At 39.5% G+C, this 71907-nt stretch overlaps 5 protein-coding genes and 1 long non-coding RNA gene across 6 annotated transcripts; 2 read left to right on the top strand and 4 right to left on the bottom strand.

Moving 5' to 3' along the window:
- Nucleotides 1–387: 387 nt before the first annotated feature.
- On the bottom strand, nucleotides 388–10480 carry LOC122658928 (UPF0307 protein YjgA). Its single transcript, XM_043854090.1, has 7 exons — nucleotides 10069–10480; nucleotides 9863–9911; nucleotides 9712–9763; nucleotides 6553–6719; nucleotides 6141–6254; nucleotides 646–874; nucleotides 388–504 (listed from the first exon to the last, which is right to left on the bottom strand). The coding sequence occupies exons 1-6, from the start codon at nucleotides 10455–10457 to the stop codon at nucleotides 722–724; spliced, it is 924 nt and encodes a 307-aa protein (XP_043710025.1). The 5' UTR covers nucleotides 10458–10480; the 3' UTR covers nucleotides 388–504; nucleotides 646–721.
- A 5852-nt stretch (nucleotides 10481–16332) lies between these two features.
- On the top strand, nucleotides 16333–19390 carry LOC122657490 (auxin transporter-like protein 2). The gene is made up of 8 exons (XM_043852207.1): nucleotides 16333–16540; nucleotides 16684–16869; nucleotides 16949–17061; nucleotides 17178–17361; nucleotides 17465–17562; nucleotides 17654–17861; nucleotides 17984–18241; nucleotides 19097–19390. The coding sequence occupies exons 1-8, from the start codon at nucleotides 16385–16387 to the stop codon at nucleotides 19388–19390; spliced, it is 1497 nt and encodes a 498-aa protein (XP_043708142.1). The 5' UTR covers nucleotides 16333–16384.
- An 8097-nt stretch (nucleotides 19391–27487) lies between these two features.
- On the top strand, nucleotides 27488–33121 carry LOC122657492. The gene is made up of 3 exons (XR_006332315.1): nucleotides 27488–27501; nucleotides 31905–31909; nucleotides 33057–33121. It is a non-coding gene; the product is annotated as an uncharacterized LOC122657492 (long non-coding RNA).
- A 102-nt stretch (nucleotides 33122–33223) lies between these two features.
- On the bottom strand, nucleotides 33224–33887 carry LOC122658954 (glycine-rich protein 2-like). Its single transcript, XM_043854123.1, has 2 exons — nucleotides 33394–33887; nucleotides 33224–33354 (listed from the first exon to the last, which is right to left on the bottom strand). Exons 1-2 carry the CDS (start codon nucleotides 33885–33887, stop codon nucleotides 33258–33260), a joined length of 591 nt encoding a protein of 196 aa, XP_043710058.1. The 3' UTR covers nucleotides 33224–33257.
- Nucleotides 33888–41628: 7741 nt separating this feature from the next.
- Nucleotides 41629–44531, bottom strand: LOC122657491 (ferredoxin--NADP reductase, leaf isozyme, chloroplastic). Its single transcript, XM_043852208.1, has 9 exons — nucleotides 44413–44531; nucleotides 44055–44289; nucleotides 43781–43914; nucleotides 43431–43509; nucleotides 43251–43342; nucleotides 43017–43094; nucleotides 42377–42439; nucleotides 42023–42257; nucleotides 41629–41934 (listed from the first exon to the last, which is right to left on the bottom strand). Exons 1-9 carry the CDS (start codon nucleotides 44515–44517, stop codon nucleotides 41867–41869), a joined length of 1089 nt encoding a protein of 362 aa, XP_043708143.1. The 5' UTR covers nucleotides 44518–44531; the 3' UTR covers nucleotides 41629–41866.
- A 13656-nt stretch (nucleotides 44532–58187) lies between these two features.
- Nucleotides 58188–60375, bottom strand: LOC122660243. The gene has a single exon (XM_043855462.1). It carries the CDS (start codon nucleotides 60319–60321, stop codon nucleotides 58327–58329), a length of 1995 nt encoding a protein of 664 aa, XP_043711397.1. The 5' UTR covers nucleotides 60322–60375; the 3' UTR covers nucleotides 58188–58326.
- Nucleotides 60376–71907: the final 11532 nt, after the last annotated feature.

The raw sequence follows: 71907 nt of genomic DNA on the forward strand, positions 1-71907 counted from the left end.
AATTCCGTGTATCAACAGCAGCAGTTAATAAACAAAGCAGCACCACCTATTCCAGAAAACTCCCCAACTAAATTTGAATCCGAAACAGAGAAGCACGGGGCCGTGTTTCAACTGCAGCAGTCTGAATGATCGTTGTCTCCGTATAACAACTGGTGCACCACAAATATCTTTGAGGAGACTGAAATCAAATGCGAAATAACGTTTGATCTTCAACTGCAATCAGATGACTAAATACGTCTGAAATAGACATGCACACTGTCTTCTTTCTCCAGGGGGGAAGAGAAACTGCTCTGCAAGCAACCTCGAATTGCTTGTAGTATCATTAAGTTGGAATCGTCGTCTGCTGAGGAAGAAGCGTATTCAGATGGGAAACATAGAGACCATAACATAACCACTGGTGTGGTGTTGCAGTTCTCAATGAAGACAAACTAGTTCTTCCTCAAGACGCCATCCATTGCAACTTACAGTGTACTTACTTTGAATGACTTGCTGCAATCTCACAAACTATGGTAAAGGAAAGATTCGTAAGAGTGAAGTATCCTCTGCAATTAATTTTTGTAAATTCCAGTTTTAAATCCCAACAAGAGGCACAAATCATGTGTGTTGAAGATTGAATTTTATGCTTTCACTTGATGAAATTACCACCTGTTCGAGGACTCCCCTCTCCGCCTACTAAAATTGCACTGCAAAATGAAAATTTATAGACTGAACGAAACCAAAATTACTCTGTTGACAACTTCTTTGCAAGAGCCCGAAGGAAACGAGTAAGAGATTTCTTTGCCCTAGCCAATGCCATGTCAACTTCTCCCCTTTTTTCTTCACTTACTTGGCGCTCTTGCATAGAGTGTACTTGCCTTACAAGTTTGCGGAGCTCCTGGAAGAGGTTCTCACAACAAAAAGTAGCCAAAAGTTATTGTATCAAAAAATAAAAAATAAAAGAGCTTACAATCAACATAAAGAAACAAATACACCGCAAATATTTATAAAGCTATTAGATATCTAGATATATTATCAGACATTGTTTATTTATAAATGTATTGGCTACCTTGCCATACAAGTGCTCAGTAATGTTCAAAATTCAGCAAAATTTTGCAGAAAGTTCACGGGGGTATGGCCTAAAAAACTAAAATTTTGAACCTTGGTGATAACCCTGTATTGTTCAAGGAGAAGGAATCCAACTGGAGTAGTTGGAAAGTGTTCCAATTGAAGCAACCTTTTCGACACGTTGCAGTGTCAATGGGGTTTAAACTTGGTGGACATGACACACCATTAGATGAGGGGTCAAATTTCAGACCGTTAGTAGTTCTCAATATGTCATTTCCAGCTTTTAAAGAATTCATGTTTTTGTTTAGGATTGGCTGTATTCCAGGAACCGTAGAGATGACAAGGTGGAAAACCCCATAAATGGCATGGCTTATTGATGTAGATCACAAGTCCATATGTACCTGCAGGAACAAGCCCCAAAACCAGCCCAGCAAGGTTGTGGGATTCAACCGCTGTGAGAGGCAGCCCAGTCTGATGACATGGCAAGTTATTGTTGGTTCGATGGAGCATCACCTAAGGCAGCCCCAGCCCAGAGAGAAGCATGAAGAAGATAAGAGACCAAGACAGATATTTAAAAAAAAAAAAAAAGCTAACGTTCACATGAACAGTACCCGAGTTACTGTTCACATGAACAGTTATTTGGGGGCAGATATGGACAAGTTGGTGGAGATTGAATGCAACTTTGAAGACTTCTAGAAGACTTTCTAATTTATTTAGTTTATATTTTAGTGCCCTTCCTCTTGTTTTAGAAGGCTGAAATATAAACCCTTAGTAGTTTCTAGTTCTAGTTAGTTTCTATTTTCAACAAGTTGCCATTGTCACTAGTTGCTAGGTTTAGTAGTTTCTATTTCCTACTTTCTATTTTCAGTTAGTTTCTACTTTAGGAAGTTTCTATTTTCTACCTACTATTTTGTAAGCTTGCCTAAGCTATTAATAGGCCCCCTATCGTAAGGAAGATCAGAATTGGAGAATAGAAAATTGCTGGCCAAGCTTGCCATTGAATTATGGGAGAACCTCCTTGTTTCAACAGCTGGGATAGCTGTGGATGAGAGACCCAGGCTGAGAGAGCCATTCCACTTACCCCCTTCTCTTCTATCTTCTCTTCTTTATCTTCTTCTCCTTTCTTCTTATCCTTTACATAGAGATATCTGACAAGATGCAACTAGGAATTGAAAAGGATTGAAGCAATCAAGATGGACTAATTTTCAGTTGATTTTTGATACACATCACATCAGTCACATATTGTTTGAGCTTCCCTCACATTCACTTCGAATAAAAGTTTTGGAAAACAATTTACAATCTATACTAAACCAACCATAAATGCTTCAAGGCAGTGAATTCATACTTTCAGATGAAATTTCATGTCAATCCAACAGTTGGATCCAAAGTTGCAGTTCAACACCAGTTCCCAAGATCACACTATGTTTACAGTCCTGGATCTGTTCCTGTACATTGACAGGTGCTGCTGCTGCCACTGCTTCTTCATCAAACCATTAAGTTTGAGATTAAATTACAGCTACAAAAGTCAGGAGCAAAGGCAGGAAGCAAGAAGGTGTGTGGCTGCCCACCTAAACTTTTTCTGGGTTGCTCACCTAATTTTGCCATGTGGCATGTCAGGTGGGACTAAAATTTGGTGGACAGATAGACCCCAGAACCCCCTGCTCAAATGTCATGCTTCAACCCAAATAAAGTTCACTAAGTGGCAAAGCAAAGCATTGAAAAATCTAGGATAAACGAAAGGTGGCATTGACCATAGAGGGGCTGCATGGACATACATGGGTGTATAAATGGTTGAATTTGAGGCTGAAATTCGACACATGGCCAATCCAGACCATTCAGACCATATCCCATGGTCAGAAATACCAGATCATCCTTCCACATGGAAAAATTTGGTGAGTCACCCAGCCAACTTAGGTGGGTGGGCCACCTACCCAGTCTTTTACCCACCTAATAATAGTAATAAATAATGACTCAGAACAAGTGAGAAGCAAGAAGTGGCAGCTTCCCCACTTCATATCAAGGATTGACTCATTGGATTCCCCAGATCAGGCTGCTGGAAACATTGGGTTAGTCTATATGTGCCAATTCCAATCCGAACAAGGATCGCCCAATCCTTAGAACCTTGCTTTGTACCACACTCCCCCCAATATGGATTAGTTTTTTATTTGCATCAATTTATGAAGGTTGAGGTAGTGTGATCTCCTGATGGTCAATATGATTTTGATGATTAAGGCAGGCGTAAATATGATTTAAAAAATATGATGATCATAGTTGTCAAGGCATCCCCTAGGCAACGCCTAGGTGTCCAAGTGCCTTGACAACTATGGTTGCCTTGGTCGCCTAGGTGGGCGTCTTGGTTGCCTTGAGTCCAAGCATCTTCCAACACCTTGGGTCACCGAGATGCCATGACAACTATGATGATGACAGCCATGGTGATGTCGGTGGAAATTGAGACTTTTGAGATTGAGATTATGACAATGATGAAAGCAAGGATGATGGAAAGGGTGACAATGATAAATTGATAATGAAGGTGATGGTGATTATGATTACTGTAATCATGAACATGAACTGACGATGGCAATGATGATACATGAGTCTGGAAGGTGGATGTGGTGATATTTTTCTTTAGCAAAAAAATAAAAACATAGATAATATGGTAACTGTGTTTTCATAATAAGTAATGTCTTAATCGCAAATTATTCATCCACACTGCAAAACCTTTTTCAGACATACAGAAAACTTGCTTCTACTTTGGTCATATCGTTTGTCCCGGTAGGTAAACCTTAAAGGTTCACAAGTGTTTCATAACCAGCAATGTAGAAGAAATGGAACGAGGTCTCGCCGAGATGTCAGTTTTTTGAAGGTCCGAGACGAGACAGAGGACGAGTTAAGGAAACAGCATTGACTTGAGATCTTGGTATTATCTTGGTGAGATCTCGATATTATCTCAGTATTTTACATTAATTGTATGTTTTTTACTACTAAATTATGTGTAGAATAGGGCCTATTAGTACATCGTAATTTAGCAACCTAGAGCCCGAAGTCAAACTCCTATTTGGACTTTGATATTTCAAAATCTGATAGTGTCATTGTGCTTAAATGGCCGAAAATAGGCTGTATACCAAGTTTCATAACCTAACTAGGTCAAAAACCCACCGAAACCTGGCTTCTTACTTCCAAAAAAAAATGCACCATCTCGCCGAGATCTCGGTGAAGATCTCGGCCCAACATGGTTTTCTGCCCGGTTGAAACCAGGTCCAAAACCGAGACCTTGAACCATGGTAGCAGACATGGATAGATGTGATTGGGGTCCAGGTGATAGAGGACGCCACACCCCAAAATGAAAAAAGGGAAGCCTTCAAGATTAAGTCCAAAGTTTCACATATTCACAAAGCTGACAGAGCGTTATAATAGAATCTAGTGCCATTTTTGAGAATTTAATTTCACTTCCTAGTTCCTACTAACTTTTGACTAACTTTCCCTACTTGTGTGGGGATGAAATAATTCCAGTAAGATGGGGTCAAATCCTCTATCGCATGGACTGATGAACCCACTCCCATCTGCCCATTTGGGAGGGTTGAACTTTAATAAAGTTCACCATAAGGGTGAATCCAAACAAGCTGGACCCTAACCTACCAGCACTCTATTGTCCGATCCCTGAATTGACTATAATTAAGCCGAGCAAAAAATTTACAGAGAAACAAAAGAAATGTTACTGTCCTACACTCTAGTCATTTAATCCAAAATCGTAAAATATATGGGGGCAGCCGTTGCTCCATGTTGTTAAAAAGTATTCTTCTCCTTACCTTCCAATATCCATAGTGTTGGATATGGGAGGTTACACCAAAGGATGTTTCCTTTGGTACTCAGCCATGAACTAAAACTTAGATCAGTATAAGAAAGCCTAACCCATGCAACCAATGAAGAGTGAAATAATGAATCACCGTATGGCAGTAGGTCATCTTCATGGACAATAAATGGTGAACAGTTTCTTGTCTATGTTACACACTTACACCCTGCAATTCTCTCTGCAGTCTCCACATATATAGCCAAGAAATATAGTTTTACTCTAGCGAGTATCAACACGTGAAACAAGAAAGCATCTCAAAATTCCTGAGCATTGTCAAAGACTAAATCAGAAGTCAACTCCTAAAGCCTTACCCAAACTAGTTGGGAACAGATACATGAATCCTGTTCCATTATTCCACATTCTTTTAGGCCAAATTCTGATGTTAAATCACTAGTTTAAGGTTCTAAATCACATGAAATGATATCAAGGAGACTAGTTACTAAATGTAAGCGGGTAAGTTCATGCCCATCTGGGACGCATAAAAGATCCACAGTGCAGCTATCCCATACTCTCACGATGGAGGTCATGAATTAGCTGGATACAGGGTTGAGCAGACACAATACGATCCCAGAGAAGCACACATGCAACTAGAGGGCCAACCCTAGAATCATCTCTGGATCCATAATCAAGCCCATCTAGAGGGCCATAGAGACTGGAAAAATCCTGATTTACAATAACATTCTGAAGGTAGAACTGTTTGATCCACTACCACACCATAAATCATTAAATCTTAGAGAATGAGAGGTTACAAGTTACAAATTTTGCATGTGTCAGAGTTTGAACAAGCAGTTAGCCTACCACAAAGCTTATAATTCCCATTATCCATTCTTTATGCAAGCTTTATATATTTGTTGCAGTAAATTATGCATGTACGGACAATTGACCATATGCCACATCTTCTAGCCTGGATTAATTAATTTTAGTTATTCTAAATTGACAGAAGAAAGGTTGTCTGCTAAACTCTAGCAGTAAATCTTAAGACAAATTTTGCGAACATATAATCAGAAATATCATGTATAAATAAATCAAAAGAAAGCATGCACTGAACAATATAAAATGCAAACTTAAAAAGTTTACATCCTTATTTCGATATGGCAGTAAAGTAATAATATTCTTTTTTTTTTTCTGTTCTAGAACACAGAAGGACGAAAATATATAACAAAATGGTGTTCGAAGGAAGATTTAACCACTGGTAAAAATCTTCTATGGATTATTTTGAACTTAAAGCCATAATTCATTTGGTTACCTGACGGTCAAATTCAACACTGTGAACTGAATAAACTTCATTTGTGATGTCAGAGTCCTTCTCAACGAGGCCTTCAAACCATCTGGTTGCAACATCAATGTAACTGGTGCACCCCTGCGTGCAATATTCAATGTGAATACTCCAAATCTTCTCTGGACAATATCATCCAACAAAATTTACAAAATTCCCATTTTTGTGCCAATATATTTTATTTTTTCCTTCTTTCTTTTTCTCACTTGGGTGTTGGAAGGAGATGGAAGTGGCCTGTGGATAGGCTGGTCCAACCCAGTAACTTCTATTCAATTTTACAATCCTAATGAGCAACAAGACCAACCCCCCCCCCCCATTATGAGGTGTAATTAGTTACTGAATAAATTTTAGCATACACCTATATTTAACAATTGTAATCTACCTCCACTTCCTCCTCAATTTCAGTTTCTGCCCACTCTTCCTCATCCTCCTCTTCAACAATCCTTGACCCTGTATCAGATAAAGCCTGCAGCTTACTCTGGTCACCATCTTTCGAGGCTTGGATTAAAGCATCCATCAATTCAGGTTGCACCTTCCGTAATAGTCTCCCTAACATGCATTGCAATACTTATATTAGGGTTAAATGCATAACGAACTAGAATAAAAGGAAGCCATGTAAAATTCTTGAACAAATGTTCTCTTAGGATACTTAAACAAGGTCCTGAAGTCAACCAGAGGGGAACCAATCAAAATGTCAATTCAGTTGACAGGAATAAAAAGGATACACAGGCAGAAAGTTCAGATTAAGTTATGGAACTAAATTTTCTATATGGGTGACTCTCATCCATGTTAAGTTACGAAAGCAAAAATCTACGAATAGAAAGCCATATCTTTAGTCATTTGGAAAACAAACCTATCACCTTCTGTAAACAAAAATTGAATAGAAGTTTCATTCATAATTGTCATGGTGCTAAGGGAAGCCATGGCATTGGCGAACCGCCTTGACGCTACACGAGACCTTGGAGAGGCAATGGCAACCAGGGCAAGCGCCAACATCCCAAACCATAGTTTCAGGTATTGGTTGTTTTATAAGTGTACATATGTTCATAATTTAGGGAAATAAAGGTCAAAATACAGAACACAGAGTGAAGTAAAAGGAGATCATAGAAAAATATGAGGGATGGAGGGTAGAGACAAGAAATCATTAAAATTTACAACATTTGGAGGGCAAGATCATTAGGTGTTGGGTCTGGGCTCCTTGGCACATGAGGAACTGGTTAGACCTCAAGGAGCACCTTGTCACTAAGAATCTGCCCCAACACTCTGGTCTCAGTGCTCAAGTTAAAAATCCGAGACAGCCGGACATGAAATAGTTAATCATAAGAAAACACAAAGAACCTTCTTATATCTAACGCAAACAACATATAACTGAGACATGTGAACTGAAAATGAGGAAGAATCAATATTTAGGATACACGTCACAGCCTCATATTCCATGGAGTTTGTAGCAGCAGCAACAACACTTCTGGGTTATCTTTTTCATCTTTTCCATTGAACATTACTTTAGCATTACAATCAGCAGCAAACATGCTCTATAAATCCCACATTTCCCAGGTGACAAAGATGACACTATTTTATTAGCTATACCTTGTTCATATGATACCATTCACATGGTATCTGATTGTTTAGTCCAATACAGGGTTTACTAGTGTATAGAAACTAATTTTTACTACATTAATAAAATTCCAATAATGATATCATTTAAGGGGAGAAAAGAACTTGCAATCTAAATTACCTAGATCCACAAGAGTCCTTCCCTACGGACTGGAATTTAGCTGGGTAAAATGTTCTATCTTTTTACATCTGACAATATTGAGAGGAGATCTGTTGCGCTACCTGTTTTGTCTATCATCAAATTCATTGGGGGAAAAGAGGGAGGGGGGGGGGGGGACCTATAATACATAATGTCTGGTGGCCAGATATTTCAATCTGTAAAAGAATGCATAAATTGCCCCAAGGGAATACATCTCCATGGATAAGGCAGTCCACTGCAACTTAGAAATCAATCATCACTAATTTCTCTCACCTCAATAAGTTATCTATGGAATGCCTCTGGTAGAATAAGTAGAAAATAGTCGGTCATTTGAGATTTTTCTGCAACCACTATGAAGGGATGGCCTAACTAGTCCTAGAAAATAGAACTAAGCCAGCAAAAGTACCTGTTATAGATCCATCCACAGGCAGTACAGAAAATGTAATATATTGGTAAAAGCAATTCTGCACAGATTGAATTTTTCTTTTCCATATATACTTCAACCAGAGTGCACGTGTTCAGAATCACTTGAGGATGAGATTTTTCTTATACCAGTCACTGCATTTGTACGTATGAAGTATTCAGATAACCATCAGACTTCTGTAAAGCAGCTGCAATTGCTCTTTGGAAGCATAACTACTGAAGAAGGTTGAGCTGAATTACTTACGTGGATAAACACAAGAAGTGAGCAAATACTCTTAGTTTCTCTTCTGAACAACACATGATGCTCCAGATACGTCATCTAAATAACACCCCTACAATACTTGGATATACCACTGAGGCCACAAATACTTTTTCTAGGATTCCCTGAATCAGAAACTCCACATGAATCTGACAACCATACCCATACAATGCAACAATGTAGATTTAATTTCATACAATTCTTTTATATTATTTAATAAAGAACAAAAAGGTATAGAAATAAAATCATGTGATGCTAGAGCTGAGATACATACTTATACCTTCTCCTTACTCGAGTAAAGCTGATACATCATAAGTGTGAAATAATAATGCATTCAGATGGCATGATTAATTTATTTATTTTTTCTATATATCAAAATAAAATAAATAAATCTTTTACTTCTACTTAGTTCAATATGTTGGGATATCCACGCATAAGACAAAAAGAATAGTCCCACACCGGATATGAAAGGGGATGTGGGTGGGTTAATAAATACTTGGACACCCTCTCCTTAACGGCAAGCTTTTGAGGATGAGACCCAAGTTCCTAACACAATATTATTGTGGACAGATCCTTGTTTACTTCTCTACATCCACACTGAAAAAGTTTAAAAATGAAGAAAACTAAGTGTCATAGCCATCTCAGGACAAGGTCCAGATCTGTCCATTTAATTCTTCCATTTGGGAAGCGTGTCTAATTTTTGTTTTCATGTACCATATTAGCAGAAGAAGAAGCTTTTATCCAGCCTCCGGCAATCGCAAACCAAAGTCCCGACAGGACGAAGTGTGGCAAAGAAAAACCTCTATCTATCTATCTATTTTGTAAGCTTACTTTGAATGGCTTATTTCCCTCTATCCCCATCCCAAAATTTTCAGCAACCCATATCCCACCAGGTGTATAATTTGACCAGTTGACAAAATACCATTTCCTCCTTGGCAGATTATAGTCATGGATGATACCGCATTCATTAGCACTCAAAAGAAAAGAAAAGAAAAGAAAAGAAAAAAAAAAAAAACGAATAAGAATCGAGTTTCTTCAATTAGCCATACAACTTAGTGAAGAAATCATATGATTTCATTTCAATACGCAGGAACTAGCTTACTAACCTATATAGTTGAACTGTCTTCGTTTTCCTTCCCGGACATCGGGCCCGAATCTCTGGGAGAAAAAAAAAAAAGAAAGAGGGAATAACATAACCACGACAGAAAAAGAGTCTCACAAAACATCAAATTATATAAAAGAGAGAAGAATTAAGACCTTGACTAACATGAGAGCATCGAAAACCTCTCGGTCGAGCGAGGCCACTCTGCGTTTCCCGAAATATGAACAAGAACAGGTAAATGAAAATTATTTGTTTTCCATTCACCAAAAGGGAAAGCACCGAAGCACTAATAGAACACTCACCAACGAGTGCAAATTAAACATTGAATACAAAATGGAGTGATCATACACTGGCTGGATACCTTAAAATTTGTTTGATTTGAGGAGTAGAAAAGTTGGCGAGTTCCATCCCCCATCGAACGGCACGGCGAGCCTCTCGCTTCTTCTCGTTGCGGCTCTTCTGAGTCAGGTAATCCGAATCACTGCCGCCTTCTTGGAGATCATCTGTTTCTCCAGCTTCCGGCAATCGCAAGCCGTGTGATTGCAAACCAAATTCCCGACGGGTGGAAAGAAGTGTGGCGAAGAAGAGCTTCTTTTTCTGCTGCTGCTGCTGCAGAAGACTGGTTCTAAGAGGGGATAAGGGAGGGAGAATAAGATGTCTAAGGGTTTGGCAGGAGCAACGGTAGTAGTGCTGCTGTAATCTAACAAACGGCCAGTGCTTCAAACTCAAAGGCCGGAGTACCTGAACCATCTTCTCTTCTGTGTCTTCTCTGCGATAGGTGATAGGTCTGTGACATCGTAGGTAAGAAACAACTCTAAAATGGATATAATCTTCGAACGAGAGAGAGTGCCGGCCTGACGGGCCCAAACCATACACGAGACTTGGGCCTGGGCTACGCAGTCAAAACCTAGGCTGCCATGACAACAATGCTGGGTTGGACTTGGGTTTAGACTAGTATATAGTGAGGATTCGAACCCCGCCCCTCTACGGCGTGGGGGTGCAGAACATGTCGGATGCAGAACCAGAGCTCAACACGTGGCTGAGGTGACGTTCGAATGGCAAAGATGGATGCGCACCACCGAGCTTGAAATCCTTCTCTCCATCGTATTGCACCATGCTCAGATGTGCATCCATCCTCGTCATTTGAACGGCACCTCTCAGGCTCACATGCATTTCCCTTTCTTTCTTTGTTACATTTTAGTTGTATTTGCATGTATTATATTTGTTTTTGTCTTAGAAAGATTGATTTAACCGAACGGATCGGAATATCTAACACCTCCCCTAGATTGTAATATTGATTTGTATCCAAAGTCCAAACCAGTGGTTCAACCAGTCCCCATTTGACAATCATAGAGTCCATTTTATTTTGTGTAGGTGTCAGACCTTTATTTAGGTAGCGATTCTAATTTTATTTCATCTTCTTCTCCAATCCCAATAAAAGTGATGAGTTGGAACATGGTGATCATCGGGACCAGGATTCTCTGCAGTATCGACGGGGCGGTGGTGCACATCCGACGGCACAGGTGACACACATGGCCTCTGCTGTGCTGCCGGTGCACCTCCGCCCCGCTGATACTGCAGAGGATTTTAATTCGTATCATCATGCCATATCAATATATCATGTTCTCACAATCTTCCAACCCAGATCAAACATACAGCGCAGTAGAGAGAGAAGGTAGATGGGACTGAAGAACGGGAGGGAGCAGGACTGCAGAAAGACATCTGAAATGACTAACCAACCAGAAATGGGTTGTGTTTTACCGAAACTTGCTGACATTTTGAGGACAAAACCTTTGGCAGCGGAGGTAAACTTTGCCCATTTTCCTGTTTAATGGCACTGGTTTTGATCAAGAGCCAATGCTCTACATAAGTATCTTGCGACTTGCGATGCTTGTGTTCCCGCCTTTTGTCTTTCAGAAAAAGATAATAATAGTATAGGGTGTGATTCTGTTTTTGGTTGTTCTTGTACCCACCCAGAGAAATGGTGGTGAGTTTCCTCATGGCCGCAATGAGATTCTCTTGAGAGGAAATCCTTTGATACTTGAATGTGGTAGCTTTTGTCCTTGCCCAAGTAATTGCTATAATTGTGTGACTCAAAAGGGTTTGAAACATCAATTGGAAGTGTTTAGATCAAGGGAAAAGGATCGGGGAGTTGGATCCTGAATAATTATCACTTCCAATTCCTTCAATTCCTCTAATAGGGGGGGGAGTGTTTTCGGGCAGAGGGTAGGGTGGTCATTTCTGCTCCCATGTGAGGAATTGGAGGAATTGGAGGGGATAACGATTCGTTAAATCCTTGGGTTTGATTCATCCTGAGAGGGAGCGAGGGGTGGGTGGGACAGAGTGGACCAAGGACCTAGTCTTTCTAACCAAGCAACGCAATCCTCCCAGTAAAGAAAATAATAGAATTAAGATAATTTATAAAGGAGAAAAGTTTTCCATAGATGAATGTATCGTTATCGTCTACGCCCAAACATAGTAGGGGGGGCGAAATGATCACCCCGCCCCTTATGAAAGGTGGAAATCCCACTCTTTACAGGACTTCAACATATCCTCTCATTGGTCCCCACGTATACGCAGGGGTCATGCTCTCTCACAAAGAACAGTCACCCTTAATTTAATTATTATAGAATGGATATCAATTAGTCATGTGCAAGTAAGAGATAGCAATAAAACTCCTAATCGAGTATGGACTGTGGAGGCCACAAAAAAGGGTATATGAACACTATGATGTTGTTTGTTTGTTGAGAAACTGACTGCATATTTAATTATGGTTGCATTGGTTAAAGCAGGCAATTTGCTTTGATGTTCCATTGTGGAATCTACCATCATTGGTTTGACTGCCACACTTGAGGGATGAGTGGATGACCCTACGACCTTTATTTGCATTTTCATCTTTTAAGTACCTTTCCTCCCTCCGCCCAAAGTCAAATTTCTATTCTTTCCAATCTCTAGCTTAACCCTTTTAAAAGAGTTCTAAAAAGTAAAGCTGCTTTTATGTCCAAAAGTCCAAGCACAAACACACATACACACATGTATATTATAAAGTATTATTTTATAATCCATGTAGAAAGGCTTATAATCAACTTGAATCAAATCTTTCATTAGTGTAATTATAAAACAAAATGGTTCTTCTAGGTGTCACTAAGCCTAGTGAAATATAACGTTTCACTATTTGTCACTAGCAATATATGGGTTAGTCAATGTGATAGATTATTTGACATACATCTCAATGACCAAAATTTAGTCCAAAGTAAGCAAGGAAAGTTTCTCATAATCTTGATTCAAATTTTTAGTAAATTACTAAAATTCCATCAAGTGGACATGAATATAAAATACAAAATGGCATCTTTGTAATTTTAGCTATTTCCTCTACTCATTTTAAGCTGAAATTTGTATTAATGAAATGCTTGCTTAATACTCTATCACATGACTAACCCATGTACTACCATATGGCAAATAGTGAAACGTTATATTTCATTAGGGCATAATACCAAGAAAAAAAAATTCATACAAAAATATCAATACAAAAGACATGTGTTTTTTGCCAGAAGGTAAATGACAAGGTCTACCTTGAATGTGAAAAAACCATTAGCAAACTAGCAAGAATTTATTATCTTCAACATCATCACCATTAACAACTAATTTTATTAAAGTCTAACATAATGTATATCGAGGTCACCCGTGCTAAGTTAACTACAACACATGAAGGAAATGATGCCCAATACAAAAGACATCTACATATATCCAAAGCAAGCTTAAGACATAAAGACAACATCATCATGTGGTGCAATTAAGCTTTGTAATAGTTCTTAATTGTCATGGTTTACATTCCCGTTACTTAAACATGATTGAGTTGCATGCAAACAAAAGCAATACTATGCTTGGCTACATAAGGCTAATCAAACATGGTCAATTTTAAACATATCTCTCTCTCTCTCTCTCTCTAGGCTAATCAAACATGGTCAATTTTAAACATATCTCTCTCTCTCTCCCTCTCTCTCTCTAAATGATGCATACAATGTTGACTCATAGAATCTAGATGGCAATGCCACTTATATGGCAATCCAAATCATTTTATGAGAATAATTGTTCATCATAGGTTGACATAAGGTGGACATAAGGTGGCCTTGTAAGTGCATTACATGCGGCGTGCGGCTTCCTTATCATAGAGTAGATCACTACATTACTAATAAGTGAAGATCTAATGCTATTATTGTTGTTAGCCAAGGTGTTTACTTTTTATGTCAAACTATTTGTATAGCATAGTAGACAAACGATTATGAATTTATGATCTTCTCCTAGGATTGATTCTAAGCATAAATGGAGATCTCCTTAGAGAGGTCTGTCGGATGGTGGATCCCTCTCAATCATGTGAGAGATGTGAACAGTCTTAACGGATTTCCTTTTATTGTTAATTAGGACCAAGCAATTAAGCCTCTTAGATGCAGAAAAAGGATTGCTAGGCTATTACTTTAACGAGGTTAGGCAAACTTTTTTTTGTTGGATTGAATAGGTTGAAGGTAAATTAGGGTTTTTCTTTGAAACCATTCTTTTACTTGGTTTTCCATGTATGAACATATGGAACCTAAATGAAAAATGCAATCCATATATAATATTGCAATGCATTTAAAACTTAAATTTTTTGGTAATTCATTTAAAACTTAATAAAATTATATAAAAATACACAATGGGAAAGAGAAACGCTAACTGGTCATATGGTTCTTCTTACGTCTAGACATAGGTTCTGCACAAAATTACCACTCAGCCCTCCAATGAACTAAAATAATCACGTTCAATTAAATGGTCTTGCACGCGCTCTTATTGGCAGTTACGTTGGTGCAAACGCTATGCGACCAGAGAACAATCTCTTACTCATAAACAATACTAAATTATCTCTCTTGTACAAATAATTCTATTATCTAAAACTTAATAACTAAAAAAATTGTATTTATTTACATTTTATTTATGAATCTCAAATTATTACATCTTTGACCAAATCCTAAGTTTCTCTTATATGACCTTTATCTCATAATTCTTTAAAACCCTTGTAGAGGCTACGGCGTGTTTTTCGTTTGAAAATCGTTCTTCCCTCTCCCCTTGGATCGGGATCCTTTATAGCGAGCGCATTACCCAAGGAGTGTGCCCAATGAGCATCCAAAGGCTGTATTGATTGGACCGATCACCCCATTGGAGAGCATCCGAGTCATTCCCCTATGCATACACCTGCCAATTATACCCGAGAAAAAGGGATTGTGTGCGGCTACTGGTTTTTCAGGTGTGACCGGACCGGGCCGGACCACCCGACCGATCCGGTCCACAAAATTTCACCCAATCTTAACCAGCATTAGAATCCAGTGGCGACAAGTTGATCATACAGATGTAATAATGGACCCCACCGCATGATTGCCTGATGCTTTTTTGTCTCATTTTATACCATACAACCTCTGCCAATGGTCCATTGGTGGCTTGGGCCTCGAGATTCCCACATTCTCGATGATTGAAACGTCCCCTCCCCCAAAGGCCCCACCTCGGTCCTTCAAACCAAACACACCCTTCCGTACAGGCTACTCCAACAACAACACGTGCTTCTGACATTCATAGATGATCATCAAACGGTCAGGAACAGCAAAATCATTCAAGAAAAAAAGAACTTTAACATCATAGATATTCATTCGGTGGGGCCATGTACAAGGAAGGGATACTACTCCACATTTTGCAAAGTTATAGTTTCCAATTGATGGAGACGAGTCATCACAGGCATTGATGTGACTTCTGTGGGGTATTGTGGGTTCCAATCTACGCTTCATCAAACATCCATCACATCAACTGTTGATGCTGTTTCGGGAGCACCTAAACATAGAACACTTGAAGGGGGACAATAATGGAGAAAAATGGAAGCAAAGGCCCATAGGAACTGGGGAAGGAAGGGAATGTAATGTTGGAAAGCGGAGTATAATAATAATATGTGCCGTTTCCCAAGGGCACATGATCTAACAAGTGTTGGATTCTCAGGAGTCCCCATTATAAAATGGGGGAAGTTAAATATGAAAAATTAAAAAAACCAGCCCATGTGCAAAAGCAGCTTTCCTCTTCCTCATGAAAAGCGGACCACGCCCCCGTTTGGATGCAATCATGCGATTCACATAGAATAATTCCTTCCCTACTAGTTACCCCCTTTTCTTTCCCTTTCTTTAGTGGCATTTCTTGTAATTCTAGAGGGATGGATTGGTCAGATTAGATAATCGACAAGATTAATTTGATGCAAGTGTAATTATCTATCTCTGCTCGGGAAGTTAAGCGGGGGAACCCACTCGTGTGGACAAAGTTGATCACGCTCTCTATTATGTTTTAAATTAATTTAATTGAATTACATATTTTTAAATCGAAAAAAGACGAAAATAAGTGGGGAATTAATGTTATTAAATATTACAATAGGGACCTAAAAACCGGAAAACCAGCGGTTCGTCGAAGATCCCAGGTGACCGGTCTGTGCATCCCTCGCTATAAAAACTCCAAACATGAGACCATAGAAGCCCAAACCACTCTCTTATAGACTTATAGGGATTTTCCCTTTCATACCACACAAGGCCTTCCCTTCCATTTCGAATCTCAAGTTCTTCAAGAAGAAGAAGGAAGGTTAACATTGGAAAGATAAAAAGAAAGAAGAAGCAGAGATGTCGACGGAGAAGGTTGTAGAGACGGTCATTGCTGGCAACTATGTGGAGATGGAAACAGAAGGGAAACCTAAGAACATAAAAACAAGATTATCAAATTTCTTCTGGCATGGTGGTTCTGTTTATGATGCCTGGTTCAGCTGTGCTTCCAATCAGGTTTTACTGTCCTTTCAAATTTCTTCCTTTTTCATTTTTTTTTGTTGGTTTTCTACTGGAGATAAAGCTCCAAGTAATGTTAGTGAAATGGGCTTTAGATGTTTGTTTAAATGTGTGTATTGGGTTCTGTTTCTTTGTTGCAGGTAGCTCAGGTTCTACTGACCTTGCCATACTCATTCTCTCAGTTGGGGATGTTATCTGGTATACTCTTTCAGTTGTTCTATGGATTGATGGGTAGTTGGACTGCCTACCTCATTAGTGTTCTCTACGTAGAATACAGAACCAGAAAAGAAAGAGAAAAAGCAGATTTCAGAAATCATGTTATCCAGGTCTGAATTTATATTAGTTTTCTCTTCTCTCTGTTTTCTCTGTACTCATACTCAAAGTCTCTCTTTTTTTAAACTGAAGTGGTTCGAAGTTCTTGATGGGTTGCTTGGGAAACATTGGAGGAACGTGGGTTTGGCATTCAACTGCACATTTCTTTTGTTTGGATCTGTTATTCAACTAATAGCTTGTGCGAGGTATCTAGTAGTTCTAACACTTCAATTTTTATTTTTTTTTAAAGTTTAAATGTTTGATAAGTTTCTGCAACTGGGTTTGTTTATTTTTTTTTGTTTTCTTTCACTTTGAACGGCAGTAATATTTATTACATAAATGATAATCTGGACAAGAGGACTTGGACATATATCTTCGGAGCTTGCTGTGCCACTACAGTCTTCATTCCTTCTTTCCATAACTACAGAATCTGGTCCTTTCTGGGCTTGTTAATGACTACTTATACAGCTTGGTATCTCACAGTTGCTTCCCTCCTTCACGGACAGGTTAATTAAATTTTCTTCTTTATTTTTCTTTCTCCCCAAGAAAAATTTATTTTATTTCTTTCTTTACTTACTCATATTTTTTTTTTTTGGGGTTAAAATTAAGGTGGAAGGAGTTATGCATTCCGGTCCAACCAAGTTGGTTCTCTACTTCACCGGTGCTACAAATGTTCTCTACACCTTCGGAGGGCATGCTGTTACTGTGTAAGACATATACATGCTTTTACAATATTAAACCTCAATGGCAGTAACGAGAATTATTAGAATTAATTTGTGGTGGGTGGACACTGTATAGGGAGATAATGCATGCGATGTGGAAGCCGCAGAAATTTAAGGCCATATACCTTCTGGCAACGTTGTATGTGCTGACACTGACGCTGCCGTCGGCGGTGGCTGTGTATTGGGCATTCGGAGACATGCTTCTAAATCACTCCAACGCCTTTGCTCTTCTCCCCAGATCTCCTTTCAGAGACATGGCAGTTGCATTAATGCTTATCCATCAGGTAAAACTCTTTTAAATGTAGCAGAGGAAGTTCATTAAATAGTCGAACACAAGTCTCAACTCTGAGAACTTAAGTACCCATCAGGAAGGATTAGCAGTAATTAATTACGTACTACTGTGCAGTTTATAACGTTCGGATTCGCATGCACGCCGCTGTACTTCGTGTGGGAGAAAGCGATAGGGATGCACGAGTGCAAGAGTCTGTGCAAGAGAGCGGCGGCGAGGTTGCCAGTGGTGATACCCATCTGGTTCTTAGCCATCGTCTTTCCATTCTTTGGGCCCATCAACTCAACCGTTGGATCACTTCTCGTTAGCTTCACCGTCTATATCATTCCTGCCCTTGCTCACATCTTCACCTTCAGATCCGCCGCTGCTCGTGAGGTATTTGTTCTCTCCTTCCTCTTGTATCTCTATATTATTAGATTACCTTTCCCTTTTTTAAACTCTATTTAATAATCCTTTTAAACTATATATTAACGTTGCCACGTGGGTCATAATAAGACAAACACCTCGGGATTCAAGTGGACTGATCCTGGACGTATTTGGTGTTATTTGACTGAAATTTTGACTTTGACAGTTGGACAAGATTCACCGAGTTGAGTTGTCACTCTCGACTCAGTTACTACTCACTCTGCTCACTATATCGAATACGCCAAATAATAAAATGGATAGACAGTTCCGCCTACGCGGTAAGTGGGAACAGTGACGTAGCGTTAAATTCTTTGCTGAATAAAAGAAAGGCTGTTTATGGCCGTTGGATCGTAATCGGAAAAAAAAGAAGAAAAAGCGACATCGGACGACTAGGACATTGCTGTGAGAAAAAACTGTCCCTGTCTCGCGTTCGTACAGAAACATACATAGATCCTTCCCTTTAGAAACACGCAATGAAGTATCAGATGCTTGATTCCCGCGATTCAGTGTGTCGGCTTTTCCAGTGGAGGGAATATGGGACAGTTTTCATCACCATTTTGCCCCACCCCAGCCCAGCCTACTGGGTATGAATTATGATTGGGTAACGTGGGCCTCCATTATAATTTTTTTTTTGGTAGGGGGGGGGTCCACTTGGAGGTGGTGAAAACGTGATAAGAAAGAAAACCAGCCCATTTGCCATTTGCACTACTTGTTATCATTTGTTACCACTATGGCACTATCTAGAATAGTTTATTTGGTAATGATTGTGATTATGAATTTTAATTAGTATTAATGATCTGTATTTGTTTGTGGATTGTGTGGCAGAACGCAGTGGAGCAACCACCAAAGTTTTTAGGGAGATGGGTTGGAATATATTCGGTAAACGTATTCGTAGTGGTATGGGTATTCATAGTCGGGTTCGGGTTCGGAGGATGGGCGAGTATGATCAACTTTGTCCATCAGATCGACACTTTCGGACTCTTCACAAAGTGTTACCAGTGCCCACCTCCTTCTCTTCCCCCTCCTCCTCATCTTAACTTCACCACCCCAATTTCTGCTGCTGCTCCTCCTGCTTTTGCTCCCACTGCCTTCCATCACCACCACCTCCACAGCCCATAAAATTTCACATCAGAGAAAGCAGAGCCATGCACCACACACAGACTTTGCTGGGTTTTAGTCCTTGTTTTGGCTTACTTTTGCTGCCTTGGTTATGTTATGTTTCTTTTTGGTTGGCAACTTTGTTGTAAGAAATTTTGTAACTTTGTACTTTAGTATTTCAATCAGAGCAAATACTACTTTACTAAATCACAAAAAGAGTGTTATTTTCTTAATTTTCCATACAAACACACAGAAGAAAGGTAATCAAACACACTTTCTGATGCACGGAATTGAAAGCTTAAATCTTTGGTTTGATATTATGAGAGAAGCTAGTAATGATAAAAGACACAGAGCAAGAGGGGAGAGGAGAGAGAAGAAGAATGCTGACGTAACTAAAGAAGAAGAAGAACCTCTGAATCTCTGATTGCCTCTGTGAAGGCTGATGAAGAGAAGCTGAATCCTCCCTTTTCTCAGGGACAGTGTTTATACTTTATAAACGCATGCGAGAGAGCGAGACTTGGAAATAAATGGAAAGTAAAAGTATCTTTTCCAGTACTTTAAACGGAAACAAAAAACAGGAACAATAACCCAATTGGGAGGATTCCCATTCCGTGATTCTTCAAGACAATGAATTCCCTTTATTCACAACATAAACAAAACAATGAATTCTGTCTGCTTCTGCTGTTTCTTTGTTAACTTTATTAGCAAGACGGAAATTTTTATTAAAGCGGGGGAAACAGATAAGCATTTATTTACAAACCCGTCCACAAAAGACTAATAAACAAGCCCAGAGTATCACAAATCGTCGGCAACTTTACTGAGTGATTTACTGGCCCAAAAGGTACAATGTACAGAGTGGAGAGTGAAACAATTCGCATGATCCGATGGTCTCTCTTAGTCCGTCATAATGGATGGGGCTTTTCTGTGGTGCGGTCGCCCGTAGGGCATCCGGCGCACATCGGATGGCCAGAGCACCACTGCATGGATCCAGATTCTCTACTTCCAAATCCTTGGCAGCCATCGCGCTGCCACGCTCCCCTGGTGTGCCATGTCTATATATGCACATCTAACGGTTCTTTAGAGAAAATTTCAAATTTAAAATTCCTTAATTATCTCCACAACAAAACCCAACTCGTCCGCTTGATCAAACCAAACCAAACCAAACCAAATGGGTTGTCACCACTGGTTGCCAGAACATCAAAGACACCATTGTCAATCGTCAAGATGCAAACATCAAATGTACCACCACCCAGATTAGAAACCAAAATGTTCTTCTCTCCTCCCTTTTTCTCCAATCCATAGGCAATTGCAGCAGCTGTAGGCTCGTTAATTATCCAAGCCACATTAAGTCCTGCAATTATACCTGCATCCCTTGTGGTTTACCTCTGTGCGTCATTGAAGTAAGCGGCAACAAGGAACACGCAGAGGTCATGGAGAAGAAGAGTTAAATCACCAATCGAAAAAGAGGGATTTCAAATTCTATACCTGGAACAGTAACAAAGGCATCCTTAATTTTCTTCCCAAGGTATGCTTCAGCCGTCTCCTTCATCTTCACCAGTATCATAGCACTGACTTCTTCAGAGCTAAACACCTTGGTCTCTCCATCTTTGATCTTCACTTGTATATAAGGCTTTCCATCCCATCCTTGTTCACAATCTTGCAAGGCAATAACTTTTTAACTCTCTGTACTCTGGATCTTCAAACCTAAAAAACATAAAAAAAAATGCAACAACATTTATTAAGAGATTTGAATCAAAATTCCAAAATCCGTTAAGAACTGAAATTTGGTCATTTGCTCTAAAATTTCAAACAAAAAAATACCCATTAAGAGATTTTAAATACTTACTTTGAGTATTTCAAATGAAGAAAACACACTTGCAAAGCCTTTTCACGCTTGGGGAAGAAGAAGCAGACGATTTTGCAAAACCCTTTGCTCCTAAGAGATGCAATTTAAGAAGAGGAAGAAGACGACCGAAATGGTTGCGTTTGTCACGCACAGTGAGGAGAGGAACCACAGACACAGGGAGAGGAGAGGAACCGTAGCGGCAGGTCAGTGGCGGCCATCGCACACGGTGAGGAGAGGAACCGCAATTTCAGGGTGAGGAGAAGAGAGGAAGAAGACAAGGATCTTCACGGTTCCTCTCTTAGAGTTTTTTGAAATCCATTTGGTTTGGTTTGGTTTGATCAACCGGACCAGTTGTGGTTTGTTGTGGAGATAATTAAGTAAGGATTTTAAAATTTGAAATTTTCTCCAAAGGATAGTTAGATGTGCATATATAGACGTGGCACACCAAGGGAGTGTGGCAGTGCGATGGCAGCCAAGGATTTGGAAGTAAAGGATCTGGATCCCAATGCACGTAGCCCCATGCAGTGCCCATGTGTTGGGCTGCATGCTTGGGTGCTCCTGGCCGTCCAAAGTGCCAGTCGGGTTAAGAACATTGCTTGGCAAATTTGCAATCAAGTGTAGGGAAATCCTCTGTTTTTTTTTTTTGGCTAAAATTGTGTAATAGAATCCAACGGACGAAATTTTGCTGCTACAATTCTTGCTACAAGACTGCCAACCAAGGAAATGGGATCTTAAAGAGTATTTTAGAAAATAGAAAAACCTAGGAGGTTATTTATGAACCCAAAAGGGAAGTGAATATTCCATTTCCTTGGTTAGAAAGCCTTGTAGGAGCAAAAATTTTTCCGAATCCAACACAATAACATTTTGGGGAAAAAGGACTCTCTAGAATGTGGCACCTGTACCTTCACATAAGATGTGGTGAAATGACTGGCCTGCCTCCATGAAAGACAGAAATTCCGTCCATGTTGATGTTTCCACATAAATTCTCATTGGCCTAATATTGGAGCATGGACCATGTTTCTGAACAAAAAAGCCTTAGGTCTCCCAACATTTTTACTTTTTCTAAAAAAAAAAAGAATAAAGGAGAAAAAATGTAAACCGTTCAATCCTCAATCACATCTCTATATTGTCGCAACTCTCTCTCTCTCTCTCTCTCTCTCTCTCTCTCTCTCTCTCTCTCTCTCCACACACACACACATTGGATCCAGATCCTCTACTGCCGAGCTGCCCGGCAGAACCGCGTTGTACAGACACAGGAAGGCGGGAAATGACCGCCTTACCCCCACTCGGGCAAGGTGCTCAGGCAGAGGTAAGGTGGTCATTTCCCGCCTTATTGTGTCTGTGCAGCAAGGTCCTGCCAGGCAGCTCAGCAGTAGAGGATCCAAATTGCACACACATCATACACTCAAACCACCACCCCTTACTGACCTTGCCCCCACCCCTCTCCTCCCTTCGGTTCTCTCTCTCCCTCACGTTGAATCTTACCCCGCACCCTACTGCCCATGGCCTATCCCTTCCTGCAAGCCACCCCCACTCCCACCCCCTCAATGCCTTGTTGCAACTCCCTCCATCACTGCAGCCACTATTTCGTAGAAATTGACGGTATGGGTTTCAAGCCACGAATGGGGAAGTGGTAGTGTGGGTAAAGTCGGATGATTATGAGGTAGACTAATGTGGTCCACGGAAAAAGATCTTGTGCAGCCGTGGTGGGAGCTGGAGCTGCATAGGTGCAGCACCGCTAAACGACAGCAAAAATAGAGGTAAGGTAGTCATTTTATAGGTGGGTCCCACTTGGACCCCACATGTGAAATGACCACCTCCCCTCTGTATTTACGGTGGGTTTTATGCTGCACCTGTGCAACTCCCGCGACGGCTGCACAAGAGCCAACGAAAATCCTTTGATGGTAGGGGTTCTAAGTAGTTGGGTTAAAAGGGGTTACGGCTTCAATTTAGACTAACAAACATGTCGATCTAAGCTTGTAACATTAGGAGAGACTGGAGAAGCTAGAAGACAACCTCCATTGGTGGTGACTATGGAAGATGATAGAGTCATCACAGCACACTGGAATAAACAAAGTTGGACAAGAGCGTCTGGAGGTAACGATCTGTACAAAGGTAGGTGATTCTCCTCTGATTAATTCCACTGCAATGAATGATTGAATGCTATCATACAATGCTAGGGATGTTGTTGTGATGATTCAACAAGTGGTTTCATTGTCTCTCAGCCAACACACCTTGGTGTTCGAAAGTTTTTAAGGTCTGAAGTTCTCATTCCCTAGCTTTGAAACACGATGTCGATGGTTTCTCCTTTGCCTTGCTGAACTTGTTCATTCTTCCACCGAAAAACCAGAACCAAAACCAAAGCTGATGGGGTTGATTAAAACTTCTCTCCCACCTTCTTGTCAACTACGAACCTCAGCCTCGAATTTACACGATAATTCTTCCAATCTGGTCATAAAAATGTTCTATTCCTCGCAAGTTCCACAAAAGCTTCTATGGTGCAAGAACTCTTTCATCACTCCTACTTTTTGTCTCTTTAATACCACCATTTTGAATTTTTGGGGGGTACGATGTCTTACATTCCATCGCTTGGTTTGTAGTTTAAGAACTATATGGTATATTGGTAAAATTCTTGTATAGGATTTCGCTATAAATATGTAGCTAGGGTTCTTTCTATGTAATGCAATTTGAGAGAGGTGTGAATACAAACGACTGTAACCTTATTCTCCACTGATAGTGAAGCAGATCTCATGTTACCGTGGACGTAGGAAATCTTGCCGAACCACGAAAAATAACACTTTGAGTATTACTTTCAAGTCGAGAAAAATATATATGTTAGATTCCAAGGCCACGATGTTTTGCAAGACTCCTTGATCTTATCCTGCAAATCCTGAGAAATATTGCAAACTTGAATATTAGTCCATCCTAGATTATGTACAATCGTTACACCTTTGAGGATGCCACGAACTTCAGCCTCAATGAGCTTGTTTGTCAAAATATTGTCCAACTCAACCAAAACAAAACTACTTATCAAAATACAAAAAATAAACCCATCATTTTTGTTTAGAGATCTGTTAGTATATCCTACACCAATTAAAATAGGATTAGTTAGATATGGAATACCAAATGGTAAACAAGAGATAGAAACATTGCCGCATTGTCCGGTTATGTAATCCAATCTCTTACCCATGAATGGAGATAAGTTCAAATAATCAATCCACCGATTGACATTGTCTAAGATCTGCTTTGGATTCGGAGTGATGTCCGAAAGAATTACTTGGTTCCTGTGCTTCTAGATAAAGTAGGAAGTGATTTAAATCACATTGATAACCCATCTGTGGGTAAACTTATTGGATGAAAATGACTCAAAGATACCTATAAGAAAGGGTTTGACTAAAACAAAGGTAAGCCTTTTAGAGATTAAACCTAACGATCGTGCAACCCATATCCTTTTGGTTAAATCACAAGAGAAGAGGACATGCCAAATAGATTCTGGGTGTGTGTTGCAGAAGTGACAACATGTATTCAAATTAATCCATTTAGCTAGGTTTTCTCTTACATGTATCCCACTATGAAAAACCCACAATAGAAAACTTTTGAATTTGGGGTGAACACCCAATTTCCAAAAAAAAAAAAAATCCACCATTGAGATGATAGGGGGAGGTTGGGAATACCAGAAGTGCTAGGGGACTATTTTGGATTTTGAAGAGGTACCTGGCAGCCAATTTGGTTGTAAACTAGCCAGACAGGGAAAGGTGACACCACCATTGGTCAGGCCCTTGAGAAATGGAGATATTGATGATTTCACAAACAAGAGCTGGAAGAAAAAATGTAGAGAGGAAAGTTACATTCCAAGAAGAGGAAACAATGAAAGAGTTACCCCAAGGGGTCAGATCAGTTGGCAAAAAGACCAACTCCTCAAATAAGAGGTCATCAGTTCAAACCACCTTGGGGCCTATCCCCATCCCTTACCCCCCCCTATTAAAAGCTCTCCAATTCCCAAAAACAAAAAAACCAAAAAAAAACAATGAAAGAGTTAATCTTTAACATAGGGTTGATAGAGGTTTGAGTGTCCATGAGAGAGGACAATAATCTCTGTGGAGCCCAAGGATCAGACCAAAAAAAGGTATCTTGGCTAGAGCCAATTTGCGAGATACCATACATTTGAGATGGGGAAGAACACCTGAAATACTATTCCAGGTCTATGACCCCCCCTTTCTTCATCGTAACATTGTCAATCAGAGAGCGGTTAGAAGAGTATTTTGCTTGTAACGATTTTGCCCATAAGGATTCGTTATCATTTAAGAGTCTACATCCCAATTATAACAGCAACGCCTTATTTTGAGAAGCAGAATTTCTCAATCCAAGTCCACCCTGGCTTTTTGGTGAGCATATTAGCTGAAGCTTTTTAGTCCCTCTTTGTTGCCATTCCAAAATCTCAAGCAAATGGAATTAATACTGCGACGAATTGAATTAGGGAATGCAAAACAAGACATAAGATCAACTGGAATAGCAGAAAGAACATATTGAGTTAAAATCTTACATCCCCCATAATATAGAAGATTGTCTTTCCAACAAGATAATCTCCCTTTAATCCGATTAACATTGTGTTGCAGACCTGCAAATTTAGATCTAGGGTTGAAGAGTTTGGGTCCAAAATAAATAGCATCTTGAGACATTTCCTTAACCCCAAGAACTTTATAGAAGCACCTGCGGTCTTCTATAGGAACATTACTACTAAAACAAACACCAATTTTTTCAAGATTAATATATTGGTCAAATAATTTAGAAAAAAGATCAATAGTAGATTTAATTGTGACAATGTTTTCATGTAAGGCTCAACAAAAATAAGTGAGAAATCTCGGGAGCATATCGAGTAATTTTAATACCTTTGAACATGTTGAGCTCTCTATAGGCAGTTAAAATTCGAGAAAAGACTTCCATAGCTGTAATAAATAGGTATGGACTTAGACGACAACCTTGCCATATACCTCTAGAAGGCTCAATGTTTTCAAATGAGCTCCCCTCTAATTAAATGGAGTAAGTAACTAAAGACATCAGATGACTTCTCAAATCACACCAATCATCATTGAATCCCAAGAACTCAAAAATGGCTCAAATAAAACCTCATTCAAACCTGTGATAGGCTTTGGCCATATCTAATTTAAGAGGAACAAAGCCTCTTTTCCCTTTTTCCATTTTTTCTTCCCTTAAAAAGTGAAAAATCTCTTGGGCTAAAATAATAATATCCGAGATCTGTCTGCCAAGAATGAAAACAACTTGATAGGGGAAAATAGAGGATTTCAAAAGACCTTTAAGACGATTAGTTTGAATCTTAGCAATGATCTTATAAGAAACACTGTAAAGACTGATAGGATGAAAATCATTGACATTGGATGCATCTTCGTTTTTCGGGATGAAACAAATCAGAGTATGGTTAGTCCCGAATGAAAGCACCTTTGATTGCAAAAAATTATTAACAAAATTACAAACATCCGATCCCACAAGGTCCCAAATTTATTTAAAAAACAGAAAAAGAAAAAAGTTTGGAAGCATCTATGCCTGGGCCTTATAAAGTCCGAGGGAAAACACCACATTTTTTTATCTCCTCAACCAAGAGAAAAAGAATCATTATCCACAAAAATCGTTTGTGTGATTGTTGTTTGTGATTTTCATTATTTTCTGCATTCTTTTAGGATTGGTTTACAACATTGAACATCCCAATTCTCAATCTTATCCATTAATTAATTAATTAAAACCTGGTTGAAGGTTGAAACCCACGCGGGAAAGTTAACTGTTTTACCTGAATTTTGGATATGTTTGAATGTAGTCGGAAGTCAGAAGCGAAACAACAAGATGCATTCAGCATCGATCCACAAGCCCATTCCTCTAGAGTCTAGATCTCTCCAATCTCCCCTCTAACCTCTACTACTTAAAGACTCAACTCGATTAAATTCATTCATTTTTTTTTTTTCTCTCTTCTTTCTTCATTTCCTCTAAAGAGATGATTGAGAAGGTGCACTAAAGATCCATTAATGCTCTCAATGATCTTTTACTTCACCAAGATCTCGAAGGAAAGTCTCAGCCTCCTTTATCTGTTGCTTCCTTTTCTGGGTAAAGGAGAGAGAGCACTGTGGGTGGGGGAAGTGCAACAGGGTGGAGGTGGGGAGGAAGAACGGAGGGTAGCGGGGGAAGGGAGAGTTGGTGGGGTGAGAGTAGCGATGAGTAAAGTGCAAAGGGTGGGCAGGAAGAGGGAGGGATTATGGCAAGGGGGGAGAGAGAGAGAGTATAGTGGCGTTGGAGATAATAAAGTTGCAATAATTGACGGTTGAATGACTGATATGTAGATAGGGAATCTGACAATCAACAAGATGCTTGTGGAAATATTCCAATACATAATGCATTGTATACACCAACAACTGCTTAACTCAGTTGGTGAGCCGTGGTGCACTTCATGCCCATGCTCATCAAGAGGTCGCGAGTTCGAGTCTCTTTGCTGGTATCTTATACCCTCCCCAGTTCGATCCCCTCCTTCTATCAACTATATATGTAAAGCTCCCAATGCCCAAAAAATAATGCATTGTATACTATTTCCAATATATTTTTTTTATGGGGCAATGTTCTCTGTTTGAAAGCGCACGAGAGCAGCCACGGGACAATCATTTTGCCCACCCTCATGTGTGTCTAGGTGCATCATTTTTGTATTAACTTAATCCACCCCAATTCCTTCACCAGTGGGGGGAAGGAAGAATCCCCAAAACAGATCACAAAATCCCACCTCTATTGTTTGGGCTTTCTTTAGCCTCCCCTCATTACACATTAAATAAGCCATTATAATAAGGATCTGACTCCTCTACTTCCACCTGCCTGGTACTGTTGTGCGCCCTACACACAAGCACGGCAAAAAGTACCGCCTTACCCCCACTCGGGCAAGGGTAAGGCGGTACATTCCACCTTGCTTGTGTGTGGGGCGCACATGGCAGTAGGAGCATCATTTTTGTATTAACTTAATCCACCCCAATTCCTTCACCAGTGGGGTAAGGAAGAATCCCCAAAACAGATCACAAAATCCCACCCCTATTGTTTGGGCTTTCTTTATCCTCCCCTCATTACACATTAAATAAGCCATTATAATAGGGATCTGACTCCTCTACTTCCACCTACCCAATACTGTCGTGCACCCTACACACAAGCACCGTGAAAAGTACCGCCTTACCCCCGCTCGGGCAAGGGTAAGGCGGTACATTCCACCTTGCTTGTGTGTGGGGCACACATGGCAGTAGGAGCATCATTTTTGTATTAACTTAATCCACCCCAATTCCTTCACCAGTGGGGTAAGGAAGAATCCCCAAAACAGATCACAAAATCCCACCCCTATTGTTTGGGCTTTCTTTATCCTCCCCTCATTACACATTAAATAAGCCATTATAATAGGGATCTGACTCCTCTACTTCCACCTACCCAATACTGTCGTGCACCCTACACACAAGCACCGTGAAAAGTACCGCCTTACCCCCGCTCGGGCAAGGGTAAGGCGGTACATTCCACCTTGCTTGTGTGTGGGGCACACATGGCGATAGGAGCATCATTTTTGTATTAACTTAATCCACCCCAATTCCTTCACCAGTGGGGGAAGGAAGAATCCCCAAAACAGATCACAAAATCCCACCCCTAATGTTTGGGCTTTCTTTATCCTCCCCTCATTACACATTAAATAAGCCATTATAATAGGGATCCGACTCCTCTACTTCCACCTGCCCAGTACTGTCGTGCACCCTACACACAAGCACGATGAAAAGTACCACCTTACCCCCACTCGGGCAGCGGTAAGGCGGTACATTCCGCCTTGCTTGTGTGTGGGGTGCACATGGCAGTAGGGGCAGGCGGAAGTAGAGGAATCGAATTGTTACAATAGAGCCTTCTATACCCCCCTCATTGTACATTACATCTCCATTCCTATTGTCCCTCGCGTCCAATGCACAAGGTGTTCAGAACTTCAAATGCTCTCTCCAGTGGATATAATGGTGAGTCCTACCCCACTCCCTCTAGATGGCTGATTCTAAGCCCCTAAACATTATCAGTATAACCATATATTTTAAGTTGGGGGAAGAGTTCTCTGTGAGAAAGTGTGGCCTCTGCATTCAGTTGGAAGCCAATGGAAACACACACAGAAACATCAATAGAGCAGACATTTCAACTTTTCATAGGCCAGGTCAGTCATTTCGGCCCACAGAAACCAAGCCCCCCTCCTCGGCAAACAAAGAGTTAGTTTTCTCTTTGCGTTGTTATTGCCAGACTCACTATTAAAAATTTGAGCAGCAAAATATAAGACATCACATCCTCGACCATTAACCTTTTCTTCTAGGGTTTTTTTCCAAATGCTCCCCTCAAATTGCCCTTATGTACAAATACACCCCTTAACTTACACTATTTTTAAATGTACCCCTATTTTCTAAACTTTGTAACACTCTATTCCAGTCCGTTAGTCTGGAACGTTAGACGTTAATTTCAGAGAATCTTAACCAAAATACACTTATGATAAAAACCCAACAAAATTAAAGAGTGAAGTGACCAAATTGCCCTCATATTCTCCAAATCAATTAGAGTTTGAAACTGAAAATTGAATAAAACTTAAAAATCATTGAGGAAAATTGCTCATAGCGTTTTAAGTTTTAAACTTTTTTTTTTTTAAACCATCCTTTGCATAAAATAAAACAGGGGCTGATGGTTCAAACCTTTGCAAAAAAATTGGATCATTGGATCTATTATTTTCAATGGACCCAGTGAGATAAGATCATTGGGGGAAGAAAGGATTCCTCCTAATTGTACAATGGAAAAAAAAAAAAATTAATAATATTAATGAGGGCAACTTGATTAGTAAGAACAGAATAATCTAATCATGTATAAAAAAGACCAGACGTTTGAACATAATCCTAGACTAATGTTACAAAGTTTGGAAAGTGAATACATTTGAAAATAATGAAAATTCAGAGGTACATTTATGTGTATAATCAATTTGAGAGGGGAATTTGGACAAAAAACCCTTTCTTTTATCCAAGTAAATCTATTTTATATGGCAAATCAATATAAAAAGATTAATTAAATAAAAAATTAAAAACTATCGCCACTGCACCCGTAGCGAATCGAATCCTGATCAGCTACCCACATGGGAAAGGGTGGGGACAGATCTGACCCTTCCATGGGACGTGGATCCCATACCCTAGAGGCAGATCCCACACCCAATGTAGGATTCAGATCTCTCCCCACCCGTCCCCTATGTGAGTAGCAGATCTTAACTCGAATCGAATCCGGTCAACTAGCGAATCATCCTACGGGCATCACCCCCTGGCAGTGGTCACTTCTCTTGCAACCATTGGAAAACACCTTGAAAACATCAACATTCAGTTTCCCATTTTTACTTTAGTGGAGTTGTAAAATCTGAAATTATTTCGAGTCTTTCTTCATTCCTCTTTTCTTCTCTATCCACCACCGTCTGTGAGAGAGAGATGATAATCGCATATAGGACGTATTTCTAGGGGATGGTCGAGGTTTGGAGGTAACCGATTTCTTGGGTACATCATCTCTGCACCTCCCCCCAACCCTCCCTTTCTTTGTTGAAGATTATATTAAATCAAATGTTTTCTTTTTTGTAGTTTTCCTTTGCCACCACTTTTGTTGGGTGGCTGTGAATGTGCAGAGAGAGGTGCTTGATAGAAGGTTTCTGCTTCAAGACGAACACAAGTGGGATAATGGGCACGCCTCTCTGCAAATCCGCATCGAGCGTTAGTTTCAACAAAAAATACCTTCCAATGCCCCTTAAAGAGAAATTGTGTGATGAATCCTAGTACCGGACACAAGTTCTCTATATATCCTGAATTTAGAATCGGATTCACAAGAAGTCTCAAGGAAAAAAACAAAAAAAAAAAACCAGTAGAAAGACAATTGGGTTTAGAGAAGCTGTTTAGTAATTCTGGGAAAGATTTGCATCCTGAAACACCGCCCAACACTCCCTTGCGCATACGATTTGCAGCTGCTGGTAACGATTTGCAAGATGGATTTTGAGTAATCTGGAAAGCGGAAAATCGTTAGGAGGATCCATGAGGCGATTGTAAGACTGGGGGTGAAGGGTTTCAGGCTGGATTTTGAGGAAGGATAGGGCTGCGTGTAATTGGGAGGGTCGGTTGGATGGGGTTGCAGGGGTAGGAAAATTGGAGTAGATAGGTTACCAAGGTTGGGGTTGCTCACAGGTAGGCCTGTAAACAGATCGGATTCGGATATTTTCTGATCAAATACGGATACCTCTAAAGTCTCAACGGATTCGGATGCAGATCGCATTCAAATTTTCAACCATCCGTTTACGCCTCTGCCTTGTGTATCCCGAACCTTCCTCCCCCTAGAAGATATAATTCTCTCAATCCATAGTTTTAGATCATAATTCTCTTTTCCTCGTATTCTAAAACCTGTTGAATCTTCAAAAACCCTCAAGATTGTTATTTACTTAATTTTTTATAATTAAATATTCGGATTCAGATTTTTATCGGAGTATTCGAATTTTTCTTCAGATATCTCTAATCGAATACGGATGCCCCTAAACGGATACGGATGCGGATCAAATTCGGATTTTCGGTTATCCATTTACAGCCCTACTCACAAAGGTAGGGTTTGGGTGCAACCTTTGGGTGGTTGCAGAAAAGGTGAACATGGTGATCGGAAAAGGTCGGGTGGATGAAGTCGGGTAAAATGGTCCAACAATGTGCATTGTTGAAGGATAATCACTGTTTTGGTTAGTTTTGTAGACCAAAACCCAAAATTGTGTGTTTTTTGTTAACTGAAACATAGAGGATGTAGTTTTGTAAATAAAAACTCATCTTGTAATTTTACCATTCATCCATATCAACATACTCGTCTTCACATACTGCTCCTACGTATATTTCAGTCTTCCCTGGTATAACAGAATGAAAAATAAAAACCGGAGCCTTCTCCCCCACCCCGACCAAAACAAAACCTCCACACGCAGATTTCCACCTATTTTGGATCGATTCCGGGGGAGGGTTTTTCAAAAACAGAGAGAAATGGGTTTCTGTTTATGGATAATACAAACTAAAATAAGTGCAGACTCAATCTCACACTGTTTTATAAAGATTGCTTGTAGGAGTGTAAGACCTCTCTCTCCCTCGGAAGCAAGATACTGTTGCAACGATTTGTCAAATTTCGACATGTAACATCAACTTCATTTCCAACAATTCTATTATTGAAATCTCCAAAATTTCTAAGCACGTCCCAAGCTTCGTATTGGCCAAATACAAAAGATCTAACACCCCCCCCTTTTATTTATTCCTTCTTTTCTTAATTTTGGCTGCCAATGAGCAGTGATTGGTCATATTGATTATGTACAGTGATATGTAAATGAAATCTCCAGAAAAAGAGAGAAAAATCAGATCATCAGAAGAAGTGTGAGAGAGGGGCACAGTAATTCACTGAGTCCCAAGTAGAAACCCTTGAATTAGTCCCTCTTGAAAATTGGCAAGAACAAAACACACTAAAATTCAGACCTTATACGCCAATCAACCACAACACAGAAAATAGGCAAATAATTCCATACTAATCGATTAAGACAAAATTTATAAAAATTACGTCTCCCCAACAACAATCAAAAAAGTCTTAGAACACATAATGTCAAACTAAAATATGTATATGAAAAGAGAGTTCCAATGTGCCATAGTTGTCAAACATCATCCCTCATTTACATCATCAAAAAAGAAAAAGCTGAAAATTCAAAGATCTACCATGACTATGAAAAGAGAAGGGGTTGAAACCCAATACTGACACAGAGAGGGTGAGAGAGTTGACGAGGGGATCAGAAACTTACCCACAACCCCTGGATCGCCCACTTGGATGAAACCACATTACCGGCAAAACCCTATTGCAATAGTATGAAAATCCCACTGGGTTTACCCAGGGAGAGGGGGAGAAACCAAAAAACCAAAAAGAGGGGACTAAGGTAAACCAGAAAAAAGGGGTGAAGGAGATGGCTTACTACGCTTAGTAATTTTGATTGCTAGGGCATTCCCTAGCAAAATGGCCTTGCTCCCCACAGTTGTAGCAGCCGCCGCCACCACCACCTCCGCCACCTCCGCCGTACCTTCCACCTCCTTCGCCCCCGCCGTACCTTCCGCCTCCGCCATACCTTCCTCCTCCCTGCTGACAGTCCCTGGCCATGTGCCCAGTCTCCCCACAAGTGTAACATCCACCGCCACCACCACCACCACCACCACCACCACCGTATCCACCGTATCCGCCGCCTCCATTACCACCGTATCCGCCACCACCCCTGCGACCGCCACCTCTACCACCGCCGTTATATCCATAACCACCACCACGACTGCCCCTTCCACCACCACCACCACCACCACCGTAACTATCCCTCGTGTTGCTTCCCTGAAGCACCGCCCCGTTTCGACCAGTTACATCGGCGGCTTTCGGCCTTCCATCTTCTCCCTTCTCGATCACGAATTCTACTTGTTCCCCATCGGCAAGGCTCCGGTAGCCATCAGACTTGATGGAAGACTGATGGACGAAGAGATCTTCGCCCTCATCCGGTGTGATGAATCCATAGCCCTTCTGGGTATTAAACCACTTCACAACACCGGTACATCTGCTTCCATGCGCCATTCGATCAGAAACCCTAACCCCCACACAGAAAAGAAGAACAAACGTAAAAACCCTAACCCTCAAAACGAGACAGAAATTACACTAATTCTGGTAAATATATATAGACTAAGTCACAAAGAGCGAGCGAAAGAGAGAGAGAATCAAACCATACAACCTAACTTAACCTAACCTGAGTAAAACCTCCCCCGATCTTTAAAAACCAGTCTCGCCCAGAATATGGACTGCTTACAAAATACGCATGACCAGCTGGAATCGAATCCATCGCCACGTCAGCTCTAACAACATTTAAAAAAAAAAAAAAGAGGCAAAAATATCTCTACCTCTTCTGCCCTATATCTTTTTCGGGTCTGCTCCACTTTTGAAGCGACGTTTTTGTCGTTTCCGAAAAAGCCCATATCCGATCGGCTTTATCAGCGCAACGATGAAGCGATTATCGCCGTTGGATATTAGGGTTTCGGAATTATGCTTATTTTTTCCTCTCTTTAGATTCTGATAATAAGGATTTCGATTTATTTTAAGATGAGTTTAGAGGACGGTTCTCCCACTAATCACTATTCTAGGGTTCACAAACCCTTCCTAGAGTTTTTATATATTTCAAAATACCCTCCGAAGATACCTATTCCTGTTGTGTTCCACCCGAATAATCCAAATCAAACTAAACCAAATCAAGGCAGGAATTGGTTATTTTGCTAATTGAATCAAATTTGGATAACAATATAGTATATTACAGTAATATAGTATAATATTAAACTAATATATATAATATAATATAATATAATATTTTATATATTTTATTAGTATTAATATTAGATTTTATATTACTATTATGTTATAGTATAACCAAGTATAAGAACTAGAACCGAACCATATAGGTTCAATACGAGTATAGAATTTCAAAATTGAGGCAAGTCTTGGTCCAAATCTGAATCACACCGATACTCCCTAAATCGAACTGAAACCAAACTGAATACCTGATTTCGGACGATTTACACCCCTAGGATTGGGTTGAATTTTGAAATTTAGAAATTTGAGGAGAGCCGAATCATTCTTGGTTGGGTCCCATGCACATGCATGGGCCATGTGCCTTTTAAGGGAACCTCTCTTTATATTTTCTTATTTTTGGGGCAAGAGATCTCTGCTTAGTTACGTTGCCCTTGTATCGACATGGAGCCAATGAGAACATATATATACGGGCATCATCATGGATGACATTTTTTATTTTAATATAGTAAGAGCAAATTACATGCAAATTACATGCCCCCCCCAGTATTTTGAAACAATATCAAACCACCCGAAATAGTTTCACTTTTAACGTGCACCCACCTGGAATTTGGACAACTTACAAATAAGCCCCTACCGTCAAGTGTAAAACGTTAGTTGTAGTTAAACTTTTCTAAAACCCTATTTTACCCTTCAGTAATTAACGTTGACCCTCTTACCCTTATGAGAGATAATCATAGCCCAAACCCATCTCTCCCAAAACCAACTTTCCATTGTCATCTTCCTCCACCTATCTCTTTCTTCTCCGACGATCTGAGCACAGTCACCACTGCAACTCATGTTTTTCTATTATCATTTCGTTTATCTGGGTTTTGAAGTACAAAGAAGCTGAGCAGGGTCATGGCCGATGTCACCAATGTCCGCACAATTTCCTCCCCATCTCCTTCTTCTCCGCCGGGTTTCCTCTTCTTCTTCCTAATCTTCTTCTATTTTTTCTGTTCCAAGCACCAAACCATCGGATCACCTCATTTCACATCTAACAGAGGAGAGGCTTAATTAGAAACCAGACACAAGCTCCAAGCACCAAACCACCAAGAAAAAAAGGATAAGGTGAATTGTGATTGGGAATGTCATTTTTAACACAAATTCATTTCACAGATATATCCTAATTTGACTCCAAGTTTCCAGTGTCTGGTCTCCGATTCTCTGTTCCAGATAATTGCCAATGACATGTATAATTCCCATTGGCTAATGGCTCGAATCTCCCCATCCAGTGATCCAGATTATCCTAACCAAACAAAAAATTGCAGAAAAAAAAAACTCTCTCCCCTGTCATGCCCAGAGAGACTTGGATGAGCAACTAACACAGCTTCTCTCTCCCTCGGTTTCATGAGTCATGGCTCCTACCTTCACCTCCAATTCATTTATTCTTAGTACTACACCTCGTTCCAGGTCGAGGGTAGGTCTCAAGAACCCTAAATTCACTATACTTGCGGAGGAGAAAGAGGAGCCCCCAGTAGAAAGCTCGGAAACTTACTCCAGCTTCTCAATCTGGAAAAGATTGCCGATGTCAAGTCTCTGGTGCCGGTGGTTACTCAGCCAGCTACGGCTCTCTCTTTTGTTAACAGGGGACGAAAGGATCCTAGCACTGTCTACGTTGCAGGTGCGACAGGTCAAGATGGTGTTCGTATCGCCCAAACCCTCCTCTGCCAAGGCTTCACTGTTAGGGCCGGCGTGCCGGAGCTCGCTGCCGCCCAAGACTTCAGATCATATCTCCGCAAGAATCAAGGCGGTTAAACGCCGTCCAGTCCACCTTCGAAGACGTAGAAATCATAGCCAAGGAGATAGGCAACCAGCAAAGCCCTAAATCGATTTAGGGATTTTTAGTTTGGAGGAGAAGATGTAAAAAGGGTAAAATGGTAATTGAATTAAGTCACTGATGTAAAAAGGGTAAAACAATCTTTGTACTTACAAAACTAACAGTTTACTAACACCGTGAATCATTAGGGGTTTTTTTAAATAGTGAAACTGGGGGGGTGGTTTGGTATTGTTTCAAAATACTGGGGGGGGGGTGCATGTAATTTTCTCATATAGTAATTTTGTGTGTTCCTATGTATATGTTCAAATTATGTGAAGGTCATGCTTGAGGCGTTGATCAAGTGCTCATTTGCTGAACACTTGGAAACAGGGGTAAGGCTACGTACATTTGACCCTTCCGAGACCCTGCTTAATGCGGGAGTCTTACGCACTGGGTACCGCCTTTTTATGAAAGGAATAATTAAATTAACTGAAGGAAAATATAAATATCTACATTGTCTCCATTGTAAATAAAAATTTTGTCATCCCCGTAAGGCAAACTAAGCTACTCTAGTGGCCATAGAAATAATAGAAAGATCAATTAGGGTCGGATTTAGTCCCTAATCGGAATTGGTCTCAAGAATCCTAAATCAGCCATTTAATCTGAAAAAAACTCGATTCTAAGAAATCTTGACAGAAATTGGCCATGTCAAATCGACCAAAGTTGGAATCAATCCCGACTGATGAGGATTAGAATTGGTCAGGAATCAACTGGTCTACGATTTTTGAAAAATCATCTAAAACTACAATTGTTGTTGAAGTTATGGAGTTCATATTTCAAATGTATAAAGGTCATCCTCTTTCACGGATCTATATCCCCTCTAGTCCCTGTCTGGTCCAGTTTTCCAATTCCCCAATTCCTCTAAGAAAGGGGGTTGAAATGACCACCCAACCCCTGTCCAAATACTCTGCTCAGGTAGGGTCCACCACCTCTCTATTAGAGGAACTGGGGAACTGACCGGGCAGAGAACTGGAGGATATAATTTTCCCCTCTTTCACTCCTTTCTATAAATGTGTTAAATCTGTCGGTTCAATTTGGTTTTGGTCGAGTTGAATCAATTCCGTTACTGATCTACACAGATTTCGGATACGATCCAACTTAATCCAAACCGATTCTGGCAGAGCGATCCAGATCCCGATTCCGGGGAACCAGGTGAATTCTCGGATGGGGCATGCCATGGTGTACCTGCTGCTCCTTGTTCTCTTTCCCGATAAAGTTACTGGAAGAGTTGGAAAGTGAAAGAAAGTCGGAGATCGAAATTAGTTTTAAGTCTTTAACAAAGAAATTAGGACAGTTAAAAAAATTAAAGAAACAATAAACAAATACCGACTGTTGACCCAGTAAGGAAACATGGAAAGGTTCGTCTAAAGCTCATGATCATTTTTGCCAAAAAAATAAAAAAGGTCATGATCATTGATTAAATGTTGAATGTAAAATGTCTCTTTTGTTTTTTTTAGACAAAGTTTTTCTCGATCCATACAAGACGATTCACCAACCATCCTAGGGTTCATAAACCCTTCCTATGATTTTTGTATGTTCCAAATTACCGTCTGGATACTCATTCCCATCTTCTTCTAATAAGATCTCATTCACCGAGGGTGGAGGAAAATTAGGTCCTTTTATTTTTGTTAAAAAAAAAGAGTGGTCCATGTATGTGTATTGTGTACAGGCCAATGAGACTGTGTGCATAAGCATAATGGGGGCGAAATTTGTACCTTTCGTAGGGGGGGAATCATTACACCCACCATTAAGTCTGGGCATGGGTAGTACACTCCCCCATAGGGAACTTTTCTTAAAAAAGAAAAAACCCTATTTTATAATGGTTATTTTTATCTTTTTTTTTTTTTTTTTTTGGGGGGGAAAAAAGAATGTCATAGTCATGTGTTTCTTGTGCCTAGACACAGGAGCATGCAAAAAGACTATTGAGCAATACTTCTATGCGCATTCTCATTGGCTCTCACCTGCAAGGGTTACACGACTGGTTAAGGTTCTCTTGCCCTTATTTTAATTATTTTTTATATTTAATTGATAAAATAACAAAAATTAATAAAATATACATCTTTGTAATTAAATCTAAACATTTTTTTTATATAACAAAATCAAAAATATACGAAACTATTTGTTTTTTTGGGAATGAGAGCGTTACTTGGTTGCATGTGGCGTGTGGCTCCTGTGCATAGACACAAGGCAGCACAAAATGACCACCACCCTTGAAGAATTTCTCACAATCCTATGTCTAAGCGTAGATCCTCTTTAGTGTGCATCCAACGACTGGAAGCTCTTGGGATGTGAGCCCAGATGCCTCCAACTGTTGGATGCATGCTGGAGGGGCTGAAACGCTAGAGAGGATCCAAGACCATCTCTAGACTAGCATTCAAGTTCTGGTACATGGCATATTGGATAGGGCTGAAATTTTATGCATAACTAGATCCTAACGTTGCCTGCACACATGTCATACTGTATGTGGAAAAATTCAGCACTCTCAATATGGTATAAGAGAATTAATACACTCATGGAGGTATCTCCAAACCATTAACAAGATATCCATGCCATCAAAATTGCCACATCTTGGGGAAAGATCCAGAACCTTGTAGACCAATCAATCTAAAAAAACTTCATTTTGTGTGTGTGTGTGTGTGTCAATGAATATTTATAAATGGAAAGTATTGATTCTAAAATTTGACATATGGTTAATCTAAATCATTACCTAGATATCCATGCCATTATAATTGTCACATCACCTTCAATGTGGTTAAAACCTAGTACTGATCCAGAACCCTGTAGACCTGTCAATTTGAAATAATTTTTTTGGGGTATCTGTGTATGCATGGAAGAGATTTCCCTTTGCTTAAAGAGAAGATCTTGGTGTGGGGGAGGAGGAGGGATCCAGCTCCTCTCCGGTGCACATCATGCGGCTGGGGAGCCCCGATCTAGACACTAGCACACATCCTGATGTGCATGGCATTTGGGTCGGGTCCCCAGCCACACAATGTGTGTGTGCTGCACACCGTGCCGCACTGGAGAGGAGCCCAATCTGAAGGGGAGGGAGGATAATTCTCTTTACTTAAAAAAGAAAATCTTGTTGTTATCAAGCTTGGTGAAAAAGAAGATGTAAAATGACGTCATTTCACATATTAACTCGAAAAACGTGCAAAACAAGGACCACTTGTATGACACAAGGGAAGGGGCAATCAAAAGAAAGGTATACAACAAGAAAGCACAAAATAAAGAATCTAAGCACCAGTACCTCTTTGCTATCTTGAATAGAGTCAAGTTCTACCCAAAAAATAAAAAAAAAATAAAAAAAAATAGAGCCCAACTATGATTTAAAATATTTAAGAATGAACAAACATGAATTCTTTAAACAATAGAAATGCCTTGACTTATTCCTGAAAATGATCTATCTTCAAGGATTGTCTTAATGAGAACATCTCTATTATGTTGAAAGGCTTCTAGTGATTTAGTTGTAGAGCAAGGAAGCGTGTTTAAATATTCATAGCTCATAAAAAACGATAAGAAAGTATTTATAAATGGTTAGGAGGAGGAGAATATGATTGGAAGAGAGATTTTTTCAAGAAGACTTTGAGAAAAGATGAGAGGGACGACAGTAGTTACTTGAGCTGCTAAAAGTGATTTGAGTACCCATTGCTTTGCTTCTTTCTTCTCTTCAAAGGACTAATCATGAATGGAGAAAAATAATTAAGAATCCATCTCCTGTGTTACTGGGGCAACTATGTTTGCTTGAAAAGCCATAATCTCATATCATATTTCTATTGATTTTCGTTTAGAAATCTTCCCATGTTCCTACTCTTGTATTGATGATGACAAAGGGCGAACGAAGGCCAAGAAGAAAGGGTGGTAGTAGATCACCAGTGGAAAACCAGACAAACTTAAGCAGACCCTTAGGTGATGCAGAGGCGGTGAACATATTTGTTCCAAGCTCAGACATTATCCAAGCAAAGACAGTTTCTAGGTTAAGCAACTCTTGTACTACCGTACCCTGAAATGAAAACGAAAATCTATCCATTGCAGCCAAAGAATTAAAACTAAACAAGCTTTTGATCTTCTTTAACCTGACCAAAGGTGCAGTTTGTCCATTGGTATGGTAAGAACCTCATGCACTAAGCATGTGTACGATGCAGTAACACCTGCTTGCTTTAAGGAATTTGGAATGGCAAATACTCATTCATTTCCATGTCCAATTATGATTCATTTGGTCCTTTATTGAACTTGGTTAGATCTTGAACCGTTTGATTAAGAGTGAAATGAATTAAAATAAAAATTTTAGTTGTAAACAAGGTAATGTGAAATGAAAAGAAATTTTCATTTGGAATGTTTGGTTAAAAGTAGAGCTGATGCAAAGAAGTATGAAGACCTCTCATGCCCATGACACAGAGAAGGTAGGAGGAGAAAAAGTTTCATTCATGTTTTGGCTGAAAAATGAAGTAAAATTTAGTAATCCTATTTAGTGTAATTTGGGATTGGAAACCATGTTTTGGCATGTGCCTAGCTAGAAGATCATAGGAGCAAATCACAGAAGTTTAGCTTTGTAAGTTCAAACTTAATAAGTAAATTTTGTTATGATCGCCCTGCAAACAGGTGGGACGAGGCATAGAGGTTTTGTTCACCTAACCAAATAGAGAATGAACACATTAGTTCACAATCGTAGAGTCAGTTACAAAACAAGGTTCTACAGCTAGATTTGATAAAATTTCTCAGAAAAGTAGCAACTGGGAGAATTCTTTTACTTCAGCACAGAATTCCACCAAAAAAATCAAGGCAAATCTATGCAATGGGTTCACTAGAACAAAAGCTGAATTTATAGGTTCAACCTCATCAGGTCTGTAATACCAGGTTTCAAATCTTCAGAAGGCAAGAATTTTTGGTAGATTGAGCGCCACGGGTAGAGCGGAGACGCAAGAGTGAGAAAAAAGAGTTGATAATTCACAAAATTTCCATGCAAATTCTTGATAATTGGTAAACAAAGCACTTGTAAAGGTTTTCTAAAACAGTTGATCATTGTTTTTGGTGATGAACTTTCCAATAAAGAATAGTTTGAACTGTTTCCCTTATGAAGTTCAACTGAAACATCATGCTAGCAAGTTATACTTTTTTTTAAGATTAAGATTCATGTGGGGAACAAAATACTTTCAAGCTTTATGCTGGATAGATGGGACTAATGTCAACATGAGTGGAGAAAGCTAACAAGAAGTTGATATTGGTTCACTCTATCTTGTATGATCCATGATCCCTCTTTGCGTAAACTTTTGCAAAGGCCAATATTACAGCGGCTTTATGAACAAAAATTAACAGAAATTGAAAAGGTCACTTATCTACATGGCTAAATGGAAATTGTGAAGGGGCTTCTTTGGTCAGAGACAATCTTAAAAAGAAGCAAGCATCAATAGACTTCCACATTCCATTGCCCAGCCTTCTTCAACTCCCTTTTGTACTCAGTCCAATCAATGCCTGCAAAATGTATCAGCCCAAAAGTTAGGAGTCCTAAGGGGCAGAGTATATCAATATCCTATAGCAAATCTATCACTGTATCACTCACCATCTTTAGCAGCTAAAGACACCATTATGTCATCAATTCCCTTCTCCATTCCCTTCAACCCACACATATAGATAAAGGTGCTGTCTTTCTTGAGCAATTCCCATAATTCCTCAGCATACTGTGCCATTCGTGTTTGGATGTACATCTTCTCACCCTTCTCATTTTTTTGCTCTCTGCTTACAGCAAAGTCAAGCCTGAAGTTGTCTGGTGCCTTTTCCTTCATCTTCTCGAATTCCTGTCACATGCAACACAGAAAAGTTACATTTCAAATTTCAACTACTGGAAGAAACTGAACTCAGAAACTGTATGACAAGAACTAGAAGGGCATGTAATCTCTTTATCAATCTACCTCACCTCCTTGTAAAGCAATGAACTACTCGTGGGAACACCCAAGAAGAGCCAAGCCAAACCATTGAACTGCAAAACATGTCATACTGATTCACTTATCTGGTGATAACTGGCTAATTGATGGAGTGATAAAGCAATTAGTAGTGATTCACAACTCCACTAAGGAACAAAAGAACGAGTTTTGGATGGGAGGCAAAGGTATCTTTTCTCTCTCCTGCTATAGATAGGCAGTTGATTGAATTGAAGCAAAGAAATCTAGAAAATTATTAGCCCAAAATCCCAAGACCTCAGTTACTGAACCATTTGCATCAGTACCCTTACAATACCAAATCCTGGTCCACACCCAAAGCAGACTGCCCCAGGCAAAACCAAAGCCAGTTTAAATGGTCTCTCAAGAAAAATAACCCTACCTATTTTCTCTATTGTTATCACTTTGATATATAAGATCAAATAAAAGCACGCAGTCTGGAACAACAAATATGAGGTTCAGCATCAATTAGAAGAACCTTCATGGTTCCACTTGCATCTTAATGAAACAAGGTTATCACCCTGTTCTAAAAAATAGAACATAACTTCTCATAACAATGGATGAGTTGGACCAAAGGCTGATGGTCACTCCATCCTACTATATGGATATCTCATATACCTTGTAGTCTTCATGCTTCTCAAAGAACATTTTCCACAAGAATGAGCGGAATGGAGCAATTCCAGTTCCAGTGGCAAGCTGCAATGCACGTAGGAATCAATCAAGAGCTATCCATTAAAACATGCAAGTAAAGAATGGATATAAACAGAAGAAAGAACTCAAAAACGGTTCAATATTCTTGTAAACAAAAGCATACAAGACAACTACAGATAGATGCTTGTGAGAACCGCTTACCATTACGATGGTGGCATTAGGATCTTTGGGCATAAGCATCTCTTTCCCAACAGGTCCAGTTAGTTTCACCTCAGCTCCAGGTTTCAAGTCACCTAAATGTGAAACAATTAGTCCTACTATGATCTAAAGATAATGTATTCCTTAACTAGCTCTGTCAAGGCATAATGAAAGATTTCTTACATAAGAAGTTTGAGCAGACTCCCTTAACTATTTCTCCTTGCTCATTTGTGTAAACAAGCCTCTTCACACATAGAGAAACCTATAGGAAAACATAAACACAAAAACAAATTCAAGGAGGGGGAACTAAAATGACACACATTGCACAGATACATTGAAACAAATTGAGAATCTGACATCCAACAATCGAATGACATTTTTGGTGAGTCCAAATGTATAGAACAGAACAATTAATCAGATAAGAGGACGGAGAGCTTTAATACCCAGTCCATCATTCATGAGTTTATACTATAATTATATAATCTATTAGGAGCTAATGAAGATTAAATGTAGAAATTTTGACTGAGACATACGGTCTTGGAGTCTCCAAAGTCCCCAATGGCACTGCTAGCAATTGAGTACAATCTCAGTTTATGGGGTTTCCCATTCTTGTCAATACCATCAGCAATAACCCCAACAGACTGCCCTTCTCTGTATGGGATCTCCCCTGCATCATCCAACCGAACACTCCAAACGATCAATTAAGGGTGAAAAGGAAAATGACCCAGAAACCAAAAGATCAAAATTCAACCATTTGATCAACTTGAGCATAAAGGGTAACGAACAGAAATTAGTAAGAAATCATACCCTCGGTGCTGAAGACCATGTGCCAAGTTTCTCCGGGTGCGTCGTCACCAGTGATCTTGGTGTTGAGAAGGCATCTGCCAGTGTAAGGGTTTTTGGGCTTGAATATATTAACAACCACACCTTCCTCATTCTTCTTGGAGACCTTCTCTACCTTAGCAGGGGCTTCTGTTGCGACTTGGGCTCTGATAGGAACTACTTTCCCACCAACAGATACATTCCTAGAGTACAAGCAGCTCTGCAGAACCGAAACCCAGACAAAAAATTCCAAGAAGAAAACAACCCAGGTGAGATAAAAGGAAGATGGTCATTGATCACCATGAATGCTGTGTTTCTAAAGTTTCAGTCGTTTGAATTTTACCTTATTGAAGCTGATTCTTTCCAAGGTAGTAATAGAAGTTCTGGTGGGAAAAGAAGAAGAATTGGACGATGGGAGAGAGACCGCGGCAGTGAGTGCAGCAGCCATGTTTTTGGTAAAGAATAGATGAGACGAGTAAGAGAAAGAAGAAGAGAGGGAGAGAAGGTTGGATTTGGTGGATTATAAAATTGGGTGGAGGAGATTTTAAGGCCAATGCAATGGTGATGGTGGCGGTTATGGTTGGATTCCTGGGAAAATTTTCAGATTTCCATTAGGATAAGTTTATGTATGAACCTAGTTGTCCCTCATGACTGTATGTGCGCGTCCATGTGATTCGAAATCAACAGAAGAGGTTTGTGACTAAGATTGGCGGGTATCTAACGGTCCCTAATTCAATATGGAAGAAGCTGGGACCCAGTTGACGAAGTCTAGCACACCGACACCGGCGACACCCTTATCCGTGATTACCTTATCTTTCCAGATTATCAACCAAATGGCATCATTGTTTTGCTCATTATATACAGGAAATTTTTGCTACAAAAACCGAATAAAAAAAATTCATAATTAAAAGAAGTGAAGCAGTTTTTTACCCAGGAGCATGACCCTTGCGTCAATGGGGATCAATGTGATCAAAATCAGAATAGATCACCACTCTATCGATTTTGATATCAAATGTTATGTATTTGATTGATACGCTAAAAGCTCTAAAGAAAATGGAACACGTTATATCAAGCCTTTTCACCTATCATATACTACATGCATACAATTGAGCCCCAAAACCAAAAGGATTATTAATTAATCTCAATTTTCCAAATCAAAACTGCCTAGTAATAAGTTCTATAGTTCTGTTCAATTGATTCTTAATCGATTTCCCTTTATAGCCTTGTTTCACCGCAGTTGCAAAACAACTCCATGACATCTCCCCTCTCTCAACATAGAGGAATCAGTTCCGAAAAATCTGTAAATTCAAGCATTGAAAGAGTAATGTCTCTTGGTCACTGGTACCATAGTCCACCTATCAAATGGTTGGATTTTTTCCTCCTCAATCAACCATGTCCAATATTATGGGTGATAAGTCAAACCAATACAAGACAACACGAAACTGTACGGTTTAATAGCAACTACTTAGCATAGTTGATGAGCTGTGGTGTGTTTCATGTCCATGCTCACTAGGAGGTCTCAAGTTCAAGCCTCTTGGTAGGCTGGGGGATTTGATAACCTATGATATAGCATAGTAAATAAGCTGTATGTGTTAAGGTTGAAGGTGTGATGATATTTGTTCCATCCCCTTGGAAAGTTTGTGATATTAAAAACTAAAACAATCATACAAAAAAAATGGCAAATTTTCACGCACCTCCCCTGAGGTAACACCTAATTATAAAGACACCCCTCAATTTTGGGAAATTTTGCATGCCCCCTGAGGTTCGTAAAATAACACATGCCCCTATTCCGTTAGTTTAGGCTGTGATGATGCCATCGATAGAATGGTGCGGATAGGTTATGGTGCCTTTAGTCGCCGAAACTAAATTGGTGCAAGGTTGAAATAGGGCCCTTGGGAACTTATTAGGTATCCTAGTGTCTTGTGTCGCCGCCAATCGCTTGTTGAATCCATGATGCACCAGGTATGTATCCCTCTGCCGGTCCTCAATGGACTTAGCCAGCTGAACTATCCTTGCATAGGTTTGAAACCCATGCGACACCAAAATTGCACTAATTTCGGGCCTTAAACCCTTCTCAAACCGGTTTGTTTTCTCAAGATCTGTCTTCAAATGGGCCGGTGCAAAGTAAAATAACTCCTCGAACTTCTATTGAACTCAAGTACGGACTTAGGACCTTGAACAACATCCATAAATTCAACTTCCTTCCTTTCTCTAAAATTTTTCCTGAAATAGTTCTCGAAGAACGCCTCCTTAAATTGCTCCCATGTAAGGTTGGGTTAGGCAACAATAAGGATAGGCTAGTGGCTCTCCAACAAGCGTCCGCCTCACTTTGCAATTGATAAGTAGCACATTTGATCTTGTGCTCGTCTGTACAGCCCAAAACAGTGAAGGCTTTCTCCATCTCGTGAACCCACATAGCTTGGATTTGCATTCGAACAAAATCTTGGATTATATCTGAAACCAGTGACTGTTTGGGTTAGAGTAGTCCTATCTAGCCTTACATTAATTAATAATTAAAAATTTTAACAAATAATTAAACACTTAATGAAATCCAATTATGCGAATAACAATTTCTTATAAAACGAATGATGTCGTAAATAGTTTCCATCTCCTCCATCTGTCATAAGAAAACATAAATAAATTTAAATTATATAAATTAATTAATTGAGTAGACAGAAAGAGAGAAGCATTACTTATAAATGTTTGTAAATAGCCTTTTGCTTGCAGATGACGTTCCACTTCTTTTGGTTTACTACTTTACCTTGTACCAGTTGCAAATAATTGAATCTTTCTAAGCTTGAGCAAAAGTATGGGTGATCCAAAAACCTTGCAATTGTGTATGCCTGCAAAATTGAAATATAATTTTTAAAAATAATTATTTTAAATAAATAAACTATTTTTTTTAGTGAAATTCTTACCTTCCATGGTAGAGTTTAATAAGCCTGATATAGGTCATGTTAATTTAACGAAAACTATTATAAAATATTATCAATAAATAAATAAAATATTAAACACATCATGTTATATTCCTAGCGCATTTAAGATTCCTTAGACAAACAGATTGGGCTTCTCCACTCTTCAGAAGAGTACTCTATCAATCAACAATTTTTCCAGGTACAATCCAAACATGATCTATTTACATAGGCAATTTGACCGATCCAATTCTATCAGGCTGATTCCCGAGTTGGATGTCTTGGTTTCAAAATACAACACGTGGTGAGTTAAACGAGACTGAAATTTGTAGTCAAGTAGATCCCAAGATCCTTGGCCACATGGTCAAATTTTAGCTCAAACGGATCCGACCAAATGGAAAAATAGAACTTTGAAAAATCCAAGATTATAGGAGGTTGCATGCTAATACATGGACAATTGAAAAATACAGGAAAGATGCCATCAATACATGGGAGTGTATATGATTCCAGTTGAGTCCGAAATTTGAAGCGTAATTGTTTCTGATCTTCCCTAGATATTCAGCCATCAGATTGCAACAACACCCTTCCACATGAACAAATGAGGTATAAAGACCATAGATTAAATTCTTGACTGGTATACTAAAAAACACATTCATTCTCTTCATCTAAGTACTCAATAAACTAAATATGATGCAAACCACATATTTGTTGCACTCCATTTTAGCACTAGAAAATAAAAATTTTACTTCTATAAACAAATTGACAATGAATATATAAGCACATAAATAATTGAAAAAAAACTACACTTCACTATATTTAGTGAAGCATATCCATTCGCTGTTTGCACATAGCAGTACATGATGGTGGAGGGCCAAGGAGTCATCTCATTAGACAATATACAAAATAATCCTAAGAAGATAATTTTCTTTGTGTACTTACCATTCCCATCTAGTAAATCTCTGATTCGTTTGTAACTTTCCTCCATAATTTTTATATGGTTCCGTGGATTAAATGATGGTATCTTTTCCTGTGTCATCATCGTTCACAAGGATTCAGATCCTGTACTGTCATAAAATTACCTGCCATCGTCCTGTCGTCAAAGTTGGGAGTGACACGTGGATTTATACTGATCCAACTGTTACTCTTAAAAATTCAAATCTCCCCTAAATATCTGGTTCATTTAGATCAAACCAAAACCAACTGGTACCAACAGACCAAGACCAACCGGACCGTTGGGTTCAAAACAAAACAAAACCCGAAAATGCGATGTTTGCCCTAGCCGTTGCTTCTTCCTCTTGTCCCTGAGTCACCTTCTTCCTCTCGTCTTGGTCCTCTCCTTCTGAAACTCTCTACTCATGGTTGTGGATCCATTTGAGGCGAGATAATTTGAATCCCTGTAAATCGCCTTCTCTGTTTGTTTGTCGAGAAGAATCTGATTTCATATCTCACTTTGGGAATTTGGTTTCATATCTTACCAGGAAACAGCTCTACAACATAAACAAACAGGAAGACACCTTGATGGTGTCACTAATCCACAGACGTTATGAAGCATCTTGATAATCCTCTTCTTGGATGGTGAAAGCCGAACCATTCCAAGAACTCCCTTCAACAAATTGAAGTAAGAAAAAAACTATAGATCATCTAAACAATGAAGCATTTGGATCCCAAAAGAAAATAATACAAAATCGGGAGACGAAGTATACTAATCATTTCACTGGCATTAATAGAATTGAAAGTTTTTCCTACCAATTCATTAACATAAGAGAAATTAACAAAATAGATAAAAGGGGGGGAAAAAGAAGCAATAGTTTTCAACAGAAAAAAAAAACATTTAATATTTATTATGAGCTTGTGTTTCCCATTCAGCTCATCAGAATAACCCCCCCCCCCATTTCCCATTCAGCTCATCAGAATAACCCCCCCCCCCCAACACAAAAAAAAAAATTAGTGTTTCACTGCAAGCATATTCTAACTAGCTACCCTGTCGAAGGATTTCCTTCAAGAATTGACAAAATTTAATTATATGCTCTTCATAGAAAACCTCCATTGGTTGTTATGGGTTTCATACCTCATTTTGGGAATCTGGTTTCATATCTCACCAGATTCTTCACGGACAAGGAGAGAAGACGCTTTGGGACGATTGGGGAGTTTCAGAAGATGATTTGCAGGGATTCAATTTATCTCACCTCAAATGGATCCATAACCATGATTAGGGAGTTTCAGAAGAAGAAGACTCAGGGGACGAGAGTAAGAAGCAGAAGAAAACGACTCAGGGGCAACATTTTAGCGTTTTGTTTTGTTTTGAACCCAATGGTCCGATTGGTCTTGATCTGTTGGTACCGATTGATTTTGGTTTAATCTAAATAACCCAGATATCTAGGTGAGATTTGAATTATTCTAAGAGTGACCGTTGGATCAGTATAAATCCAAGTATCGCTCCCAGCTTTGACGACAGAACGATGGCAGGTAATTTTATGACAGTAGAAGATCCGAATCCCGGTCACAGTCTTCTAGAAACAAGGAGCTTTAAACATGATCACCTGTCAAATGGTAAAAAAAAATATTTAGAATTTGCCTAAAAAAATTTAGTCAAAATTGCTTAAAATTGTTTTATAGTGTATCTAGGTATATACATCTTTTCATCAGTATAGGCTTAAAATTGCTTTAGAGTAATATTTCTGTCACAAAGAAAGTTTATTGATATTCTTATACCTTTCGGTATGGAAAGATGTTCCATCAAAACAAAAATGTATTCCTTTCTTATATAATTCATGGTTGCTGAGACGAGTGGACAATTCTCTTTCTTCTGATCAAAACAAAGAGGATCCATCTTCTCATGGTTGTTTCCTCGGTTAAAGAAGAAGCACAAGAACGAAACCTCCCCCAACAGAGCAGAATCCGAAGAAGTTACTCAAATTTTTAAGGACTTAGGGATGATGTCAATTTAAACCTTGAAGAAGGAATTACCTGAGATTTAATGGAAGTTGCAGAGAACAGAAATGCAGCTTTAACGGAGATGAGAACAGAGATGCAGCTGTAATGGAGCTTCAATGGAGGTTACAAGGACGATTCCGAACCATCCTTGCGAGTCCTGTGATTCTGGGATTCACGGACGAGATGAGAAGTTCTCTTCTGCCAAGAGATGCAGCAGCTCTTTGGCTGAGCTTTAATGGAAAAGAAATCGTGGTAGGGTTCACGGACATAAAGAAGAACAAAAGCTGTTTATACCTTTTTCAAAATTCTGGGTCACGGACTTCCCGACGACCAATTTCTGGTAATCACGCTTTTTGGATCGTATCAAGCGATCCGACCACATAACCCGATCCAGTTGCCAATTACAAAAGCAGGATATCAGTATTATGCTTCAAAAGTCAAAACTCGAGATCAAAGTTCAAAATCCCGGACTCGGTCTCGGGATCAATCTCGGGGGAAACCGATTCGAAAATTGGTAAGTATCGATAATATTGCCAAAAAAAAAAATCAGATTTTAACAGATCGGCGCTCCTATCAGCCAGAACCGGCATTTCTTATAATCTCTGATGGGATCGGCTGATATTAGTCGAATCGGCTCGGATTGGTATCGATTAGAATCGGTCAAAAATATATGAAAATTAAAAGTAAATCAGAAAATCACGGCCAATACCTATCTGATCCCGAGATTCTGAATCGTATTAGAAAGTATTGATTGATACCAATCGATTTGACCTCTGAGATTCAAATGATCCGATCGATACCAACCAATCCACGGTAACCAGACAAACATCGGTTATTAATTAGGATCAGTCTTGACCAATACTGATCCGATCCGGGCGATTTTGACCGATCCGTTCAGAGATTAGGAGCCATGTTCGAGATAAATCACGGCGGATTCAGATCCGACCCCGATATTATGAATCATGGGGGGAATCCTCAAAGTATTGGGGCTGGCCGCTAAAATCAATGCGCAAATTGACGTTCATTATATCCAATATTAAATTGGGAAAAGGTTCTCAGACCCTCTCCGGATGGAAAATTATCACCTCAATTTGCCTGGCCATCAATTTCCTCAATTCCCTCTAACAGAGGGAGGTGGATCCCACTCGGGCAGTATTTTTGGGTGGGGGTAGGATGGTCATTTCTACCCTCACTATTAGATAGAATTGAGGAAATTGAGGGGCAGGCAAATTGAGGGGATAAAGATCCTGCTCGGATGCAGTACATGGTACTTTTATGTTTATCTTTTTCCTCTTTGCTTTAAATGACTTTGTTGCCTTCATGATATTATTTTGCCTCACTTGTTGGTGTACTTCTCTACTTTGATTGTTTAGAGCATCGTTGAAAAAATCAGGTTTTTCGACTCGACTCAACTCATTCTATCAAGTGAGTCTACCTAGTCAAACCTTACTTAGGACGTCCTTTTTTTTTCTTTTCTATTTTGAATATACATTTAAATGCAATAAAATAATAAAAATATAACCAATTGCATTATATTCCTTCAAATGCATGGATTGAACTACAAAGGAGGAGTCAAACTAACAAAAGTTTAGTCATAAATTAAAGATCTTAATTGGTAAAAATGCATTGTTTCAGACTCACAATCTAAAACACATTAAGAACAGGGCAAATGCAACTACAGCCCCTAAATTGGCCTCCTTGAGATTTATCGCGATGGATGCAATGTCACGGAGATCGTAGAAGTAGAACCAAATTAAGAAATCGAATTACGGCCCTGAATTTCTTGAAACCTAACTCAAATAGCTCTGAGATCTCATATAATTATTATCGGACAAGAGATCACTACTTGGTTATGTAGCCCCAACAGTAGTGCAAGGCCAATGAGAGCATGCACTCCTATACCTAGGCATAAAATCCCTTCTTTTTCCCTTATTATTATCAAGGAAAAGGGGCTATGTCTATATCCAAGAGTGTAGCCGGTGCATCCAAACACAAAATGGGTCTAAATGATAGCCCCGCCCTATGAAAAGCAGAAATCTTACCCCTATTAATGTTTCCACTGAGCAGTGCACTACATTAAAGCTTTCTTAATACAAACATTGGATTATCTTTTAAACTCTTCAGTGGAATTTGCACAAAACAAATACAGTTAGACTATGTTATAGCATAATATTTGCAACCAATGTTGGAATTATTATCCTCTCTAGAGTGTGAGTCCCTAGGAAATGGCTACCTGATCCGAAGTGGGCTGACGAGGACGTCAAACTGTAAAAGGTGGGGTAATGTTATATGCAATAGTCCCACATAAGGACTGACTCTAATTAAGGTTTCATTCACCCTTTTGGTTAGGTGGTTTCTTTAAGAATATCAATTGTTTGGTCGGATTCGATTCAATTCGTGTCTTGTTAAACATGATTACTTACACATCTAATGTCAGATTTGAATTTTTTTTAAACCGACCGTCGGATGCTTCAAAATCCACATGGCATGACCATGATGCCTGGCAGGACGATGGCCGCCAGGTCCTTGGCCGTAGAGGATCTGAATCCTTTCAATACGTTGTTGTTAGGTCCTTTTCCAGAAGATATGAAACCAATGCCCTCTAAATATTGATTTAGCTGATGACTTCATTTTCCTCAGTGTAAAGCAAATGGCGCTCTTATCGCCAAAATTGATGGAGTGAAGCATTGCTGAAATTTAGAAGAATTAAGTGTGTTTTGTTGGTGGGTGAGGGGACGTGACCATGATGGTCAAAACTCAAAAAGGTTGGCTGATTATTGCAGCAATGGGGCAGTGATGAGATGGGCCCAAGCCCAATGAAAGCCCAAAAATATCCACTCATTTCTCATAACCATTCTTATCCTCTTCCAACCCTTTTCTTACCAAATTATTGCCCACTTGTCTATAAATAAATTGGGAGAATGTTCTCTGTGCCGCAGCACAGGCTCCGCCCAGGCACATGGGCCTGCCACTCAGGGGTGCAGGGTGGTTTTCGCGCCCTTCCCCATCTGCCTGGGCGCAGCCTGCACTGGTGCGGCACAGAGAACAGCGCCCCAAATAAATTTTCTTCTTCTGTTTCTTCTCCCTTAAACAGGAATTTAAAATTTGGATCGAATCCCAACTGAATCGGTAGGGTTTTAGGGATCCAGATTCTGGGTTTTTAAACTCTGCCCTTATAGGCCCAAATCCCAATTGCCCGTTTTCCAATTAGCTATTAGACCTGTGGCTATGGGTTTGGGACCCATAAGTGGGCCTGATGGGCCTGGTTCCATGAGACCAGATTCATATATGTTCAATTCATCGTGTTATTACTTTATGGGAGCTGAGAGTGACAATCAAGAATTGATTACAGTTCTTCAATCCTCTGTCAAAAATCCTTCTTTACTGATACGTTCCATTGTGGAGGATATCCATCATTTGCAATGTTATTTTGGTACTTGTAATTTTCAGTATGTTTCAAGGGTTGCTAATTTTATAGCAGATGCCCTTGTTAGGAGGGTCTTGTCCATAGCGAGTAGGGTAGTTTGGCTGAGCAGCATGCTCCACATCTCAGGAGTGTATCTCGCTTATTTGAACGAAATTCTATTTATCAAAAAGAAAGAAAAAAATTTTTGAGAGTTGCACGGTATACCTATGGATGTTGTGAAAAATGATATCATTCATATGAAGCCCACATTTTAAGAGTAGATGAGAGAAAATAATAAATAAAAAAAATTTATTTGAGAAAAACTGCTCACCGGCATTGTGGCGATCTTTTTCCCTTATTTTTATCAATCAAAATCAGATATTTTGTTCCTGCAAAAAAGAGAAATAAAATAAAAATAGAAAATATGGACTGTACAATCTATGTCAAATATAATTGCCTTGTGACAGATTGTTTAGTACCTAATAAAAATAGGAAAAATTGTCATGTTGAAAAATGATTTCAATGCATGGATTGTGGAGTGTTGGAAACCTTTCTCCTACATTTTTCTTCGTTAAATTATCCCATCAGTTATTTTTATTCTATAAAGACCATTAGACCCCACATGTGGGTCTATTCCATAAAATGAAGAACTATTAATGCAATTAAGACTTTTAAAATTAATTTCTGAATGAGTTAGTTACTTTACTATTTAATCAAAAAGTAAGGGAAAATTTTTTCTCCACCCATATAGGATGGTTTACCTACCATTCTAAGGTTGACAAATCCCTATAGGGTTTTAGTATGTTTCTAAACTACCCTCCCGATGCCCTCGCTTACTCTCTCCAATCCTGCAATGAATGAGATCCCATTCACCATAAGTGGAGGAAAATTCAATTCAAATAGTAATAATCAATTAAAAATCACACAAAGTTTAAATCAATCATTAGTTTTTTTATGAGATTATAAATATATATTAATAAAGTAATTTTAAAAGATAACATAAAATTTGGATGGAAAAAAACACTTTTTTGTCTTTGCTATAGATATAGAAAAATCATTTATATCCAAATTAGGCCAATTGAAATATAAAGATCACTTAAGATTATTAAACAACTGATTCCTATAACTTTTAGGACACAAAAATCTAATTGAACTGTCTAGTTTTCTTTCAATACATGACAATATAAATTGAGGCCTAAATTTGATGAACATGTTGTCAACATCATTATCTAATTATGAATACATTTTTAGTTTGATCGAAATCCAATTCATCACTTTTTAGGAAAATATTTTGAAGTTGTTTTAAATATTCACTTTTGCTTGAATTACATGAACCATTGAAGGAAAAAAAAAGAATTCTCTATATATAATGGGCTATATTATTGGATTTGGCTCCTGTCTGGCAGGAGCTGAAGCATCCAGCATCCCCACAGATGGTGCCACGTGGACTGCTCAACATCCAACGGCTGAAACAACTTTAACCTCCAAACCCTTCATCTTCGTCGGGTCACTCCCTAACCCGAAGGAGGATTTGGCTCTCCCCTACGAACAAGAAGACCAGGCGCCATTACTCCTCTTCTTCAATGGGTTCCGACGATGCTCACTTCCGCCAGGTCTAGGTAATCCGTTGGATCCCTCTCTTTTTCTATCTCTCTTTCTTTCATTTTCGTTCTTTGCCCAAACCTAACCCCAAACCACATGAGGAGAGGAAATCAACGACTTCGCATTCTAGCAGCGAGAGTTCCAGCCACACAACCACGACGAACGAAGCAGCTTTTGTGCATTTGTCATCGAGCACTGCTTCAGCAGCAACAACAGGTTTGTTCAATTTCCACAATTCCAGCCTGTTTGTCACTCAGAACCCTAACCTAAAGCAGGCGTCGGACGGTGGGATTTTCTCAGAGATCAGGAGCTTTACGAGCTTGTTGGCAGCTTCGAATCCGACATGTATGGGGTTTAATTTCTCAGCCGTTTCGGTTCCATCACCAACAACATCAACAACAACAAGAAGACCAGAAGATAGTGAGCGTGAGTGAGGAGATGAAGATGCCAGAGTTAACAACCCGGTTCATGGATCAGACGGTGCCAGACAACATGGCTAAGATGCAAAGCAAGAACCCTACCGGAGATGGAAGAAGGTTAACAGAGTTAGCTTGGCGGAGCAATGGAGATCAAGAACTGTACAACTTGGGAAGCTCAGTAGATCAAAGTTATTGGAGTCAGAATCAATGGGCCGACAGTGATCAACCTCTCTACATCCCATGAACTCAAACACACCAGTCTCACCATTTTTGAGTTATTAATTGCAAAACAGAGGAACACGAACAGAGAAAGATTTAGAAACTTTCCACCTGTGTAAATTTTCGTTTAGCCTTTTTTTCTTTTGTAGATGTGCTTGAAGCTTTAGCTTGATCATGGTGTGCGTCTCTGCCATACTTCAACTAACTTGCATAGGTTTTCTTTTAAAATTTCCCTTTTTCTTTCTTTTAATCGTTGTGAGAAGGAAATGTTATTACAATATAAGATATTGAAGTTTTACTATCTTTTTCCTAGTTTTCAATCCTTTTCTTCTTCTTCCCTACTCTCTCTCTACTTCTCAACCCTTGTGTTGAGTTCAGTTCAGATCTGGCGGAGGTGAGCATCGTCGGAAACCATTGAAGAAGAGGATTAATGGCGCCTGGTCTCGTTGTTCGCAGGGGAGAGCCAAATCCTCTTTCGGGTTAGGGAGCGATCCGACGAAGATGAAGTGTTTGGAGGTTAAAGTTGTTCCAACCGTTGGATGTTGAGCAGTCCACGTGGTACCATCACTGTTAATGGACATGTCCACATCATCACTGTTTTTCTTTCACGGCTTAGATCCCTAATTGACTTCACTTTTTCACATATTTATAATACTTTATAAATTTAAAACGTGCTTATGTGAAAAGAAAGCACCATTTAACATAAAGAAGAAAACATCATACATAGTCGACGATAAGATTGAAATGGATTATCAAACTTGAATTGTGGCCTAACCATAAAAATCCCTATGCATCTAATTACCACAATTCCAAATTATACTTTTCATACAATAAAAAATTGATGACACTTGCAAAAGAGTTCTTGCAAGAGGAACATCGGTTCATCACTATTCTTCTTTCAGGTCTCAGATTCCTAATTGACTTGACTTGTCCACATATTTATAATATTTTATAAACTGTTTAAACATGAGTTTTTGAAAAAAAAGCATCATTTAAGGCGATAAGACAAATCGATCATCAAATTTGAAATTTGGTCTAACCATAAAAATCCCTATGCATCCAATTACTAGAATGCCAAATCAGATTTTCCATATAACAGAAAATTGATGATATTTGCAACAGAGTTCTTGCAAGAGGAACAGAATTTTTATCCGCTGCTGTGCCATCGTGCGGCGCAGCAGCTAGCCCCCCTCTCCCCCACCCACCCTCCCCCAAAAAAAAAATAGAAACTTCACTAATGTTTAATATTAAGTTTTAGTTTTTCATCTAATCAAATTATTGCATTGCTTGTTGATGTAGAATGGTTTAAATAAAATATAAAAGCAAAATCTTTTGGGCAAGTTTCCTACATCAATAGTGTGGGAATGATTTCTAACATTAACAAACTTTTTGCCATGTGAAATTATTCGATGAGACCTAAACTTTGTGAACATGTTATTCAAGTGCTTAGTTAAATTTAAAACTAATTTGATACTTCCACAGGTCTATATAAAGTTATAATAATATTAAAATTGCTTGAAATATTATGCTTACAAAAAAAAAAAAGAAAAAAAGACGATATGGTGAGAGCTTTGCAATTGAGTTTGAGCACAAATTTGACACAACTTATTCAAACATTCCCCATCTATCCAGCAGTTGAATGACCAGATAATCCATCCATGTAGCAGAAGTCAGAACAAGTTGCTGGAGTGGGACTTTCTCCCATACTGTCTGTATAGGAAACATTTTTCTAAGGTTCCATTCTAAACAGGAATTTGTTTCAGGTATTACTATTTTACATATGCAATGACTATGGAAAAAAGAAAAAATCTACAACTTGGGTTCTGAGAAATAAACCAGAAACTCAAGGGGCATCAAAACAGATATACAACTAAAGCTTGTTTGTTGAGCTCTCATCATTCCACCCTCTTTCTGAGATACACAACTAAAGCTTGTTTATCCAATTTGGGTTCAAATGTGGATTGAAACTCAAAATGCGGAAGAGAGAGAATCAAGACCAAATCCCTCTTTCCCATTCCATCCTAACTGCGAAGCTTGTTTATCCAACTTGGGTTCAAATGTGGATTGGAACTCAAAATGCTTAAGAGAGAGAATCAAGACCAAACCCATCTTTCCCTTCCATGCTAACTGCTAAGCTTGTTTATCCAACTTCGGTTCAAATGTGGATTGGAACTCAACATGCTTAAGAGAGAGAATCAAGACCAAACCCATCTTTCCCATTCCATGCTAACTGCTAAGCTTGTTTATCCAACTTGGGTTCAAATGTGGATTGGAACTCAAAATGCTTAAGGAAGAGAAAGAATCAAGACCAAACCCATCTTTCCCATTCCATGCTAACTGCTAAGCCTGTTTATCCAACTTGGGTTCAAATGTGGATTGGAACTCAAAATGCTCAAGGAAGAGAAAGAATCAAGACCAAACCCATCTTTCCCATTCCATGCTTTTCCAATCCAAATCTAAAGATCAATCAAATTACCATTCCACCCCTCCACTTTCTTACTCGGGGTCCCCATCTAAATCGTAGACTGGGCAACCAACTAAACATCAGGCCTCATCAAGAAACACCCAAGCAATCAAGCAGACATTACAGAAGTGAGAAGTGGGGATCTACAACTAGAAGAAGAAGGAAGAAGAATGGAACTTTGATCTTAATGGGGATTCTTTTTAACGACCCAGAAACCCAAATGTATATACACTCCATAACAATGATAATGACCCAAAAAAAAAAAAAGACAACCAAATTACATCTTACACTGCACACTGAATCAATGGAATCCCCTTGAACCTCTGGATTGATAGAGTTCTAATCTACCTTTGGCCTCCGGCAATAAGGTGTCGACGGTGGGATCTTGTACCATGTAACCCTGCTTCGATGCCCATTCGAGCACCGTAAGGACCTCCGCTTGTGCAAGTTCTTCACTGTCGGGGACATGCAATGCAATGTAGCATAATAGAACCAATGCCGGTATCTGAACAATCTGCTCGCTAAAATACACAAGCTGAATGAGATGCTTCGCCCCTCCTGCATTGATTATGGCCTTACAGTGATCGACGTGTAGGTAATTCTCAGTGCAGGCAAACTTAGTGAGGGCAATGGCCGCCTCCCTTGAAACCTCACCTTCTCTGTCATCAAGCAATCGCACCAATGGCCCAATGATCCTCGTTTCAGTGGCTCGGAAAGTCCTCGCTAAGTGTCCCATGGCCTTGACGCAGGGTACGAGGAGGTCCGAATCGGCTTTCTCTACGATGCTCAGTAACTGGTCGAAGACAGCTTTAGCGGCAGGGGAATTGGGCTTGAATGCAGAGCGTCTCAGGTCAGCGTCTTGATCGGCAACGGCAGCAATCTCCATCAATGCCATAGCGGAATTGTATTGGACCTCTTCGGCGCCCTTCTCCAGGAGAACCGCGAAGCAAAGGAGCGCTCTTGACTCGGTGATGCTCCGGCATATGGCGGAATTGCCTTTGGCAAGATGCCAAAGGGCTTTGGCTGCCATGGCCTTCATGTTGGCCTTGGTGACTGGGTCTTCAAATTCCCTCGCCTTGATGCTACCCCCGGCAAGAGCAACGTGCTGCGGGTGATGATGAGGATGTTGCTGGAGATTTTGTTTGGAGTTCTTGATGTGGTTCGGTTGGTGAGTGTTGCTGCCATTGGTACCTTGTGGTTGGGGTGGCTTTGAGGTGCCCCTCATGGCCATGGTGTTTGTGACCAAATTATGCATCTGGTTCGGCTGCTGGCGACCCAGTGGGTGAGCGATCTGACTCTCGTCTTCATTGGGTTGGTTATTGTGAAAGGCGGGGCTGCTTCCGTCGGCATTGGAATTGGGGTTGTTACTAGCCAATAACACCGAATGGATGGACATGGGCACGGCTTTGTTACTGGTCACCGCATATTTACTGTGTTCCTGAATGGTCTCGAAGGCCAGATGGCCAACGAGTAACCGAATTATATTGTTTTGGGCGAAATGATCTTGGCACTTGGGGTGATGGGCGGCGAGTTCAGACACAGCCCAGGACACCATTGCCTGAACCTTCATGGGACCTTCTTTGAGGATTTTCGCAAACACTGAGCAGACACCAGCGGGGATCATGTGCTCGACGCTCTCCGGGTCACGACCAAGGAGGCCAATAGCACGGGCAGCGTTCTCCTGGCCTTCCGGTCGTCCGTCCTTGACTAATTTCAAAAGGGGCACCACCCCACCTTCCTCGATGATGAGCTTTCCGTAACGGTCGTTGTCGCGGGCGAGGGATACGAGGGAAGCGGCGGCGTCGGACCTGTCGTCGACGGATCCAGTGTAGAGGGTAGCGATCTGTTCCCAGATGAGGCAGAGGATGGGCTCGTTGGCGGCGATAGGGGGAAGGCCTAGGTACTCATCGTCGCGGTCGCCGGCAGAGGCGGAAACACGGAGGAGCCAGGAGACATCACCGATGGAGTTCTCAAGCTGGGAACACATCTTCTTGAAGGCAGCGGCGGGGATAATGGTGAAGACGCGCTTCATGAGCCCATTGGCGCGGCACTTGAAGACAAGAGCGAGGGCCTTGTCGAGGACCTGCTCTGTGTCATCGATGATACGGCGAGTTGGGCGCTCGTATAGGTCGGAGCTAGCACGGGCAGCCTGGCGGAGGAGGGCAGCGAGTTTCTCCGTTTTGGATTTAAGTTCGGCGCACTCCTGCTTGAAGGTTTGGGCATCGTCGGCGAACTTGGTCACCTGATCCGCCAATTGAATCGGCTTCGCCAGGATCTGCTTCACGATGTCCGCCATGGCTGCAGCGGTCCCGAACGACCCAAACTCCCAAACCCAAGGGGATCAACGATCAAATCCAATACCAAATCAAATAAAAAGGGAAGAAAGGGCAAAAAAAATTCACACAAAAATTGAAAGAATGAATGAAGGGGACTGTCTGTGTGTTTGGTTTTCCGGATTCTGAAGAAAAAGAAAGGAGGAGAAACTCGAGAAGAGGTATATAGCTTCTTCTTCTTGTTCTTATTGTTGCCTGAGAGAGGGGAGAGAGATAGGAGAATGTATGGATTCAGTTTAAGAATCGAGAGGGCAGCTAGCTATATGGGAGTCCCTATCAGAGTTCAATGGGTCAAGCAGGTGGCGCGTCGACGGTTTCGGGTGCTGCCTGAGCCTCTGACCGTGACGGCGGAGGAAGGGTGGGAGGGAGGGAGGGAGGAGGAAAGTGGCAAACAATCTTGAGGAATGCCTAGTGGATGGGGTTGGGCTGAGTGTGGGTCTTTGGGGGTGGTGGTGGTGGTGATGGCTACGAGTAGACAAGGGTTTTTAAATGGTCAAACGCGTTTTCCTCTACCATTCCCCCTTTTTTATTTATATAACAACACACCTCCCAAAGCCCAAGTAGTGGCCAGGTCATATAATCTCATTCCTTGCTTTGATTTCTGATTTCTGATTTCTGCTTTCTGTAACATGCCTTTTACTGTTGCAATAATAATAACAAAGGTAATTTACGTAACACTCCCTGAAAATGAAACGATATCCAAGTCACCCCTTTTATTGGAAAATAGTCATCCGTCTTCATCTACAGTAATGTTGTTATCTTTTAAGTCAAACAAAAAAGTGAAATATCATATTTATCTTTTATGATTTAAACCAATAAAAATTAAAAATTCCTTCGTACCATTCCATCTTTATCTTTTTTTTTTCTTCGAAACAAGGGGGTTGAAATGTCTTTTCATATAAAGAAAATATAAATAGACTCATGGGAGTATCGACGTAGGCCATACTCTCAAACTGAGTTCTTTTTCTCATAAATATAAGCAGGTTTATCTATCGCATCCTATAAGGTACTCCTATCAAGATAGATATTTTGAACACTCTTCATGGAAATCATTGGATCAATAGTATGATCTTGACCATTGATTTTTTTGATTAAATGAAGATTTGAAGTCTTTAAATGAAGTATGAACCTATCAGATCACACATACATACATCAAAATCATGGAATCTTCTCCCATTTTCTTTTTATAGTTTTCCAACAACCAGAAAATTGAGTATCAATTAGTATTAAGATCTTCCAATGTTGTATCATATATTTTGATAGGTAGGTTTCCTTACCAAAATAAAAAAAATTTTTGATAGGTAGTTAGGTAGGTAGAGAGGTAGGTATACACAATATTCTCTTCTTTAGGTCCTTCCTTGTATAAATTAGAGACTATAGAAAAGCGAACCAACCAAGTTTAATAAGCCTAATAAGTCCACTAAACAACAAAACCATTAATTTTGGTCGCTTAAATGGAGGCCCCCACATGATATCCTTATGGTTACACTCTTGCCACAAACACTTGGCAATTCTGGCATTACCATCTTTTAACACTTAAAATATATAACCACTTTTCAGAGTGGAACACCACTCTATTGAACACCTTCCTAATATTTTTTTGATGCCTCAATATATATATATATATATGTATTGGTAACCTGATGCCTCTATATTACATAAATTTAAGAGGCAATGAGAGGATAGCGGATGCCTAAGATAGAGACTTTTGGGTTAGAAAATGCGGAACACTATTTGTGTCTCTAGAAATATAAGTAAAGTTACAAAGTTTAAATAAAGAGAAGGAACTAGATATCTTGAATGATATTTAAAATCGTAAGACTGGGGTAATCCTTGTGCGTGATGAAATTGATGAGATTAACGTTATCTGACTCCACCATAATCCGTAAGAAGCCAAATCAAAGGGCAGTAGTGTACTCAATACGAATTGCAAGGGCTTCACCAAGAAAGATCTCAGAGAAGGAAGAAGTTTTTGACATCGCTAACATGGGTTGGTCCAAATAGTGTTGCACAACCACGCCCAGGCTTCCCTTCGTTGAATCCAATGGAAGAGTTGCGTCACAATTCATTTTGAATAGGCCGATATAAGGAAGAATCCATGTCCATGTCACTACAATTGGAATAGGATTGGAGGCTGGTTGGGTTTCACGTCGACCTCTACTAACATACCAAAACTCATCAAAAGCTCGTTGGACATTAGTAAATACCTCCTCCGAAGTCCAGTTGCAATGGTTAAAGACCAGGTCGTTTCTCTCGAGCCATAAATACCAACATATGAAAGAGCAACGATTCGGTGTCTCCCCTCCCACTTTCTTTGTTTGGCAATCGAATTTTATCCCAATTCTCCATCCACTGAGATAACTTTGGTTGACTGATATTACGAATTGCAAAGGAAAGACTACTACCGAACCAGACAGCTTGAGCAAAAGGATAAGTGCGCATTATATGGTCTGCCATCTCAATCTCTCACCCACATCTCTTACAACTAAGATCAATAGAGCACAACATTTCCACCAAAATGACTTGATCTTATGAAGAGTTTGACAATTGCAAATCTTCTTCCATACAGAGGAATCGATACCCACACGTGATGCCTGGATGAAGAAGCATGAAGGGAAGTCTGGTGGTCCCTTTGATTAGAAATTGAAATATATGGTAAGCTACCTTTATGCAGAACTTTCATTACATGCTCTACTCCACACTTGGAGATCATCCCTTGAATGGAGACAAAGTTTAATATCAAGAATGTCCTGTTTATCGGCCAAGACTAGAAATACGGGTTCAATAACTCTTCAGAAAATAATTGTCTCCAATTCCTAAAAGCATGCAGTGAGGCAGTGTTAGGTGGAGATGTAGACAACCTGACAGTTCGGACATCCAACGGTGGATGTCAATGAGCTCGGACCGTTGGATGTCTGAGCTGCCACGTGTCGACATCTCCACCTAGCACTGCCACACTGCACACTTTTAGAAATTGGAGAAGATTAAAATCCATAAATCTTCCTTCCAAAGGGGCTCCATTCGGATCTTTTTTTTTTTTCTTTTTGGGAGACAGTAGGGGTATCCGACTTTAGGCCGACTAAATCCCCCTGGGCTCATACATGACCCCCACACCACTCATGAACTGAGAGCTTCTGGACCCTAGTGAGCCTCAGGCGGGTGGCCCTAAGAAATTATGCAACGGCAAAGGATTGATCACGAGACCTCTTCTAAAACCCCCACTTAGATACAATTTATTTTTAGTTGTTATAATTTTGTACTCAATTTTCTTAAAAACCCATAGCAGCATGAATTATGTGAGAATCTGACAATACTCTCTATAGTATATTCATTTAGAAAAGACTTAATACACAAGACATTTTATCCAAAAAAAAAAAAACTTACACAAGAAAAGAACTATACGAGGTAATAGAGATTTTACGGAAGAATTATACAAGGTAATAGTAACAATTATCTGGCATGTAATTAACATCCCCCTCAAACTCAAGATGGTGTATAAGAAACCATTTGAAGTTTAGATATAGAAACTAAAGACGGACAAAAATGTTAACATTAATATGAATACTCTGAGTTGATATTCTAAGGAGAAGTATGATAGAAAAAGTGTTAATTGACAAAAATGGTGACGAATAAAGTGACAGACAATTTTGATATCCTTCGTTCTTTCTTGAAAAACTTCATTGTGACTTATTTGAACGATTCTTTCTGTTATTATAGAAAAGTAGAGTTGGAGCAGTCAAGAAGATACTCATGTCATAAGAAGCCTTCATAGTGTGAGTACCAGATCAAACTGAGAGGGGGGGTGAATCAGTTTCCCCTTTTTTCGTTTCCTGTAAACAACTCAGTCGCTTACAGTCTCACCTCACACCACCAGAATGTGGCTAGGTCTACCAAGACTGTAAACCCACTCTGCAAAATAAGGATTAGTCTCCAACAAAAAACAACAGGCAACGAGACAAGATTTATGTGGTTCACCTCACAGTATGTGAAGGCTACGTCCACGGAGCAATACCCCTCGGGGTTTCGTATATGCCCAATACTCAACTCAAAATACAGTAAGCCGTCCCTACGGTCAGGATACCCCTTACCCTACTTCAACCTTTCACCTCAATGAGGGCAAGGACCTCAATCCCAATAAGATAATGGCCTCAACCTTACAATCAATCAACTCAAATAAACAGATTCAATCACAAACCCCACCTAGAATAGATTACACTCTAGGTTCTACCCAATACATTCAAGAACAGGAACTAAACCTAGAACAGAGAAGTTTGTGATCACATTTACCTTATCAAAGGCAAACCTCCAACTACAAGTGAGTGTTGTGAGATCTTCAATAGCACAAATCAAGCACTCGAATCCATCGCCAACATCAAATCGAAGCTCTCAGATGATCTCCTTCGCGCCTCTGCTCTCGAACCACGCCAGAATGATGGAACACTACTTTTCTTCGATTTCCTTCTTCTCTAGGACTCTAAAAGTGCATTTTCGGTCATATTAAGTGAATATATATACTTTTCTATAAATACCCTCTGGACCAATAATAAGAAAACGCAAGCCCAAAAATTCGCCACCCTGCTGACCAAGAGAATACTGTACCCATAACCATTTGCTGATGGCCACCACTGCCAAACCTTGTTGCTAACAATGACAACACTGCCACGAGCACTAACACATAGCCAAATAATCTTAGCTGTAATATTAGTAAGGGCTAAATACTTAGCTTCCCAAAAGCAATAAATGGAGTTGTATATGTCGTGAACATTCATACACTTGCCCAATACAAGAGGTCAGTTGGGATTAAACTTTGCAGCAAAATTATACAAAAAAAAAAGAAAAGAGATAATAATCCATCCGATAACAGGCGATCTCACCTAAAACTACCCGTTGGAGTTTAGAGCAGGGTTTTAGTAATTGGTATCAGTATCAGTCACTGACGATATGGATTCAGATCAGTCTGGATCGACTTTGTTTTCATCAAAAAATCAAATTTTCTCCCATTTTTAACCTAGTCCGATCCACCGATATAGGATCAGTCAAGGATCAATATCGGTCTCCATCAATACCAATACGAATCATCTGATCCCGACCGATCTGATACCGATACCTCAAACTATGGTTTAAAGACCCAAATGAAAAGAGAGAGAGAGCGAGAGAGAAGAAGAAGAAGAATGGATTTAATTATGAAGGGGAAAGAATTGGGCTGTTTTTATTTATTTATTGTTGTTTTCTTGTCATTTATTTATAAAGGTGGTTACAGAAAAATAAGGACCATAGAAATTATAATTAATGGTCCATAATATCTATTTAAATGTTCTTTAGATTTTAATTGTAATTAATGATCCATAATACTCATAGTTAGGTATATATTGTTTGTTTATCCAGTGGAGAAGCAGGTTTTAGGGTTTTTGGCTTTCATCGGTTGTCTTGTTTTTATTTTTGGTAAGAAGCTTTCATCAGTCGTCTGTCGCCCTGTCGAAATTTGAAAGTGCAGCTCACGATCAAGATTCGGGAAATCACTGAAGAAAGGCACAAATTGTTTATTTCTTAATTAATCAGGGTTCACATAATTTGGAACATTAGAGAGTCTTACGTGTATGGAATGTTTGTGTTTGTCTTTTTTTAACAAAATGATTATATACCTTATTTTAATTTATTTTAATTTTATTTAATTTCCCTAACCGTGTCATAAGACTTTCCCCCTGAAATATTAGGGTGGACTACCATCCATGGTTTTAGTGCACAGTATCGGAAAGGGTATCGGCAACACGTAAAATCGATACAATATCGATATGGTATCGATCTGGATTGGCTGTATCGGACAAATATACTTTTGAATTCTCTTAAAAAATAAGTTTTTTGATCATTTTACCCCTTATCTGTACCGTGCTACCGATATGGTATTGAAACAGTATCAATATCGGTGACTAGCAAAACCGGTATGTATCTCCTGATATGGGTGATATGATACCAATACTTAGAACCATGCTACCATCTAATCTAAGCCGTGATTAAATTGTATACCAAAAAATTGTGTGTGAGAGAGTGAGAGTCTAAATCATTGCCAATAAAATATGGTTGTGGAGTAAAATATCAAAATATCTTTGTGGAGTTAATTAGGTTGAAATATGATTAAATGATTTTAAAATTTACCTAAGTTTCCAAATAATACAATTTTAACTTTGAAAATGAGTTTATTTGAACTCTTAACTTAGAAAAGGGAAAAGATCTCTACATGGTGGTGTTTCCTGCGCCCTTTCATAGGGCATCGTGAGATGAAGCCTCTGCCCTTAGGTAGTTACCCAAGCATACTCACCTATTGCTCCAGGCGCTTGTGTACAGACCATGTGACTAATTAGAGACCTCTTGCCCAAAAAGAAAAATATTCTATTCTAGATATGTGGGACTCGCTGTCATCAACTAAAACATTCCCCGAATTTCTTATTATTTAAAAGTACTTGGATCAAACTTTAAAATACTTTTTGAATCATAAATTTGGATTTTTAGAGCAAAAGTAACGATTTAATTAGGGCTGTAAATGGATAACTGAAAATTTGAATTCGATCCACTGTATCCGTTTAGGGACATCCGTATTCATTTAGAGATATCTGGAAAAAAAATCCGAATACTCCGATAAAAATCCGTACGAAAAAAAATCCGAATACTTAATAATAAAAAATTAAATAAATAATGATCTTGAATGTTTTTTGGAGATTCAATAGATTCTAGAATATGAGAAAAAGAGAATCATGATCTAAGAGATATGGATTGGGAGTGAATTGTATCCGCTAGGGGGAGGAAGGTTCGGGTTACACAAGACAGAGATGTAAATGGATGGTCGAAAATCCGAATTCGATTCGCATCTGAATCCGTTTAGAAGTATCTGTATTTGGCCAAGCAATATCCGGATTTGATCATATCTGATCTGAATCTAATCCATTTATAGGCCTAGATTTAATGAACTTGGGCCAAGCCAGACTCATCTCTCAGTTTAAGTTCAAACCAAATAGACTAAAGACCTCGAGGCAACCTTTGGAGTTCGACTCCAAGTAGGTGTTTATTGACGTGAAATAGGTCCGAGTGAGCATTTGTTGATGCCTACTCTACGTCGACGAAATGGGTGTGTGTCGAACATTACAAGTCGAGGTCCTCGGATTATTACCCTCTCCAATTCCCTATAGCTCGGTAGTGCGGCAGTGCTAGTGTGGATGTCCGACATGTGACAGCTACGACATCCAACGGTCTGAATTCAACATAGTCAATGAGCTTGGACTGTTGGATGTCCAAGCTGCCACATGTCGGACATCCACACTAGCACTGCCGCACTGCCAAGCTATAGGGAATTGGAGAAGATAATTTTCCGAGGTCCCCAGTACCTTGCAAAGACGTACACTGGCCTCTATTGGATACCGAACAAGCCTGTGTCGACGTCGAGTGCTCATTTGTTGACACATGCCCGATGTTTACATTTATATTTTTATGTCAAATAGAAGTCATTTGATGTCCAAATTTGGTTGTTGCTGCAAACTGGACTATTCTTCTTTGTGCATTTCACCACACCAAAGCCTTTGAATGAACTCTAAGGGGTCCAAAAAACATCTAGACACATTTCTTGGATTCTAAAGTGTGAGAATCACACGTATTTTCCATCCCCGTCCTTAGAAAGGAAAGGGAGTTTCCTCTTCTCAAGAGAATGAATACTTGAGAGTTGTCACCTAGATTAGGATCTAAAACATTATTTTTTTTCCAGGTATTTTCATAGTTCTACCATGAATATTGCATTTGATTTATTTTTGTCTGCCATATTGAGATTTTTGTCTTTGGATTAATTATCTTCTCCTCCATGTTTAGGCCCTCATAACTCCCCCCACCCCCCCCCCCCTCCCCTCCCCTCCCCTCCCCCAAATCTTCCTATTTATGTTATTTCAAAGTTAGTTTATTTTTAACATTTTCCCATTGTAGTATAATTTTCTTTCATTTTTATTAATGTACATTTAAGTGCATGGTTTTGCTTCACTTTTGATGTTTTACTGTAGATTGCATGCATAATAGATTTCCCTAATTTATGTAATTTTTTGTATTTATTTATAATTTTCAGGCGTTATTTTGTGATAAGGTTTTCCATCATTTTTAGCATATTTTACTGCCCATTAATTTTATATCAATTTTTTTTTTAATATTTTTGGTGCTTGTAAGCATGTTAATAATGATTTCATTTTATTCTGATTTTTTTATTATTTTTAAGATATTTTTAGGGGATTATTTAAGGTTTTCGTGCATTTTTGAGTATTTAGGCATTTAGGTATTTTAATGATTTTTATTTATTTATTATATTTTTTTGATTGTTTGATGTTTAGTTCATATATTATCATGATGGTTTGTAATGTTTATGTTATATATTCTTATTCTTTCTTGCATATAGATAGGATTTTGTATATTAGTGACATCTCTATAAATACCTCATGTTTACTGTTTATGATTTCATATTAAGCATGTTTAGTTTACCATATCTTTTGTGGATATTAACCTCTATTTTGTAGCCAATTGCATAAGGTATGTTTACCTCCCTTTTGTTTATTGTAACTTTTTTTTTATTTTCGTACCAAAAAAAAAAAAAACTTTTTTTTATTTGGTGGATGTTTGATATTTTAAGTTTTTATTTTTGAGATATATCATGTAAATAGGAAGATCGATATAATCGAGTGGACCGAGGTGCCTAACATCTTCTTTAGTCTGCAACTTGACTCAAATTTATTCTCATGGGTTTGAACAATCTCCATCGGATGTACTCATGGAGTCATATTTTTTGTGTGAGTCTTAGATCTTGATCTAGATGACAACTCCCTATTACTTCTTTCTCAAGAGGAGGATAAGATTCTCTTCGAGAGGACAAGGATAAAAAATTGATGTTCTCACATAAAGGGGTAAGGGTTAAAGCACACAATGAAAATAGGAGAATCAAACTCGTGGTATGCTGGGACATTTGCATCATTCATTCAATAGGGAGGTGTGAGGGTTTTATGGTCAATTTGGATGGGCATAACCTAAGAATAATTAATACAGGCCATGTGTCTGCTTGGCCGTGCATAAAAACTTCTGTCAAAAAAAAATAAATAAATAAACCTCAATAGTAAAATCCCAAGGAGAATCCTCCGAACGAATCCTTACAATAGTATATAACCTGACTCCTCTGAGACAAGTGACAAAGATTCACCAGCTAAAGTTGGCTAAATTATTTATTGAAACTGGACCCATTGCATGGTTAGGATCTTGACCATCACTTAGTACGTTCCGTGATGTAGGATTCCCCAAGTCATGAAACTAAGCTTCTTTGTCTCATATTTCGAGGTCGTTTGGTTAGATGGAAGTGAAATGAAGCACGAAAAAAAAAAAAAGAAAATTGGAAAGTTTTCTATGAACTAGTATTATTTAAGGGAAAAAGATCTCTACTTGGTGGTGTTTCCTACGTCCTTTCACAAGGCACCGTAAAGTGATGCCTCTATCCCCTGGGTAGATACCCAGGCATGCTCCCCTATTGGTCTAGACGCTTGTATAGAGACCATGCGACCAAGTTGAGAGATCTCTTTCCCAATATTTAAATAGGGAGAAAGAATGCTAACCGGTGCTATGTGTGGGCATTTACTTGCGCCTAGACACAGCTCGAAGCGAAAAGACCGTTGCATCCCTAGAAAGGTGGAAAGGTTCAGGGGTGCGGCAGTCTTTTCACACCGGACTGTGTCTGGGCATAGGTACACGCCCACACACAACACCGGTTAGTGTTCCTTTCTCCATTTACTTAAGAACAAGTTAAACATAGGGTAAGAGAATGTTACCTGGTCATGTACTGCCATCACCAACATGAGGCCAATGAGAAAGCACACAAGAGAATCAATAGAGTTGGGATTTTTTATTTCATAGGAGGCATGGCAGTACTTCTGTGCACTCCTCTTGTGTCTAAGCACAAGAACCATATATGAGACTAAGTAGAGTTCTTTTTCTTTCAAAACATAATTAAATTTTGAGAAGTAGTTCTCTGTCCGGGAGTGCCAGCATTCCCATGAGTCTGTCTCTCTCCACTCCATATGAAAAGACACCTTTGTGGTTCTACCTCCTTGTTTTTGGAATGCTAGCGTAGGCCACACTCCCAAACAAAGAACTCTCTCCTGTAAATTTTACTTCATTTTCTATCCAAATGGGATTAATTTGATGTATTATTACCAGATTTTGGAATTTTGCACGAGGAAAAAATGAACTTCAAAATCTAAAACATATGGGTCTCATCCAACATTTGGAGATCCAGCTCTTCTCCAGCACACCCTTGAGCTAGACGTGGGGGTAGATGTTGACATGTGGATGGGGTGCCGATCGAACGGCACCCAGGCTGAGAACGGTAAATATCACATGGACATGCACATACGATGGACATGTGATATGCATCATTTCCAAACCCCATCCATGTGTCGACATCTGCCTCAGTGTTGAACAATGTGTAGCTCGAGGGTGCGTTGGAGAGGAGCCCAATCCAACACTTGGTGTGGTTCAAAAAGATGGATCATGTACAAAGAAATGAGACAATAAAGGTGGTATAAACGAAGTGAATTAAGAGCAGATGAGATCCAATCAACATCTCGTGAGTGATAGACGGTTAACAGGAAAGGTTGGAGTTACCATTTTAGTCGATGCTAAGCACTAGTACAACCCCAAAAAAAAAAAAAAAAAATTAAACGTTTTTTTTTTTCCCATTGAAGTTTTTGATTTCACTTAAAATTGCAGAATAACACATGGTCTGTCGAAGGCAGATTCTGGAATCTAAAATGGGTCCCCCCACGTGTAGATCCTTTGTTGTCCTAATTGTACTGGGGTGTCATTTACATGTAGGCTGACCCGACAAATGTTGGTAACTGCCTTGAGTACATACTGACATGAGCCTCTTGAGTTGGCAAAACCAGAACAACACCTGATGAGGCAAAATTAACTTTACACCCCCATCACTTGGGTCTTTTCATAGCTTAAAACTTTTAATTAAACACTTTAATATTGTATCCATAATTGGAAGTTTGTCAGATGAGAAGTCGATGAGATTGAGATCCTCATCGTCCAGCGCACATCGTTCGGCTGGGGAGGTTTTGATTCACATGGCACTGCACCGGGATGTGTGTGGTAGAGTGGATCGAAACCCCCCAGTCGCACGATGTGCGCTGGACACCATCCGGTACACAAAGAAGATCTCGATCCAAATCGATGGTGTTAGAGGTTCCATATCGGATGTGTGCATCCTCTTTTAAAAGATAGTTATTAAGAATAAGTTTTAATCAAATTTTAACAATTGGTATCAGAGTCAAAACACGTGACGATTACAATAAATTTGTCAGATTCATTGAATTACAGATTTCAATATTGCATGAACAATTGACATATTTTTGTTTCTCAACATTTGAAACTGCATATATATAAACGAAACTAAGAAGTAGTAATAATGGACGACAAGGTCTGGCTGCCCACTATACCTCAGGGAAGAGGAGGAGGACTGCTGCAGCCACATGACTCCA

The sequence above is a fragment of the Telopea speciosissima genome, chromosome 4 (assembly GCF_018873765.1).
Source record: "Telopea speciosissima isolate NSW1024214 ecotype Mountain lineage chromosome 4, Tspe_v1, whole genome shotgun sequence".
Classification (NCBI taxonomy): domain Eukaryota; kingdom Viridiplantae; phylum Streptophyta; class Magnoliopsida; order Proteales; family Proteaceae; genus Telopea; species Telopea speciosissima.

Coding starts and splice junctions, on each gene's coding strand:
- LOC122658928 (XM_043854090.1), bottom strand. CDS start 10,457: ATGGTTCAGGTACTCCGGCCTTTGAGTTTGAAGCACTGGCCGTTTGTT. Junction 9,764..9,862: donor ATGCTCTCATGTTAGTCAAG/GTCTTAATTCTT, acceptor TTTTTCTCCCAG/AGATTCGGGCCCGATGTCCG. Junction 875..6,140: donor GTGTTGAATTTGACCGTCAG/GTAACCAAATGA, acceptor AACCTCTTCCAG/GAGCTCCGCAAACTTGTAAG.
- LOC122657490 (XM_043852207.1), top strand. CDS start 16,385: ATGTCGACGGAGAAGGTTGTAGAGACGGTCATTGCTGGCAACTATGTG. Junction 16,870..16,948: donor TCAGAAATCATGTTATCCAG/GTCTGAATTTAT, acceptor TTTAAACTGAAG/TGGTTCGAAGTTCTTGATGG. Junction 17,362..17,464: donor CTTCCCTCCTTCACGGACAG/GTTAATTAAATT, acceptor GTTAAAATTAAG/GTGGAAGGAGTTATGCATTC.
- LOC122658954 (XM_043854123.1), bottom strand. CDS start 33,887: ATGGCGCATGGAAGCAGATGTACCGGTGTTGTGAAGTGGTTTAATACC. Junction 33,355..33,393: donor GGAGGAGGAAGGTATGGCGG/AGGCGGAAGGTA, acceptor AGGTGGAAGGTA/CGGCGGAGGTGGCGGAGGTG.
- LOC122657491 (XM_043852208.1), bottom strand. CDS start 44,517: ATGGCTGCTGCACTCACTGCCGCGGTCTCTCTCCCATCGTCCAATTCT. Junction 43,510..43,780: donor ACTTTGGAGACTCCAAGACC/GTATGTCTCAGT, acceptor GTTTTCCTATAG/GTTTCTCTATGTGTGAAGAG. Junction 43,095..43,250: donor CTAATGCCACCATCGTAATG/GTAAGCGGTTCT, acceptor CGTGCATTGCAG/CTTGCCACTGGAACTGGAAT.
- LOC122660243 (XM_043855462.1), bottom strand. CDS start 60,321: ATGGCGGACATCGTGAAGCAGATCCTGGCGAAGCCGATTCAATTGGCG.